At 37.3% G+C, this 67,125-nt stretch overlaps 13 protein-coding genes and 1 pseudogene across 22 annotated transcripts in view; 8 read left to right on the top strand and 6 right to left on the bottom strand.

Annotated features, from left to right (window-relative positions):
- LOC137742658 (glycerophosphodiester phosphodiesterase GDPDL3) overlaps positions 1–3,204 on the top strand; it is a 5,000-nt gene extending 1,796 nt beyond the window's left edge. The window contains exons 3-9 of the mRNA XM_068482581.2: positions 1–7; positions 124–625; positions 952–990; positions 1,136–1,420; positions 1,870–2,012; positions 2,162–2,645; positions 2,804–3,204. The exon at positions 1–7 is cut by the window's left edge and continues 109 nt beyond it. Coding sequence (XP_068338682.2) covers positions 1–7; positions 124–625; positions 952–990; positions 1,136–1,420; positions 1,870–2,012; positions 2,162–2,645; positions 2,804–3,099 — 1,756 coding nt within the window. The 3' untranslated portion in view covers positions 3,100–3,204. The remainder of the gene's footprint in view (positions 8–123; positions 626–951; positions 991–1,135; positions 1,421–1,869; positions 2,013–2,161; positions 2,646–2,803) is intronic.
- A 3,317-nt stretch (positions 3,205–6,521) lies between these two features.
- Positions 6,522–8,834, top strand: LOC137742913 (exopolygalacturonase pseudogene; annotated as a pseudogene).
- Positions 8,835–11,811: 2,977 nt separating this feature from the next.
- Positions 11,812–14,930, top strand: LOC137743526 (pirin-like protein). Its single transcript, XM_068483438.2, has 5 exons — positions 11,812–12,123; positions 12,250–12,299; positions 12,498–12,565; positions 12,839–13,005; positions 14,338–14,930. Exons 1-5 carry the CDS (start codon positions 12,008–12,010, stop codon positions 14,834–14,836), a joined length of 900 nt encoding a protein of 299 aa, XP_068339539.2. The 5' UTR covers positions 11,812–12,007; the 3' UTR covers positions 14,837–14,930.
- A 700-nt stretch (positions 14,931–15,630) lies between these two features.
- Positions 15,631–15,960, bottom strand: LOC137742914 (uncharacterized). The gene has a single exon (XM_068482853.1). The coding sequence runs from the start codon at positions 15,958–15,960 to the stop codon at positions 15,631–15,633; it is 330 nt and encodes a 109-aa protein (XP_068338954.1).
- A 6,466-nt stretch (positions 15,961–22,426) lies between these two features.
- On the top strand, positions 22,427–26,134 carry LOC137742215 (beta-1,2-xylosyltransferase). Of its 2 annotated transcripts, XM_068482010.2 has the most exons (3): positions 22,427–23,291; positions 23,873–24,022; positions 24,818–26,134. In XM_068482010.2, the coding sequence occupies exons 1-3, from the start codon at positions 22,611–22,613 to the stop codon at positions 25,538–25,540; spliced, it is 1,554 nt and encodes a 517-aa protein (XP_068338111.1). In that variant the 5' UTR covers positions 22,427–22,610; the 3' UTR covers positions 25,541–26,134. The 2 variants fall into 2 exon arrangements, with proteins under 2 accessions (XP_068338111.1, XP_068338112.1); XM_068482011.2 differs by lacking the exon at positions 23,873–24,022 and having other exon boundaries at positions 22,474–23,291.
- Positions 26,135–27,970: 1,836 nt separating this feature from the next.
- Positions 27,971–28,835, top strand: LOC137741392 (uncharacterized). The gene is made up of 2 exons (XM_088679229.1): positions 27,971–28,126; positions 28,393–28,835. Exons 1-2 carry the CDS (start codon positions 28,063–28,065, stop codon positions 28,602–28,604), a joined length of 276 nt encoding a protein of 91 aa, XP_088535355.1. The 5' UTR covers positions 27,971–28,062; the 3' UTR covers positions 28,605–28,835.
- A 1,465-nt stretch (positions 28,836–30,300) lies between these two features.
- On the bottom strand, positions 30,301–32,543 carry LOC137741600 (small ribosomal subunit protein eS8). The gene is made up of 5 exons (XM_068481295.2): positions 32,411–32,543; positions 32,153–32,225; positions 31,224–31,557; positions 30,715–30,905; positions 30,301–30,547 (listed from the first exon to the last, which is right to left on the bottom strand). The coding sequence occupies exons 1-5, from the start codon at positions 32,412–32,414 to the stop codon at positions 30,469–30,471; spliced, it is 681 nt and encodes a 226-aa protein (XP_068337396.1). The 5' UTR covers positions 32,415–32,543; the 3' UTR covers positions 30,301–30,468.
- A 1,302-nt stretch (positions 32,544–33,845) lies between these two features.
- LOC137742281 (Putative lysine decarboxylase family protein) lies at positions 33,846–36,433 on the top strand. Its single transcript, XM_088679066.1, has 4 exons — positions 33,846–34,194; positions 35,313–35,441; positions 35,636–35,821; positions 35,904–36,433. The coding sequence occupies exons 1-4, from the start codon at positions 33,991–33,993 to the stop codon at positions 36,294–36,296; spliced, it is 912 nt and encodes a 303-aa protein (XP_088535192.1). The 5' UTR covers positions 33,846–33,990; the 3' UTR covers positions 36,297–36,433.
- Positions 36,434–36,606: 173 nt separating this feature from the next.
- On the bottom strand, positions 36,607–41,785 carry LOC137742280 (leucine-rich repeat receptor protein kinase HPCA1-like). 2 transcript variants are annotated; one of them, XM_068482105.2, is made up of 19 exons: positions 41,650–41,785; positions 41,281–41,404; positions 41,116–41,187; positions 40,825–40,899; positions 40,658–40,729; positions 40,394–40,555; positions 40,228–40,302; positions 40,075–40,146; positions 39,911–39,982; positions 39,745–39,813; positions 39,544–39,618; positions 39,329–39,400; positions 39,102–39,239; positions 38,530–39,017; positions 38,262–38,395; positions 38,008–38,136; positions 37,695–37,914; positions 37,348–37,583; positions 36,607–37,247 (listed from the first exon to the last, which is right to left on the bottom strand). In XM_068482105.2, the coding sequence occupies exons 1-19, from the start codon at positions 41,738–41,740 to the stop codon at positions 36,816–36,818; spliced, it is 2,808 nt and encodes a 935-aa protein (XP_068338206.2). In that variant the 5' UTR covers positions 41,741–41,785; the 3' UTR covers positions 36,607–36,815. The 2 variants fall into 2 exon arrangements, with proteins under 2 accessions (XP_068338206.2, XP_088535191.1); XM_088679065.1 differs by lacking the exons at positions 41,281–41,404; positions 41,650–41,785 and having other exon boundaries at positions 41,121–41,173.
- A 2,845-nt stretch (positions 41,786–44,630) lies between these two features.
- Positions 44,631–46,517, top strand: LOC137743852 (THO complex subunit 7A). Of its 7 annotated transcripts, none has more exons than XR_015953612.1 (4): positions 44,631–45,050; positions 45,158–45,316; positions 46,038–46,124; positions 46,260–46,517. XR_015953612.1 is itself a non-coding variant. In XM_068483788.2 (3 exons), exons 1-2 carry the CDS (start codon positions 44,937–44,939, stop codon positions 45,278–45,280), a joined length of 237 nt encoding a protein of 78 aa, XP_068339889.1. In that variant the 5' UTR covers positions 44,631–44,936; the 3' UTR covers positions 45,281–45,316; positions 46,038–46,517. The 7 variants fall into 7 exon arrangements, 2 of the variants coding, with proteins under 2 accessions (XP_068339889.1, XP_068339888.1); XR_015953611.1 differs by having other exon boundaries at positions 46,204–46,517; XR_015953610.1 differs by having other exon boundaries at positions 44,632–45,050; positions 45,158–45,362.
- A 1,082-nt stretch (positions 46,518–47,599) lies between these two features.
- On the bottom strand, positions 47,600–49,749 carry LOC137742145 (chloroplastic import inner membrane translocase subunit TIM22-2). Its single transcript, XM_068481911.2, has 5 exons — positions 49,462–49,749; positions 48,574–48,638; positions 48,359–48,431; positions 48,226–48,279; positions 47,600–48,004 (listed from the first exon to the last, which is right to left on the bottom strand). The coding sequence occupies exons 1-5, from the start codon at positions 49,646–49,648 to the stop codon at positions 47,763–47,765; spliced, it is 621 nt and encodes a 206-aa protein (XP_068338012.2). The 5' UTR covers positions 49,649–49,749; the 3' UTR covers positions 47,600–47,762.
- Positions 49,750–51,713: 1,964 nt separating this feature from the next.
- LOC137743732 (small ribosomal subunit protein uS8mz-like) lies at positions 51,714–54,882 on the top strand. Of its 2 annotated transcripts, none has more exons than XM_088679745.1 (4): positions 51,714–51,869; positions 53,214–53,382; positions 54,361–54,521; positions 54,644–54,882. In XM_088679745.1, the coding sequence occupies exons 2-4, from the start codon at positions 53,253–53,255 to the stop codon at positions 54,740–54,742; spliced, it is 390 nt and encodes a 129-aa protein (XP_088535871.1). In that variant the 5' UTR covers positions 51,714–51,869; positions 53,214–53,252; the 3' UTR covers positions 54,743–54,882. The 2 variants fall into 2 exon arrangements, with proteins under 2 accessions (XP_088535871.1, XP_088535872.1); XM_088679746.1 differs by having other exon boundaries at positions 51,724–51,869; positions 53,201–53,382.
- Positions 54,883–58,952: 4,070 nt separating this feature from the next.
- LOC137742915 (uncharacterized) lies at positions 58,953–59,780 on the bottom strand. The gene has a single exon (XM_068482854.1). It carries the CDS (start codon positions 59,778–59,780, stop codon positions 58,953–58,955), a length of 828 nt encoding a protein of 275 aa, XP_068338955.1.
- A 613-nt stretch (positions 59,781–60,393) lies between these two features.
- On the bottom strand, positions 60,394–66,592 carry LOC137743473 (kinesin-like protein KIN-12F). Its single transcript, XM_068483372.2, has 17 exons — positions 66,095–66,592; positions 65,914–65,976; positions 65,682–65,819; positions 65,437–65,520; positions 65,222–65,347; positions 65,051–65,110; positions 64,903–64,956; positions 64,699–64,791; positions 64,492–64,587; positions 64,217–64,368; positions 63,822–63,971; positions 63,516–63,645; positions 62,463–63,425; positions 62,289–62,372; positions 62,121–62,195; positions 61,225–62,016; positions 60,394–60,861 (listed from the first exon to the last, which is right to left on the bottom strand). The coding sequence occupies exons 1-17, from the start codon at positions 66,407–66,409 to the stop codon at positions 60,622–60,624; spliced, it is 3,615 nt and encodes a 1,204-aa protein (XP_068339473.2). The 5' UTR covers positions 66,410–66,592; the 3' UTR covers positions 60,394–60,621.
- Between the last annotated feature and the right edge of the window lie 533 nt (positions 66,593–67,125).

The following is a 67,125-nucleotide window of genomic DNA, read 5'->3' as shown; positions in this document are numbered from 1 at the left end:
TATTCAGGTATAAGATAAACTATAGCTTTCTCTTGTCTTTAGAATTGTGAAGTCACGTTTTAACCTTTCGTTTAGATTTCTTTATCTGTTTGAAGAGATGTCTTTTCTCTAATGCTTTTGCAGCATGATATTTTCTTCTCACAACACAACTTGAGCATGAGAAGCTATGTGCTTTCTGTATCTAGACAAGTGGTTGTCAGTTATATCTCATCACCGGAGGTGGCTTTTCTGAACAGTATTAAATCACGGGTTAGTCCGAGTGTAACAAAGCTGGTCTTTCGGTTTTTGGCACAAGATGAGACAGAGCCTTCAACCAACCAAACTTATGGTTCCTTATTGAAGAATCTCACATTTATCAAGACATTTGCCTCAGGAATTCTAATTCCTAAAACTTACATATGGCCTGTCACGAATGATAATTATTTAGTGCCTCACACTTCAGTTGTTTTGGATGCTCATAAAGAAGGGCTAACAGTATTTGCGTCAGATTTTGTGAATGACGTTCCATTACCCTACAATTACAGTTACGATCCAGTGTCTGAGTACCTGCAATTTGTTGACAATGGTGACTTCAGTGTTGATGGTGTACTATCTGACTTCCCAATAACACCATCAGAGGCCATAGGTAACTTATCTTTTTCCTGTTCGTAAGATTTAGTTTTTAGTACGTAACTCTATATGTTTGAAAGAAGATTAAATTTTTTAATGCATGATAGGATGCTTATGAATGATTTAACATTTTTAGGAACTGAATTCAACATATCTTCTAATCTGAACATTTTTTTTTCTACTATGATCCCTTTTAACTGATCTATGTTATTTAGAAATGTCTCACAGGGGTTCACAAGGAAAAATCTTGGAGAGTTGATTTAGCTGTTAATATTTATTGCTTATTCCAATTTAAAACATTAAAGTTGTCTTGATGACGATGATTTTTCTTGACTACCGCAGAGTGTTTTGCTCACCTTGCAAGTAATGCTTCAGGACAAGGTACATCATTGTTTTGTGGTGTTTAGATTTAAAAATTGGCCCTGCTGAGTTGATATTCATAAATTGTGACTTTATTTTACTGATATACGCAAATATCTGAGCATTTTTGCTATAATGTATTTCTTTCATCTATCTTATGATCCAGCCAAGCCCTTGGTTATCTCAAAATACGGAGCAAGTGGAGACTTCCCTGGTTGTACTGACTTGGCATACACAAAAGCAATTGCAGATGGGGTAGATGTACTTGATTGTCCTGTACAAATATCCAAGGATGGGATACCATTTTGCGCAAGCTCTATAAATCTTATAGATAGCACGACAGTTGCTCAATCAGGTTTTAGCAACCTTACAACGTTTGTTCCAGAAATTAAGGCTGGCAGTGGAATATATACCTTTAGCCTAGCATGGAAAGACATTGAAGGCCTGACCCGTAAGTAGAAATAGAGTGTCATTTGCTTGCTTATCAGTGCGACGTTCAAATTTTATTGTTTTACGTATTTATATGATCTCTTCACAAACCATAGAACCTTTAAGTCTGTACGAGATTTTCGTTTTAAGACATCCATTTCACAGATTATGTTATAACTCAGACTGGTGATAAATATTTTTCCTTTTTTTTCTTCTAAACAAGACAATGGTAAAAGTTTACCAACTTTCTAATACACTTAAATTTCTTGAGTGTCACTGTGTTTTAATCTTACACATAACCACTTCCCTTGACATCCTAAATCCTTATATGCCATGTAGGGAGACCCTTGTTAGGAACATTTGTCACCAGTGCTATTAACTGTTACTTCATAAGAATTCACAAACAAGAACACTTTTCTTGAACAATAATTTGACATCTGCTCTATTATTTTTTTCATATTGTAACTGTAGCGACAATATCAAATCCCTCATCAACGTATACATTGTTCCGGAATCCAAGGTTCAAAACTGGTGGCAAGTACTTGACATTATCTGATTTCTTGGCCTTGGCAAAGAAGTCAAGCTCTCTTTCTGGTGTCTTGATCGGCATAGAGGTGGGTATTTGCTTCATGTTTCACTGCTTGGCCTATGATTTCATGCTTTATTTGTTGGAAGCTTCAGTAGTTGTTTTTCCAATTTGGAACTTCAAATACAATTTCACCATGTCGTTATGGTGGTAACATTTTGTACTGCTTTCTTTCAGTATGCAGCGTATCTTGCAGAGGAGCAGAGATTAAGTGTAACTGATGCAGTCATGAATACCTTGAGCAAAGCAGGTTTTGATAATAAGACAGCGCTAAATGTCAAGATTCAGTCCACTAATAGTTCTGTTCTGATGAAGTTCAAGGAGAAAACCAGTTACGAACTTGTTTACAAAATTGAAGAGAATATTGGTGATACCCTTAGTTCAACTGTTGAGGACATCAAGAAGTTTGCGGACTCTGTGGTCGTCAACAAGGCCTCTATCTTTCCCGAAAGCGAGGCATTTATCACTGGAGTAACAGATGTTGTATCAAAACTACAAGCCGCTAAGCTTCCGGTTTATGTTGAACTTTTCAGCAATGAGTTTGTAACTCAAGCATGGGACTTCTTCTCAGATCCAACTGTGGAGATCAATTCATTTGTCTTAGGGGCCAATATTGATGGCGTTATCACAGACTTTCCCAAAACCGCCGCAAGATACAAAAGTAAGTGTGTACGTCTATACATCTTTTTCAGGTCTGAATGATGTTAGATACATTAGCGCTTTGAAGATTATAATCAGAGTGCAAGTCCATTTTTCTTTTAGCTACTAAGATTACCGGACATACGTTAGCGACTAATATTTGGTGCTTGATTGTTGCAGAGAACCTGTGTTTACGTCAAAAGCAAATACCCAGCTACATGAGTCCTGTTCAGCCAGCCAGTCTGGTACAAGTCATTACCCCTTCATATTTGCCACCTGCAGAGGCTCCAAATCCAGTCCTGACGGAGAGTGATGTGATTGAGCCACCTTTGCCTTCCGTTACAGCCCTGGCTCCTGCGCCAACCGGTGGATCCACAGCGGGAGTTTCACCTCGACCTTCCGGTCAGCCTAAGATTGCCGTACGCTTCTTCCTCTCGTATCTGGCTATGGCAATTGCCGCTCTTTTCCTGGTCTGAAACTGTTGAGGCACGAGTTGATCATATATTGTAATTTAAACATCTTGTTGCTCTTGCTTTGGAGCATTTTGCTGAATGAATATACCGGGGTTAATCATTATTTTATTTTTAACTCGATTACTGGATAGCTGTGCATTCAGGCTTTTGATGTTGTAGGAAATTAAATTCCTCATTCTTCTCCTCGTAAATTTATGCCGTATTTTTTTCGTATTTCGTGGATGTAATTGTACTCATAAATCTTGATTCTATTCCAAATATCAATAAATTGGACACTCTTTTTCCCTTAAACCGGATTGAAATTCTCGGGAGAATTTTATTAAGGCCCATTGTATGCACTCTGTCTTCAATTGCACGTATTCCAGTCGTTACAACTAGGAGAGATAGGTAAAATGATCTAAACTGAAAGCATATATATAATTTTGGTCCAGATACACCATTGATTAAATCGGCATATTATGTTATGTAATAGATAATAAATAATATATAAAAAGAAAAATTTGAAATAGATCTAATTTTATAGACTACATTTTGAAATAGGTCCAATTTTTAATGACTTTTGACTTTTGAAATAGGTCCAATTTTTAGTTACTTTGAACCCATTTCAAAAAACCCAAGATAAAATTACATTTGTTAAGGCAATTTTTGGTGGCGCAGCTCCATTACCAAAGTTCATGCCGATGATGGCGCTACATCAATGAGTCACGTACATCAATGTTTAGTTAAATCAACTTTACCTGTTGGATTTGTTTTTCAATCTCTTTCATTTATTTCTAGGCTTTCATTGATGCATGGACTCAACCTGTCAAAACAATGGAGGTGGTGTGGTTTTATTCCCAGCAGGGAAATACTTAGGTGGAGCCTGTGGTTTTCACAGGTGGATGCAAGGGGCCAATGGTGGTGCAGATACAGGGAATCCTACTGGGTCCTGGGTGCATGGCTTGGCCCTTTTTGTACTGAACGGTTTCTATGATCATGGTAGATTAGGAATTATGCACAACTCACCTCCCCCATTGTGGCCTGTCGTCTGTACAAAATTCAAAGCAAAAAATAAATATTTAATTATTTCTATGACCATATTTAATTATTGCAACTACATCTTCATATATGCAATATTATATGTTTTTACATGCTTTTGTAATTTGGAGGAAAATAATTAAGTGGCATGTGGACGGGTTAGATTTCATGGTAAGGAACTAGCTAGGGGCTGTGCGGATTTGTGCAGTTTCCCTTGGCTTTTGATGGAAACTCCAAGTTTAACTGTCTTTATTTTTTTGTTGCTCTTCCTTTGTCTCGGATGAATATCCATCTTGGTTTTTCCTACTGCATAATAAAAACACAGCCATAAGGTCAAAAGTGGAAGGTCCAGATCTTTTCCTCAATATAATCACCATTCGAAGTCGGTGTTTACATACATGTTCATGTGCTGGGTCTTGTTTTCTGTGGAGGATTTTAACTAGATTAGTGATGGACAGACACTCACCCCTTGTTAAATTCTTAATCTCGATTGGTCGATTGCTTGTTTGCATGATTAATTGCAAATTAATTATACGTGCTTGCTTCCTCTGTGTCTTTGTCTTCAGCTTGAATGTGTCGTTTCATGTATTTTGTTCAATGTAATCATGTTTCTTTCTTTTCGTTTGACAGAAAATGAATCAGCTTTCAATCTTATCTATTGCATCACATTCAAGCTAATGGACCATCAATGGCTTTCTATGCGTGCATCCTATATGGATTTTAATTTACATATTTTTCAAGAAGCCCTCCCTTTATCTGCATTTGTGGCTAATCTCTGGATATATATTATAACCTTCTAGTCAACTTCAGTTTCCCAAATGCTGTGAAAATAGTGATATTAACGTGTGGATAACGAAAAACCTCACCAGTCATCTTGTGTCCTGAGTCTGGGGCTGAATTTAATATATTGGTGTTTAGGTTCCAGATTGCATCTTGTAGAAGTTAATTTCACACTCGTAAGTCGAGGTTTGGGTTGGGGAAGTCTATTACCCTTCATCGACGGGTGGAGCACTTGAATGCCCCCCACCCCTCCCACCCTACACAGAGGCTGGAAAAAGAAGGGGCCCTGGACACAACTCTCTCTCTCTCTCTCTCTCTCTCTCTCTCTCGTTCGGCCAAGCTGCGCTCCCCGTTACTGCAGCTATATAAATAGGTATAACTTTATCTACTAAAACCTGAACCTACAAGTTATGTAATTGATTTTTCTTGCATTGCTAGTTGAATAATATTGACGAAGTGTCTAGTATGTTTATAAGAGCTCCATAAAAGAAGAACAAAGAGCTGAGAGAACATTGGATTTGCAAAAGGAGAATGAAGATATTATCGCACAATTGAAGGTCTTTTGGCTGCAAGTCAGGCGTAGACGAATAGCACAGGATAGACTTTTTTGGTTAGCAAGCACCTCAATGTCTAAAGGTGTTGAATTGCTATTAAGTTGAAATGAGAGACCATGAGTGTATCCTACTGAAACCTTTTAGTTTTGTGGATGTTCATGTTAGGTTTTGAGACGTCACTTGGTGTATGTTTTCGACTTGTGTGATTAAATTCTTGATTAATAAAAATGTGATTTACTCAAGTATTATCTTAATTTGTTATGAATTCTAATTTCAAATTATAAAAGGAATATGTGGTAATTAGTTCATCACATATTGGAAACAAATGGGTATCTGACTTTGACATATGTGACGCACCACGCCTCACATATCAAATAAATAGGTGACGATTTTAGCCTCACTTACACATACGATACGTGACGGATTTATACGTCACCCAATTATGTTTTTTGTGACGCTTACTTCGTCACGTATCTCCTGAATCTGGTATTTGAATCAATTAATAGGTGGCGAAAACGGTGTCACGTTTACATAAAATATGTGACGAGTGTGACATTCACCACGTATACTTTCGATGACGCCTCATAGGTGATTCTCATTGTGATGCTGAAAATGCGTCACATATTATCAAATGTGACACATTTTTCTGTTTTTTGACGAATATCGGTCGTCACATAAGCCCTATTTTCTTATAGTGCCAAGGTCCCTCTGCTTGGTCTTATAACAACTGCAAGAACGATCCACATTGCAAGCGACTTCCTACCGTAAGTTCCATTGCCGGGTTTGTTAAATATATAATATTTTGAACTTGCATGAGAACAGGTCAAGTCTTGCCTCATGCTGCTTGGCCATTTTTTCTGGATCTAATCAAATAATGCTAGAAATATTATGTTTTTTCATGAAAGTATCATGTTTTTTTTTTTTTTAATAGAGAAAACGGTAGCAATGGTTTTTCAACTTTAACCTAATTAGAATAATAGTTCCTAAACTAAAAATCCATGATTATTGGTCCCTTAACTCATTAAAATATGCATCTATGGTCCTTTTCGTCAACACCGTCAAAATTCCGTTAAAATGACTCACGTTGGAAGGATCATTGCTACAATTGAACTAGAGTTGAGGGATCATTGCTACAATTGGGTTAAAGTTGAGGGACCATTGCTATAATTTTTTTCATTTGGTTTTTCATATTTGCCCCTTAATTCAACCTCATATGCGTGACACATAACTTATTTTGACGGAGATTCCAATGGAGTTTACGAAAAGATCATAAATTTTTAGTTAAAAGATCATTGCTCAAATTGGGTTGAATTTAAAAGACCTTCTTTTTTTTTTTTTTAAATGATCGGCCTAACATTATTCTTAAAAGTGTCGTGCTTTTATTAAAGATATAGTTGACAAAAGTGATTCTTAAAAAATCAATCATTACTAAGATATTGTAAATAAATGTAGTCAAAAGCAATATAATTTGCCCCTTTCTTGAATAATAGATGATTGCTTTCTTAATTATTACCTACCATTTACAGTTTGATATGTCCGTAAAACTTCTTCCATTTTAATTAGTAATTTGTGCGACTAATTTGTAGGTAATGAGATAACTCCTTAAACAAGAAATGAGCAAGCAATATTAGTTAGAAAAAGAGGTTTTTATTTTATTGTTTAATACAACGATAATAATGAAAAAAAAATGATGTCAGCTTCATAATAGATCAACAATCAATTGGTATCAAATTTATTATTTGTGAAATTCGAATATAAAACTTTTCACTTACATATGTGACTGGTAAGTTGATTTTCTTATTATACCATCAATCTTTTTGAATGGACGAGTTCTGTATAATATTGTTTGAATGGTACTACGTTGAATGTGCGGATATTGCTGATTTTTAATGTTTTTGTTTCCTTTTCATTTTTTTATGTCAGACTTTGAGATTGGATTTCGTCACAAATTCAAAGATCCATGACATAACATCGATCAACAGCAACAACGTCCACATTAACCTTTTTGCGAGCCATGACATAACGATTCAAAACATCACCATATCAGCTCCCGGTGACAACCCTCACACCGACGGAATCCACATTGGTACATCACACCACATCGAAATCTTGGATTCAATGATCGCCACCGGGGACGATTGCATATCCTTCAGTTTTGTATCAAACAAGATAAAAATCAGCGGAGTTCACTGCGGTCCGGGCCACGGAATCAGCATTGGAAGCCTTGGCAAGGGTGCTGGTGACGATGTGTCATTCGTGGACATAAGAAACTGCACCTTCGTTGGTACTACAAATGGAGTGAGAGTCAAGACATGGGCTCCCTCCCAACCAGGCGCTGTTTCACATCTTACCGTTGAGTACGTTTGAATCGATAAGGTCGATAACCCCATCATCATCGATCAACAATATTGCCCTGCACGTGGTTGCAGTACCCTGCACGTGGTTGCAGTACAACGGTACGTAATAATAACAACATTTTTTTTTTAACGGAAAATAATAAATATAAAGGGTTTAGGGGCATTTGCATTTTTATTCTTTGGTAAGATGATTTTCTTGACTAAGCCTAAGTGTTCGATCATATTTTGATTTTGGCCATTTGATTAGTTACGTTTATTATGATTATACATGTTGATAATTACATGAAAATGTCCCTATAACGAAATATCAAAATCAAAATCTACTTTGGCACGAGGTTAATAATAAAGTGATGTTGTTTGAACACATAAAGTTGATACTCTTGCTAGCCACTTTCTAATACAAGTGTGACTCACATCCAAAAAATCTAATTATTTTAATTAATCGGAGTACGACTATCTAAAGATGTATATTAATTGATAACAAAATTAAAGATGTGCATTGTATATACAATATGATCCTTATTAATATGTATTGTGTGTGTGTGTGTGTGTATGTATATATATTATTACTTAGGGGAAAAAGAATGATTCAAAACTATTACAATAATTTAAAGGAGGAAGAAGTTTCGAACCGAGGCGCATGGTTGGAAACTCACCACCCTATCCACTTGGATATTAGACCAACATGTTTATTAATATGTATGATTATCTAGGTCTTATGTAGAACTTTGATTATAATTGGGTCAGTTGATTTTACTGTGTGCAGGAATCCTCGAGGGTACAGATTCAAGATGTTAAGTTCAGTAATATATGGGGTAGTTCAACCACACAGAGCGCTATTACATTGAAATGTAGCCAAACTAACCCCTGCCAGAAGATTGAGATGAGGGACATCAACCTAGCTTACAACGGTCCTGAAGGACCAGCTCACTCGGCATGCACAAACGCAGATGTTGTAACTTATGGCCAACAACAACCACATCCTTGCACAGAAAAGATAGAGCCGTTATACCCCTCAATCTTTGATTAATTAATTAAAAATAGTGTCCACTGTATAACTACTCTTTATGCAACTCTTTGAACCATATATATCATAGTTTTTTTTTTATTTCTACGCCCAATCATTCCCTAATAAATCTGTTGTAGTTCAGTGTTAACGATATCGATTTGAATCATTATCATTGGATGAGTTAAATAAACTTAATAAAGGTTCAATCGAAAAAATCTTAGAAAATAATCAATTTAAATCATTATCGTTCGATGAGTCAATTTAAATCATGATACGTGAACGTCTGAAAAGGAAATAGAACAAAGGGAAATTTTTCTCTGTTTCCTCACTTTCTTTAACTCAGTTTCTATTCCATCTTTATTCCCATTTTTCAAAGGTTGCCCCTCGCGTAATGCTTTTGTATGAATGATGTCAGTAAACAAGGTTTTCCAGTTATATTACTCATTAATGACTTGAAATGTGACCTTAATCAAGATTTCTGTTCACATGATAAATGCAGTCCACCATATACGATTAGGTAATTGAACAGTAGTTAGAAAGATATCATTATTATATATTTTTTATTGATATTGGTCACCTTATTTAAGCTTGAGTACGATTTTCACATATTTTTATGAATATGTGTTTCGTGAATAAATATATAATATAAAATATTTTCACGATAGTTGTCACATTTCACAAACTATTTTTCCATAAAATAGCTTTCACATTTAGAACTATTTTCGCACTTTTGGTAATCAGTTCACTTTTCGGATGTTTCCATTAGCTAAAGAACTTACCTTTTATACGAAATTGGTCGGAAAGAAGCATATGTAGCCTTCCTGTTGGCAAGATGGATAACATTGTTTTCAACGTCATGTTCTTGTCTAACATGACAAATTAAATTAGAAAAGTTAAGAAAAAAATGGATGATTAACTCAATCATCGTGGACGCAACTCATAAGCTCCGGCAGTCCCTCTCAATCCAAAATGATAAAGAGTGCATCGTAAGTATACGAATTATTAGGGTTCATGTCATCTACCTATTCGGATTGAAGTTTTTGGCTATCCATTTATGTTTCACATTGAGTGTTCGTGAGCTTAGTGTCTAAGGCACGTGCCTTGCTATCGCAAAATAATGAATTTGAGTTATTATAGCTTGATCCCATCAATTAGATTTCATTCATTTTTCACTGTCAATTACTGTAATCCTGTTTGGTGGCCTCCAACTGTGTCTTGTGGCGTTTTACACTACTTTTGTGGTGACATTAGTCTGTTGAATGACGCATTCATCGACATTTAAGGAGGCGAGATATTCTCAGATATGATCGTCTGCGTGGCATACACGCTTCGAAGATAGATGAGTTCGAGCCCTCGGATGGCTGTGGAGTGATGTGAGCAAGTCGCCGAGCTCTAGGATAGGATCCTAGCTTGAGCTTTGAAGTTGGTGAGCCGGTGTTGTAACCTCCAAATCATTCATTTCTAATTATATTAATTAGCAAACAAATCATGAATCTCTCTCAAAAAACCATCCACGTGGCCGGTCCCCATCCTCCCAAAAGGGGCCGGCCACTAGGGGTGGGCATAAAAACCGCCAAACCGCATCGAACCGTAAGAAAAAAAATCGAAAAAAATCGTGTTGACCGAAAAAGTCAACTTTGAGTGAAAAACCGAACCGAACCATTCAAACCGGTTCCGGTTCCGGTTTCGAATGACCAAGAACCGACCGAACCGAACCGTTTTATTAATAATGAATAAATAAATTATATATACACACACATGTCATGGTATAATAGGTTGAAAAATTGTGTACAGGAGCTGCTGCTTCTTGCTTGCTCTCTGAAGTCTGAAAACTTGCAATTTGTTTCATCATTTTTTTGTTTGTTGACTGATTGACCAGTGCATATGTATTTTAGTTGTCTCTTTTTGTTGACTTGGTGCCACTACCAAAGACATTTGCATTAAAAAAGATGTGTTGTATGCAACTTTATGTAATCAGTTTTCGAAGATGTATTTGAATGCATAATGATTTGGTGTTCAAATAATTTATTATTAGGAACCATAAACCGGCAAGAACCGAATCGGAACCGGTGTAGATCGAACCATAATGTTCTAGTCATAAATTTAAGTGGAATCGCACCGAATCGAACCGTTAATATATTTCGGTTCCGGTTCCAATTTAGGGGTGGAACCGCACCGTGCCCACCCCTACCGGCCACACCCCTATAAATACCATCTCATTTTCTTCAAAACTCAATTCAAATTCTCTTGTTAAATTTTCTAAATTCTCCAAACACTTTTCCCTCAAAATTCTAACTCTGGTATCAAAGCGCCCCCCCCCCCCCCCCCCCCCGGCGGCCACACCCCTACAAATACCATTTCATTTTCTTCAAAACTCAATTCAAATTCTCTTGCTAAATTCTCTAAATTCTCCAAACAATTTTCTCTCAAATTCTAACTTTGGCATCGGAACCCCCCCCCCCCCAAAAAAAAATTTCATCATGGGTGCGTGAAACTCTTGACCTTGACCTAAAGTGTTATTTATTTTATAAGTACAATTTTGTTCAAGAAGTAAGGAGAAAGAAATTTGCATCCACATCAACTATACGATCTCAGAAAGCTAACAATATACCCTCAAGTTCAATGAATCAACAGAATCACCTCGTAGGAAGGTTCTTTAATGGAAAGACAAAATATATGGCCATGGTTTTCTTATGAACCTACATCAAAGATTTGTTCCCAGAAATTGCGTGTCCCCCACAATATATTCAACCATACAAAGCATGCGTAAGCATGATCCAGGGATCCCATAAGCCATTAGTCTTTTCTTTCTTTTTCCCTCAAAACTTAAAATAGTGGCATTGACGTTTGACCATGTGATGGGGTGTGGCACTCATGTAAAACAGCTAAGGTTCCCCAAACCTCAATCCTTAGCCCCCCAACATCACCACAACGTCATACTGAGGTCATACATATTATAGAGGTGTATCATAAAAGTCCCTGGAGCTCAAGCAAACTTGTGCCATGTTGGTCTTATTGGCCGCCAATAACAATTCACTTTGACCTTCCAAAAATACACCTCTCTCTCTCTCTCTCTCTCTTTCTCTCTCTCTCTCATTACTACTATATATAGAGCTGCAAATATCTTTCATTTGTCCTCACATTATTTTGCAGCAGTTTTCAAATTTCAAGCCAAAGTTTTAGAGACTGAAAAAATGCCTGAGAAGGAAGCTTCAAGTGTCCTGAAAAAACCTCGTGTTGTGGTGAGGAAGTTCTTGGCGAGGCCTCAGCTTGAAGGAGTTGGAGCCATTGTTAGAAGGAGCATAGGGAGGTAAGTGATCACTGAGTTCTAAAGCCAGTTTGTAGAGTTTCTGCCTGTTTTTCATAGATTATTAAATGTAAGATCTATTGAAGGATTTGAGATGTCTGAATTAATGGGGTGTTGTGTTCTTTGCAGGTTTGAGCTGAAATACTTTGATCCTTTTCTTGTTTTGGATGAGTTCTCAGGTGGGTATCTCTGTTAATTTTTCCATGTTTCTTTATTGAATGTAGATCTATAATCTCGACTTGTAAGTCAAATGTCTTATGTTCGATTTTTCATAAAAAAAAAATTCTCATCCCCAATATCATTCCGTAAAAGAAAACTGTTAATTTTTGTTTCAATATGTAGTTAATTATTTTCTAATATTGCTCTTCCAATTGCAGTTACTGCTCCTGCTGGTTTCCCTGATCATCCACACAGAGGTTTTGAGACAGTGACCTACATGTTGCAGGTATAGAAACCATTATTTATATTCATTCTCTGTGCTGGAAAGGTGCATCATTTACATTTCCAGCTAACCCATTTCTTATTTATTCCAAAACCTTGTCTTCTTTTTCTTTTCTTTTTTTATTTTTTTTTTTATTTTTTTTTTATTTTTTTTTTTGCGATTAACATCTGAATTACCTTAATCAGTGAAATAGCCATTTTGACTAATGGGATTCATGAGTACTGAACTTAATTAATTACCTTAGTTGAACGCAATTGCTGTTTTTGGGGTGATTAGGGAGCTGTGACGCATGAAGATTTTGAAGGGCACAAAGGGACAATAGGAGCCGGTGACCTACAGTGGATGACCGCCGGAAGAGGCATCCTTCACTCGGAAATGCCTGCCGCCCAGGGAACCCAAAAGGGTTTACAGTTGTGGATAAACCTCTCCTCCAAGCATAAAATGTATGTATACATTACCCATACCTACCTTAATTATTAATTCATTTGGACCACATCGACCATGTGCTAACAAACTAGTATGGTTTGGCTGCATGACATACGCTTGATGTCATCTGGGCATCATACATTATAAGCCTCATAATCATTATATGTTTGACCCTTTTTATTTCCAGACAGTCCAACAGTATAATGACGATTGTGTAACAATTGAATCTATAAATACCTTCTAAGTTAGTTTGTGTAAAATGGAAGAGGATCCTGAGCGCTCAGGATGAGGATCCTTCTGACCACAAAATCCAGACCGTTCAATTTTAATCCAACAGTTCTAAATAGGAGGTTTCTTAAAAAGTTATAATAATTGCAACCGTTGGATTAAAATTGAACGGCTCGAATTTTGTGGTCAGGAGGATCCTCATCCTATGCTCAGGAGAGGATCCTCTTCCGTGTAAAATAAGATTAGTTACAGATCGACAACATAAATATTATTTGATTATATAAGTCTCGTTAAAGAACTTTATATACTTACATAGATAGGATTGATAGTGACAAGGTTCCAACTATTTAAATAAGTGAGAGATATTTTATTATGCCCAGAACATGGACATATAAGACATATGTCGTTGTATAAGTGGAGTGGCACTTGAAAAAAAAAGAAAAATTCTTTCACTTGTATAATAATCTAAGAATAATGCTAAAGAGATCAAATTTCTAAAACCAAATAATGTTGATGTTGATGAGTGAATTATTACTTAAGTGTTAATTAACGTGTTTAATTCGTATTAATGACACATCATTTGATTTGCAAGTTTGATTTCCCTAACATTATTCATAAATTAATAACATATAGTAAAATTTCGTGTTCTAAATACATTGAAATTTTTTTCTACATAAGCATGTGCAATCATCATATGTTGGTCATCATAGGATATTATCCTTTTCTAAAAGTGCTTTTGATTGCTGCGCACACTTTGTGTATTTTTGTGCATATCAACCTAAAATATCTTGGATGCTGTGAAACTATGGCCCTTTTTACTCATATTCCATGGTACTTTGGGAAATTTGGATAAGATTCGACACCCAGAGTCAAGACTTTTATAATGGTTGGCTAGCTTTTTTGTCCCCGGAATTTTTAGTTTTTACTCAAACCAAACGTGGCAGAAAGTCCCTTTCAAATTACAATCAATTAGCATACATCCTTTGCAATTAGTTAGCTTTAAGGGTGTTGCTACTTGCATTCTATTTTTATTGATTACGTTGAGTAAGTTAGTCGGTAAATGAAGTCCAAATAACATTATCATTGTTTGATCGTGACGTAATTTGTGCAAATTAACACAGGATTGATCCAAAGTATCAAGAACTGCTGAGCAAGGACGTTGCAGAGGCTTCAAAAGATGGGATCGAAGTTAGAGTAATAGCAGGAGAAGCCTTGGGAACAAAGTCACCAATTTACACAAGGACCCCAACCATGTACTTAGACTTCACACTGAAACCAGGAGCTCACTTGGAACAACCAATACCAACATCATGGAATGCATTTGTCTATGTGTTGGAGGGGGAGGGAATTTTTGGCAGTTCAAAATCTTTGCCCGTGACTGCCCACCACCTTCTTCTTCTTGGAATATCTGGGGATGGCTTGGAGACATGGAACAAGTCTTCGAAAACCCTAAGATTTATCTTGGTTGGAGGTGAGCCTTTGGGGGAGCCTGTAACGCAATTCGGCCCCTTTGTGATGAACAGTCAGGAAGAGATTGACCAGACCATTGATGATTTTGACAATTGTGTCAATGGATTTGAGAAGGCTAGACATTGGAGATCTGGACATTTACTTGATTAGCCTTGATTTTTAGTTACTGTATTATTTGAGAATTTATTTGTTGTTGGGTTTTTCCTTTAAATGGAAATAAAAGTAGTTGATTAATTAGATCAAATTCTGGGCCACAAAAGACTTCCAAGACACAGGAAATATGAACTTAAGCCCTCTTGGTCAAATTTTAAGCATGTAAAAAGTCCATGAAAAATCCATTAGAAAGGGTGCGATCGAAGTAACCAAGCGAGTACTTCTGTTCACAAGAGATGATATTAACATTGGTCAGCAATACAATTAAGCCCTCTTGGTCCAATTTTTTACCAACCCTCGTTTCTTCACAAAATTTTAAAAGGAAAACTAGTGAATATGATTTCAAATCTTTACATTTTAATAAATAAAAAAACCATTCACTAACTTTATTTAATGATAAGGACAAAAGATTTTTTTTTTTTATTTTAAAAAAACCCTAAAAATTTAAGGATTTTTCATTAATATTTAATTTTGTTTTCATTAAATAAAGTTATAACATGATTTTTTATTAAAATAAACTTAGCTCAAGCCCTTTTCATGAAAGTTTCCAATTTTAAATTCAAGTTTTCTAGGCAACTAAGAAAGAATATTATGCATTAAAGTACACAAAAAGCAAAGCGACATAGAACGTGGTTTCCCAATCTTGTCTTCATGTTGTTTCCAAGAAATATCCATGGCATATTCACTGGTGGAGCTAGAAATTTAAGACAATGAGATCAAAAAATAGATTTCAAACATCGATCATACTTTCATTTATAATTGTCCACACGTGTTCTCATATTTTGGAAACGTCATGTTACAACATCATTATCAATAGAATCAAATATCTCTGTCTCAATGTACACAACCAAACTATCATTCAACCATTGATCACCCATCCTATTACGATGTGGATCCTTCACAATTTTCATCACTGAAAAAACTCTTTCAACTGAAGCAGTCACAATAGGTAAAATCAATGCTAATTTCACTATCAAGTACACCAAGGGATACTGTCTATCCTTCGTCTCCACCAACTTTTGTGCAAGGCTACTAATTCCTTTCAACACAAAAAATTCAGTATGCAAACGCATATCAAAAATATAATTCTTCAGTTCATCTTCAAGAAGTGTGAGCTCCATATCAAAAAAATCTTTTGGATAAAATTGAGCAAGACGAACTAACTTTTCAATGTTAAAAGTTGAGAATGAGTCAACTGGACTTTCAAGAATATCCGTTGTAGAGGGTGAGAGGTTATCTTCGGCTGGTTTTCTCTTAAAACACCTCTCTATAACTGTTTTAAATAGTACCAAAAAGAATCAACAACATAATATAAATTTGATCAAATTAACAATAATTGACTCAATCAAACTATAAGCAATAAAACACACTATTAGGCAATTTTTGTCTTCAGTGATTGAGGCTTGGCTAATGGAAAATTATGTCCAATGCCCAATGAAATTTGGAATTAACTAATGAAAAATTAGGGATTATATAATTAACTAATGAAATTTGGAATAAACAAATCATGAGCATATTTGCATATGCACTAAAAGAATATATAATTTGGCTAAATTATACTACATTCAAGAACTTTTTTCATGCCCGATGTTATAAATGGATACGAGGATGACACTCTGCCCCTCTCAGACCTAATTCTAAACTAGAATTGAATGAAAAACTGGAATTACTCTCAAACCTAATCCTTATTTTATTCATAACTGAAATGGAATGAAACCCTAAAAACCACAATAAATCTAAGATAACAAAATTGTCAATGATTGGAAACTTGGAGTGGAGGTACCTGATTAAACTTGATGAACAGAGAAACTTGAAATTTGAATGGATACAGCGCTAGTGCTATGGTGGAGTCGCTCGCTCAGAGAGAAAACCTCAAATGTGTAGTGGTGGAGCAGCTGTTCAATGTTAAAATAGAAAAATTATTAATTAAAAATTATTTTTTATTTTCTTATATTTTGTTGCTGCTTAGCCGAAGAGGTTACATGTGGGCTCACTAGTTCCATGTTGGGTGACCCAACTTGGGTCAATATTTGTTGGCCATTATGGGCCACACAATCGTTGCTAGTGTTGTTGCAGTGCTGTTAAAAGGGTCAAATTTTTTTTAAAGGGATAAGTTACAAAGCTATTGGGGTCAAGGGAGCCCAATGTCCCCACATTGGCTCTGCTAGTGGGCATATTGTACAAGACAAATATAGGTACGAAAGGCAAGTAATTCACAACTTTTCTTCGCAATTACAAAGTTATAGGTGTCTTGATGGTCGTCCGGTTGGGATTTTCGCCTCCACAAATCCAAAGGTTCTAGGTGATAACTCTGAAAGGTGATCAAACTATTTGAGAAAGTAACTTGGAGGGGGCAGAGGGTGGGAGGTGCTGAAGCACTTTGTTTCTCCACATAAGGATGATATTTTTGGCTTTGAGGTGGCCTCTCCCTCTTCTCTCCCTTGTCATTACAATCGGTGTACGAGGTGTGATATCCACACACTCTTTTTTACTTCTCACACATCCTTCTAATTTTCAACTGTCGGATCGGATAAATTGAAGAAGATCAAAGGATAGAAATTAACAAGGGATGTGTGGATAGTTGGAGTTGCTCTTATATACTGGTTAGATTAAGGTTCGAAGGGAGGTAGCCACTTAGCACTACAATTTAGTGATAGGCTTATTTTTAGCTACACCTCTTGGAACTTCATTTTGATTTCACTTTGCCCATTGGAACTCAAAAGTCACTACTTTACTCCCTGGAACTCAAAATTTGTTCCATTTGACTTGTAGACTCTCTCCTCCCTGAGACTATATCACATTTGCAATAAATTTGATTATAAATCCCCATTATGCATTAACATCCAACAATAAGAGAATATTAAGCTTAAAAGAAATTGAAGAGATGAAAAAAATAAGAAAGAAATTGATTAGCCTGGCGCATCCAAATCAAATCTACATAAGAAATTAATAGATCTAAGGCAATGTGGAGCAAATTTTGAGTTTTATAGAGACGACTTTCAAGTTTTAGGGGGCAAAATGGGATCAAAATCGAGTTTCAATGGGCAAAGTGGAGCGAACTTTGAGTTTCGAGTAGTAAAGTTGCGACTTTTGAGTTACATGGAGTAAAGTGAGATTAAAATCGAGTTATAGGGGGTGTAGCTAAAAAATAAGTCTTTAGTGATATGTCTTCACTTGTAAGTGAGAAATCTTAAGTTCAAATATCGAAAATGGTAAGTTCGCCAATAATTTATTCTCCTACGCTTTTGGTGTAAATATATTATTGTCTTAGAACAAAAAAGTTAGAAAGGACGTAAAATGTTTGGTTTATCATAATTGATAAATCATAGGTTTTTTTTTTTTTTTTTTTTTGTTTTTTCAAACGATAGATTTTATTAGATTAACTATTGACGGGGTTCGAACCCACGTCGTCATATAAGAGCTCAACACATTTCCACCATTTCAGTAAAGGCCCACTTGCAAATCATGGAGTTTAATATGGGTTCCTTCACCCCAAATATGGGTGGATCGCCATAATCAATTATTTAATTTATTGAATTTGTTTTTTACCTAGTTAACCTGGTTTTTTTCTAACACATTTTAGATGACCATATAATTAGAAATTTAGATTACTTTTTCCAAGAATAAATGTTAAAAAAATAAAGATTATAAATGTAAATTGAAAATAGAAATCTATCTTTTAACATAGAAATCCAATTATTATTTTTTGGATTTTTATCATAAATGGTCCCTGAAATTGAAAATCAATCAATGTAGTTCCTGAAAATAGGTGTCGCAAATCAATATGATCATTCCGTCATAATTCTGTTAAAAATTTTGTTAAGTGATGATGTGGCACATAAAATGGTCCCTAAAATTGACATGCGACATCAAAATGGTCCCTGAAATTGACAATCGAGTAAGTGTCCCAAATCAATGGTATCTTTCCGTCACAATTCTGTCAAAAATTATATTATGTGCTAATGTGACACATAAATGGATCACACAAGTCTAATTAAATTTAAAAAATACAAATAGGTTTAATAATTTAATAGTTAATAAAAAGTTGTGAACCCAAAAACCTAGTCCTGCAATCACCTCCAATTCCAGTCCACATTCCTCTACCTCCTTCATTCTCTATTCTCTAAAAAAAAATCTCCATACACCCATCTTTACACACTTTGACATCATTCACCAAATTGAACCTGGATCGAGATCACCTTTGGTGACAACTTGGCTGATTGGCAACGACTTTTGAGACATCATCGTTAACATTTAGGCGATCAACATCCTCACAACCTTAATCTTGGAGAGCTTGTTCGACGCTTTCCTAATGGTCTGGTGACTCAAAGAAAGCGAGGTCTACCGTGAGATAATGAAGTTATAACCGAGGTGCGTCTATTGGTGGTTGAAAACTATTTCCAAACCCCCTCTTAGGCCTTGGTTAAGCCTTGTGCCTTTGAGAATTATGGAAGGGATTTCTATCCAGAGTAAGTCCTACTACAAGGGGAAAAAAAAATTCTATTGTGCGAAAAAGTATTTAGACAACTTTTTTAATTAAGTATTAAACCCACATCAGCACATAACAAAATTTTTTACAGAATTGTGGCTGAATGATCATATTGATTTGTGATAGCTATTTTCAAGGACTACATTCATCGATTTTCAATTTTAGGGATCATCTAGATGGTATAGGTCAATTTCAAGGACCATCTTGATGGTGTGAGTCAATTTCAGGAATCATTTGTGATATAACACCCATAAATCTTATGGGGCCCATTTATGCCACATCAACACTTAACGAAATTTTTAACAGAATTGTGAGGGAATGACCACATTGATTTACGACACCTATCTTCAGGGACTACATTAATTAATTTTCAATTTTAAGGACCATCTTGATGGTAAGGGTAAATTGCATGGACTACTTGTGACACGCCCCGACTGAAATCAAGGCGTGCTGGCCGTCACGTGACGATGACGTAGCCATGTGCACAGTGCGGAAGTGATAATAATAATAGAAATGCGAATAAATAAAAACTAAACTACTAGCAGTACTAGCTAAGATAACATGCTAGTGCGAGATTAAGTGTGATAAACACAACCAGAGTATAAGTAGCCTAAGTGTAGTCCATCATGACGAATACTAATTATACAACACCTAAAGGTGATCCTATATTTGTGTTGTTTTGTCAGAACCATCGTCAAAATCCTCATGAGCCACCAAAACACTTCTACCTAAAACCTGGAGGGGCGCAAAACAGAAAGTGTGCGTGGGCAAAAACAAAGCTTTTCAAAATCATTTCATTCTCAAAAGTTCTAACACCTCTCCGTAAAACCTGTATAATTTCCCAGAAAATAGAATATATACATATATCGAAACCATACTCGAATTAGCAAAATCCACATATATGCCATGTCAAATATCTCAGCATAAAATATGAAAGCTAGGTGATATCAATCAATGCAAATGATATGTCAGCCGAAGTTACCTAACGTGACTTGTACAGCTGAATTTAGAGCTCAAATACACATCTCAACAATTGACCTGCACACGAGTCGGAACCACCTAAAGTGGTCTGTATGACAGAACTGGGTGTAAATAAATACGCTCAAGTGCTATGATCACGTGAAGACTGTGCGAATAATCATCGGTCACCTACGAGTCGGAACCACCTAAAGTGGTATGTATGACAGGACTGTGCACCTAACTTGTATCCAAGGTGAGCGTATGGTGTGGGAGGTGAACATCACGTGAAGAACTGTGCCCTAACTCTGGGCGGGAGCACTAACACCGGGGTGTAGGTTTATGAGCTCTCAACACATCTCACATAATCAACAATTCACAACCATAAACAATCTACAACTCACCTGATACTTACCTGAGCATCCACAGCGCCAAATCACAAATATATGCAACTACTAATGCATAAATAAATAGGCAGATACTTTGCATGGCATTTTAAAACATATAATCATTTAATTCAATTTTCTGGGAAAAATCTCAAGTATATAGGTATATACGGAAAACCAAAAGCCCACTCACTGGTATGTGGAAGGGTCATACCCCCCGAGCCTCGATTAACTGCACTCGTCCTGAGGATAGGCCTCACCTATATGCGAAACAACTATATAAATGTTAATTTAATGCACATAACCAAAACTAGATAATAACTTCTCATACAATGCTCAAATGGAGTGTTTGAATATACGAACGTGATCTACTCAACCTCACGAACATCCTTATATTTTTAAAATAATTTTTCGACCACCCACGCGCTGCCACGCGTCGACCACGCGAAGGCACGTGCCTGGCACACGGACTGAAACCCTAATAGCGTTAGGGAATATTCCGTCCAAAAATGGAATATACTGTTATATATACCTGACGTCGTTAGTATATTTCGTCAAAGTTGACGGAATATTCTTCGTCTTCTCCGGTGAGCCTTGCCGGTTGCCGCTCTCTGCAACTCGAATTTTCGCCGATTTCTGGAAAAACTTCAAAACTTCATATCTTCTTCATTTCTCAACCAAATTCTATGAAATTTGTACCAAAATGAAGCTCACAACGAGTAGAACAAAACCTTACCACTTTGGGGACCTAAAACCAACGGAAAGTCGCCTGAAAAACCTTCGATATTCTGGCCAAAACTTGAAACTCGCTAAACTCGACTTCCCGACGTCCAAAACACCTCGTTTTTCTTCTCCGAGCTTCGTGAAGACGTTCTAAAGCTCCCTAGAAGCTTAAAATCTCCCAAAAAATTCAAATTTACGTGTGCATGAACAGTGCACCAAATCGGGGTTCGCGAGAAACTAGGGTTTTCGAAGGTTTCATATCCAACCAAAGGTATGGATGAGTTCCTGGGCTTGCTAGGAGTCCAAAACCAACCTTCAAATCTTCGATCCGTGATGTTTGAAGGGTTTTCGAGGGTTGTCTGTACAGGTTGTACGAAAATGGCAAGAAATCCGAGAGAAGGAGGAGAGAGAGGGAGTCATGGGATTGTTTGGGTGTGTGTGTGTGTGGGGTCCTAGTTGAGTCACCAACCAAAAACAAACCACCGCACCATCTAACGTCCAAGGGCAAAATCGTCATTCTACGCTATAGATACAAATATTGTGGGACGAGCTGTCACAATTTGCGATAAAAACCCAATTTTTTTTTTGTTTGAATAAATTTTTTTCTTTCTAAATTTTGTATAGAAATCCAATGATAGGCAACCACTTAGTACTGCAATTATTATAGAAATCCAATGACAGGAAGGTTAAATTTCTAAATTAAATTTTGAAAATTAAATGATGTGATTGTTGATGATTATATTATTACTTAAGTATTAATTAACGTGCTTATTTCTTATTAGTGACACATCATTTAGTTTACAAAATTTAGTGTGCATGTCACTTAGTACTACATTCTATGGTATTCCTATCCACTTATAAGTGTGAAGTTTTATGTTCGAGTCTCGTCAAAAGCAAATTTAAACCATATTATTGCTAGCAGAAGACTAAGCCTGCCCCTCATCTAGTATAAATAATATCATTTGTCTAAAAGAAAAGAAAAAAATAATAATTCCTAGCATTACTCTTCAAATTTACATAACTACTCTTTCCGAAACAACCTGAGACCAAATTTTCAGAAGAACATAAAACCCGCAAGCGATAGCACTTGCCTAACTTCCAAGTACTCAACCGATGCACTTCTTCTCCAGCAACGCCTGAGGAGGACCCAGAAACTCAATAGCCACAGACTGTTTAGTTTTCAGAAACAGAGAGAGAGAGAGAGAGAGAGAGCGCCATGAGCAGAAGGAACTTGCTTCTGCTCAAGATCCTTCTGTTTCTATTTGCCTTAAACTCCGTCTCTCTCTTCCTATACTTCACTTCCAACTCCAGAACACTAACTCCAACCCAAACCCAAACCCAATCCCACCACTCTTTCTCCCTCAACCGCCTCCCCTTAACCGATCAGAACCGCCGCCGCCCGCACCGCTACTCGAAGCCATGGCCCATTTTACCCTCTTACCTCCCCTGGTCCCAGACAACCCAGGTCCCCTTTCGCTCCTGCGAGGCTTATTTCGGGAATGGCTTCACTACCAGGGTCGATCTCTTGAAACCCAAGATTGATTTGAGCTCCAATCGCATGGGTTGGTTCAGGTGCTGGTTCAGTGAGACCTTGAGGAGCTCAGTGTGCGAAGGAGGGGGGCTCCGGATGGACCCAGAGAAGATTAAGATGTCGAGGGGCGGTGAAGTTTTGGAGGAGGTGATTGGGAGAGGAGAGGAGGAGGAGCTGCCCGAGTATCAAAACGGTGCATTTGAGATTAATGGAGGAGATGGGGTTGGTGGAGGAGGGGATCAAAGGCTTGTGACCCAAGAATCTCTTGATGGGTATGTGCCAAAAGGTCAGATTGATCAGCACACTATGAGAGAACTGATTGGGTCGATTCGAATAGTGCCCAGCGCAGAGTTTCAGTGCAATGAGGTTTGTTGGGTTTTTTTGTTAGTTTCTGTTTTTAGATTTTGCGGTTGATTGTGATTTAGAGGATTTAATTGGTTTCAGTGATTCATTGTTAGTGTGATTTTGGTAAATGGGGTTTTAAATTTCGAGCTTTGTGTTGAGGAACCCTTGATTTGTTAAGTTCTATGTGTGAATTTAGTGGTAGATTATAGTTTCCTGGGTTTGACTTTGCATTTTGTTGATGATTAGTGTGATTTTCGTTTTCGGAGTTTCTAATTTAGGAGATTTGCTATATGGGTCTATAAAAGGTCTGAGTTTCTTTGATGGTTTACGTCATTGTGATGGTCTGATGTTTAAAATCTGCGGAATTGAACACATTTTGTTAATTGCCAAATAGTGAGGAGGTTCCATATGAAAAATGGATGCAGATCAATTATCTGCTAATGTTTGGTGTTGGAATAATTCAAACGATGAATGAAGAAAGTTGCAATTTTGAGAGAATAATTACAACTCCGCTTTTCTTACAGTTGTTAGTTAATGTTCTTTGCTGACTATAGTATTATTTGCTTCTTTTCTAAATCTGCTATGCAAGTCTGTATTTGCAGTGGATTGAGGAGCCAACACTTCTGGTGACACGCTTTGAGTATGCAAATCTTTTCCACACATTCACGGATTGGTACAGCACTTATGTAGCTTCAAGAGTCACTGGCTTGCCAAATCGACCTCATTTGGTCTTTTTAGATGGCCATTGTATGGTACGTAGGTTTGATTTTCTTGTTTGAGTAATTTTTCCTTTTGTAACATTTTTCAGTTTATGTGCATGCAATTCAAGGGGCATAAATTAACTTTTTACAGTGATTTCATCAGTTGAGGCATATTGATAGGAAAGAAGCACATAAATCTAATCTTTTTACTTGTTAGATATAGGAAGAAGCATTCAATTTTTCTTTTAACAACTTAAAAGTCCATCTATTTTTTTTCTTTTCGGGTGACAGTAGTTGATGTCTTACTATACAAATGTTAAAAATAAATAGAAGAGGGGCTGTATTGGGAGCTGACTGTCGACTTCTGATGTTAATCAGTAATTCAGAATCAGGTAACAGGGTTGTAACGTCTAAAAAATGTTTTAATAATATTGTTCTTACTAAACATTTCTACAAGGAATGACTTCTCCCCACGATGAAAGCAGTTAGGATGCCATCTTCAGGATAGAGGATAATCCGTTGTCAGTTTTCCTGTCTTTTGTATAGAGGATAATCCGGGGACACACGCTTTTGACACCCATTTTGTAGAGCCCACTTCGTAATGTATTTCAACGAATTTTAGTACATCATTCATAGATCTTCCTCGCAAAAGATTTGACAAATCAAAACCACTAAGACATTCTTTCGTAGTGAATAAAATGGATTAATACGGTTCTACAAAGAAACACTAAATCTAATCCAACGGTCATGTGGTTACGGCTTAAGTTGATAAGTGATTGGTTGTTCTGCTTAAGTGCTAGTTCACAAGTTTCCTGTTTCTGATCTCTCTTTGGTGGTTATTTTCAGACATCTTTGGAAGAAACATGGAAAGAATTAGTTTCTAGCCTTAGATATGCTAAAAACTTTAGTGGTCCTGTATGTTTTCGTCATGCTATTCTTTCACCTCTGGGATATGAGACTCCACTCTTTAAGGGGCTGAGTGAAGATATAAATTGTCATGGTGTATCAGCACCCGATCTGTGGCAACACCCTGATGACCAGAAAACAGCACGAATATCAGAGTTTGGAGAAATGATTAAAGCCTCTTTTGGATTTCCAGTACATAGACATCATACTGAGAAGCCAAGCTCAGGTCATAACGTCCTTTTTGTTCGACGTGAAGATTACCTAGCCCATCCACGCCACCATGGTAAGGTTGAGTCAAGGCTAAGCAATGAACAAGAAGTGTTTGATGCCTTGAAGAACTGGGTATCTAATCATAAGGAATGCAAAATAAACCTTGTGAATGGATTGTTTGCACACATGTCGATGAAAGAGCAAGTCCGGGCCATTCAAGATGCTTCTGTTATTATCGGTGCTCATGGTGCAGGTCTCACACACATAGTATCTGCAATGCCAAAAACTGTGATTCTCGAGATTATTAGCAGTGAGTATAAACGGCCACATTTTGAATTAATTGCTCAGTGGAAAGGGCTGGAATATCATGCCATTAATCTCGAAGGGTCATTTGCCAGTACACCAGTTGTTATTGACAGGCTTAACGGCATAATGAAAAGCTTCGGGTGCTGAAAGTTATTTGGCTTGGGCAGAGACCGCTCAATATCATGCTGGAAGTGGAAGTGATAGAGAATCAATTCTTCCTTCAGTGCTGGTTTTTGTACCACCATTTCCGTTTCCTCTAGAATGCTAATCCACCATGTTTGCACGGTGCTGATTGAATCTTATTTTAGTGAAGGTAGAGTAGATAACCAAACTTGTTGGACTCTCTGACTGGCTCTCCAATCCCAATAGTTGTGAAACGAAGAATGAGGCTAACAAAGCAACGGTGTAGGAAAGTTAAAGGTGTTGGCCTTGCTTTGCAAAAGGACATCGACATTGTGCAAGATTGGCCAACAATCATCAGCGGGACATAAAGAAGTTCGTAGACTGCATTGTCTCTGCGTATGGTATGTTTTCTTGACACCCAAAACCATTGTATTTGTCAGTTCATTTCTTCCGGTGGATGGTCCGACAGCTTGAGGAATTGTGTTGCTTTTATACTAGTTCTTTGTTACAGACACGATATATTCGTGTACAATAGAGGAATACTTGTATGATTGATTGATTGTATCGAATTTTAGTCACAATTTTTTGTTATACACTACCAAAATGGCTACTTTTTCATTGTTAGATTGAGCAATTTAATCTCGTATTGTCTTCGAAGGTGATATGGACAGTGCAGGACATACCGTTGACATTTTATCATGACCTGCCCATGCGACAAAAATTATATAGTCGGTCTGGTTCGGTTTTTACGAATTTTTTTTTTTTTACTTGGTTTTATTCGGTTCACCGGTTTCCCGGTTTACCGGTAGAAGCAAAAAGTTTCTGGTGTCAACCGCAAACAAGTTAATGTAGCAAATTGAAATGAAATGATTGTCGCATGACTTATTTTTAATAGAAAGTGTTAAAATCGCCTAAAAGTAAATACATAAATAAATAATAATAGTGGGAAAATGTAAAAGAAAAAAACAAAGAGGGTAAATTGGAAAAAATTACAGCAACAACTATATGTTTTGAAAATAACACTTAATGTGCTTAAGTGGAGGGAAAAAATTCTCATCTACGTGTATGTTCTGATTTGTTCCTAAATTATTGTAAACGTGGGATTTTTTTGGGTGTTCTAGAATATCTGTACTCTGGGTGTTTTAATCTTTAGATCTTTATTTAAAATTTTCAAAATGAAGATCTAACAGTTAAAATACTCGGAATACCGGATACTTCGAAGTACCCTAATTTTTTTGTTGCAAACGCAATGTGATAAGTGCTTACATATAAAAAGCCAACAAAAGAAAAATTCCAAATGGTCACGTGTCACATAAGATAAATTCATATTATTTGAGACTTAGCCCATAAGATAGTATGGTTCTTTTGTTGGCTTTTGTGAGACTTAGCCCATAAGATGATTCAAATTCGACTTTTGCAAGAATCGATACTTAGTAATAATATGGAATTTAAAGGGGTGAGGGAGTCGGTTAAATCTCACAATGGCCTACTAATAATATGGTTCAAATTAGCCTTTGGTGAGAATCAAACCTAAGACCTCTCACTTACCAGTGAAGATGAATATCACTAGACTGTATTACAAAGTGACAATAATCGTTAGGTTTTTGTTCTTTTCGAAGAAATGATATTATCTACAATAAGCGGGTGAAAGAGTGGACTAAGCCTCATAATGGGCAACCATAATAATGTGACTTAAATTCACATTTAACGAGAATCGAACCTAAGAGCATCTCCAATTGAAGTCCCTATTTAGGGACTCCCACCACCAATTTTGAGTACTCATTTAAGAACTTAAAAGGAATCTTTGTGTCCCGAAAGGAATATTGCCTCCAATGGGAGTCCTTATAGTAGAATCCTTAAATTTAAAGTATTTTACGATTTTATATGATACTTTGATTAGGTGCACATTTTTTGTTTATGTTAACCTTTTTTTAATTAATTAGAAGCATTAAAATTAAAAGCATTAAAAGCGTTAGAATCTTCAATCAAGATTGTGCACCCCATTTTTACTCAAGGTGCAAATTTTTTTGTTTATGTTAATCTTTTTTTAATTAATTAAACTTCAATCAATATTGTGGGTTCCTTTTCCACTCAAGGTTGTCCTTGTATGTGAGGACATACACTATGTATCCAGTTTATGATCCATTGATTAAGCAAACAATATTATCTACACTAAGGGATTGGGGGAGTGGGCTAAACCTCACAATTGGCTAACAATAATGTGGTTTAAATTCGCCTTTGGCGAGAACCGAACCTAAGATCTCTCACTAACAAGTGAAGATATATACCACTAAACCTTAGTATTAAGTGGCCTCTTTCTAATCCATTGGAGATTCATTTTATCTCTATATTTGTTTTATACCCATTTTATACGGTGATTTTCTTTATTTAGGGACTCCACTGAAGATGCTTCTCTCAATTACAAATAAAGAATAATATCAATAAATTGTACTACAAGTGGTCATTCCTCATTCTTTTAGATACATTTTTTAACTAAAACAAATTAATTATCAAGCAAGACCCAATATAGCGGCCCAATTACTTACATGCTCTTCCCTCCGTCTCCAACTCGCTTCTTGCCGCTGGGTTTTAAAAGCTCAACCTTGTCAGGTATGGTTTCGCTTCGCATATACGCAACAGCTAGCAGGCTCGTAATTAGCTACTCAGTCGTCTCTAATTACTTTGTTATATGCTTTTATCTTAACCTAAAATCCACTTATCAAACCTAATCATGCATCTCTAAGCCAACAATTTGTGGTACTTGATAAATGCCTTCCAACTGTATGATGAAATGCCGCACTCAATTGTTTGGTCTGAAAACTCATTCTTTCATGTGGGTGTTCTGATAAATTCTATGCCTCTTCCTTATTCAAAAGCATACAGCAATTTGTGGAAGAAGATGGTGGTTTGCTTTCCCTCCACCCCCAGGAGGTTGGCAATGACGGTTGGGTGTTTCGTTTCTGCCGCTGCTCTTTTTGGTTTCGGTGCGCATCTCTCGTATGTCAACGTTGCTCCTCAACAAGCTCGAACCAAAGCTCGAAATGAATTTGTGAGAGAGCGGCTGAAACAGAAGTACGGCAGCAAATGATACAACACGCATGGCTTCCAGATATCAGTTCGGTTTTCGGATCGTATCCTGTTGGGGTGGGAAAAGTTTTGAGTTGTGAATTTATGATCCATCCCTCGTGGGAACTGGGAACTCTTTCAGGGATGAACATCCAACTGTTTTTGTGGTTGTTTTGGTTGCTCAACATTTGTATGCATCAGTATTACAAGTTATAACAAGGATGAATACACAAACTCTCATAACTGAAGAAAATGCAAGTGCAAAACTGGATTTAGCCAGTTGGTGGAGTGGCAATCTGACCTCATACAAAACATCCCACACACCCACACACTCGTGCCCACCCTACAGGAGCGTCGAACACAAGGTCTCGTTTGGCAGCTCGAACTGTACTGACTATTTCAGTCGGATAGGATAATTTGTGCATCGAATAGTACTGACTAAATTAGTCGGATGTTTGGTGCAGTATCGAACTAATGACCGGAATGTTTAAATAGAAAGACCAATTCGTTGTTCTTGCATAAATTGCAGATTTGAATCTGAGGAAGGGGAGGGCAACAACAGCAATTCCATCACTCCCTTCGATCACTGCCGCCAGATTCCATCATATCCACGGTTCTAACCTATTCAAATAAAAAGCCCACAGATGAAATCTTTCCCACATGACATCAATGTAAATTCCCCAAATTAATTTGACAAAAAAATCCCCAAAATTAAAAATCGCAGAACAAAAGTTCTGCAACCAATTTCCTCCAACCCTTTAACAAAGCACAACCAATTTGCGTGTCTACCACCTTTAACAAATCAAACTCCAACCCTTTCTTCTCCAGTTACCCCTTTGTGTCGGTTTTATACCCCATCGCCCAAATGATACCCAGTGATAAGCAGAGCAACGGGATCCAGGACCAGCGGCATGCGAACCTGTGCGGGTACCGCGACGAGGAACTGAAGAGGAGGGCGAAGGCCGTGGAGTGAAAGAGGAAGAAGAAGATGAAAGCATCGTGATTTACTTTCGAACCGAGTTGATTTGGGGTTCTTTGAGAGAGACCCTGTTGAGAATTAGCTCTTCTTTCCGCCATTGCTTCGAAAGTGGGTGTGAGGAGAGAGAGAGAAGACGAAGGAAAAGGAAATGAGGAAAAAAAAAAAAATCTGGGATTGGCGATGGCAACGACAGCGAGCTTGCAGAACAATGCGAGAGAGCAAGAGCAATGGAGCGAAACGGATGGACCCGACTAATAATACAAAGGTTTTTACAAGGATAAATAAACGGGCATACACCGGAGAAATATGGGGATCCAGTATAAGTAACATGGGTACTATTTAGTACATAATTGCACCAAACACCCAAAACCGTATTAATTATTCTATCCAATCCCTTATACGGGCTGCCAAACGAGACCTTATAGTCTTAGGCAAACGTCTGGACATGAACTCCTAATATAGGGGTGGACATTGGGTCGATAGACCATTTTTAGAACGCACGTATCACTAGAGCACCTGATACTCGGTAGGGCCTCGTGAGAGGCGGACTAGGCCACATAGAAAACCTATATAAAATCACACAAACCTTTGGCCTTGATGCTTGAGGGTGGGTAGATAAAAATGTATTTTTTGGTGACGAGCATAATTAGTGGCAAAATGCAAGAAATATTCACGAGAAAATTAATCAAACTACTGCTCCACAAATCACTCGACACATCCAAATAGTAAGCGTTTACGATTGCAAAAATAGGATTACTGATTAAGCATTCAACCATAAAAACATTGTTTGGGGTAAAGCCAGTTGCAACCTCAAACTGAAATAAAGTGCAATACCTTACAGAGAAGGAAACGACGAAACAACTGACATACTCTGAGTCTACAATTACTGAGTTCAGGTAACCAAAATTTAAGCAGCAGCTCCCTTCCCCTTCTTCCTCTGGAGCTTCTTCATGTAGAACTCCAGCTCTCTGCCCTCCAAGATATATCTGTAAAGCATTACATAAGAACAAATATGATTATACTAAACTTTGCAACAAGAAACGAAAATCAACCGTTACATCCATGCTTCCAACTCTAGCATAACTGCAAATAAACTAGTAAAGCACCTACGATAGACTAAGTTGAAAAAACACAGGAACATAAAGTCACTTACCCATCGCAACGGCCACACTGACCAGGTCGTGATGAAATACAAGCCAACAGACGACCACCGCCAAATTGTTCTTCAATATGCTGGTCCAAGGTGCGAGTCTGTTGACGCTTCTCCAGCTTTCTGGCTACATGGTTGCTCTTCTTTGCCTCCTCAGCAGCAGCAGCAGCAGCAGCAGCAGGTGCCTCACCATCCTATACGATCACAAAACATGGCATCAGAGACCCCAAATTCTACTGTTCTTGACAACATTCCACTCCTCCATCTCAAAGAGTACAAACATGTATATATACATCTTCGAATCAATTTGTTATGAGCGTGCATAGCATACACCAAATATAATTGTTTCCACCAAGTGAACACATCAAAACAATGTATAAACCATTATATTTCCTCCAGATGCAAAAACAATAAAAATTCGACAAATATGTAAAACACAAAAGACAAGTCCAGCGATAACACACATAAAAAAACTTAAATCATAGGAGAAAAAAAATAAATAAAAGTACTACCTCTGCTTCTTTCTTTGCAGCGGCAGCAGTTTTCTTCTTGCGGCCAATTTCAACTCCATAGTGCTGGAGGTACCACTGCTTGAATGGTGCTGCATCAACCTGAACAATGGCACTCTTCACCAAAGTTTGAGTACGGACCAACTCATTGTTAGATGCATTGTACACAACATCAAGAAGACGGGTTTTGCGGGTCACGGCCTCGCTACCCCAGGAGAAATTTCCAGTGTCAAGCCTCAAAGCACGCCACTTAACATTTCCACCTCGAACCCTGATCCTCCTCACAGTCTTGTTGCTTGACAACTTGGTGTTAGCAGGTTGCCTACCGAGCTCGTACCTGCAAACAAGAAGTGAAAACTAAATCAATTCCAAAATCATCAAGGCTTTAAAGTAACATCAATTTCCAAATGTGAGAATTCATTGTCAATACTAATCTAAACAATTAAATAAATCTAAACCAACGAGCAATACAGAACTTGTGTTTACAATAATCTGCGAAATACTTGCACACAGAAGTTCATAAATAAAGTTAAACAACACTGGTCACAATCTAAGAAATCGAGGGTTGGTGCCGTTGACATACAAGTTACGGCAACCCCTTCGAGCAAGTGGAGGCACATGACAGTGAATTATTTGCCAGAAACAAAAAGTTCACAAATTGCAAAGCAATCAAAATTCTTTCAACATATGCAGTTATAAATCTCCTTAAATCACCCGATTACGAAAATCGAATAAAAAACAAACGAAAGGGTATTATAAATACAGGAAACGGGATTAATTTCTTCAAAAGAACAAACAAATCATTGAATTCATTCATCAAATAAACAGGAGAAGCACATTATTCAAAAGGAAGATATCTCAGATAACAACTTGAACAAAAAAAAAAAAAAAAATAGAGCAGCTCAAATCAAAACAAAAGAAAGAAATATTACTTTCGCTTCTTCCTCCAAGCCTTCTTCTTGCCTCCAGTGGCACGTCTCTTGTGCATGGAATCTCGAGAAATACCTAGAAAAATCACACCAAAACTCAAGATTTAGCATCACATTTCACAAATGCAATATCAAAAATCAAAAAAATCAAAAAATCAAAACTTCAGATGAACAAACTCAGGGGTAGCCATCACGGAAACGAAGGAGAAAAAACAGAAAATGGATACGACATGTAGAAAGTAAGAGGATGAGAGATTGTACCCATTTTGGAGGTCTAGGGTTCTTCTGCTCCAGGAGTCTGCGGCAACGCGGCTAGGGTTTTGTGAGACAAGTGAAGTGGAAGGCGAGCTAGGTTTTTAGTACAAACGTAATATATCAAATTACTATATTGTCCTCAGTGTTCTGGTGGTATTACCGGGCCCAAACTAACTCTTTACTTTGGGCGACTTTGGATTGGCCTTTTCCGAGAATCTGTACCTCCCGGTCCAGATCAGGTTTTTTTTTTTTTTTTTTTTTTTTTTGGAAACTGGTCCAGATTAAGTGTGGGTTGAAGTCATGTTTAGATCTTTTTGATGGACCGGAAGAGCTCAAACCCACTTTACATTAAGTTTTTATTTTTTTTTATTTTTTTAACAACACTTTTACATGAAGTTTAGTCTTCATTGAAGGTTGGTTTGAGATTGCGGTGTTTTAAAAAAAATTAGCTTATTAGAAACGCTTATACAAAAAAGTGATGTAAAGTGGAGAGGTAGGGTCGACGTCAAAGGTGGCTTTGGCTGGATTTCTTTTTCGTTTTTTTTCTCTGTCTTTCTAAACTTTTTTTGTATGTGGGATAAAACACAGATTTCAAAATAAAATAATGTTGTGAAATTGAGTTTATATGTGCAGTGAAATATAAAGTAAATAAGACATAATATTTACGAAAATCGACAAGTGTGCCTACGTTTATGGGGCAACAATAGTACTTTCTTTCATTATCTAAAATAATAAGAGTACAAAATAACTTTCACTATTTTCCCTCTTCTACCTAGCATGGCTCATGGGTATTTTCTCCTGCATATCTCTTTTTTCTTTCCTCTTTGTTTCATTTCCTCCTTATTTTTTTTTCTCTATCGCGAAGGTCTCCCCTCATCCGACTCCCTGGAGACTGCATGAGAATCTTCACTCTGCTTCCCCTAATATCCTCCCTTTACCACATTATGGGGGTTTACAGGATAGTTTTCTTCAATGATGCAAATACCTCTTTATATAGAGGTTTTTTTTTTTATTATTCCTTGGTCATATTTGATTGGCCATGTTTTTAACCTAACAATCTTACCGAGATATTTTCTCTGACATTATAAAACTGTAGTCGTATTTAGTTGTCTATTATTCTGGGCATTTACACCTCTATTTACAACAAAGTTGAATTTACGATACAAATTTTTAGCCCGAATAAAATTTCTCTTTTGCTCTTTTTTATTTTTTTTATTTTTTTTATTTTTTTATTCCTCTTACATTTTTCCCATCATCCCTCCTCTGGTTTTTCATATTCCGTTTCATAACCTTCTGCATTTATATTAAACAAATCCCAATTTGCTTACTTGTATATATCGAAGCGAGTTAGACAGTTGGAAGTAGAACCCTATTCCCCTTCCCTCTCGAAAGGTTCCACATACATATGCAGATTGTGAAAGCATAAACATATGCGTTTCGTTCTTCGGTTTTGTTTTTGCATTCTCTTTCTACCAATTTTCTGTGTTGAAATACTGATAATTTGAGTAAACAATACATAACCCACATTGAATCCATCCAAATATCATCCATCAAATCATTCTTCAAAGCATTTGGAAGATTTGAGAATGGGGTTTTCGGTGCTGGGATCAGTGGGCTCTCATATTTTTGTAAGAAATTCTTACGAAAGGACTTTGAAGATTCAATCTTTCAGGGAAAGAGAGAGACCCACCATTGGTTTCGAGCTCTCAAGGTCGAGGTCCTACCATGGAAGAATCAAGTCGAGCAAGTATGAATTACTTGACTTTGATGGAAGAACAAGCCCAAATGAGGTACGTTGTTATGATCCTAATCATTTGTATGAAGTATGAATTAATTGAGGACATCAAATCGCTGGCTCCGGCAGTCACTGAAGCTTCCATCACCCACGTTCGCCGTCAAGCCAATTCAGCGGCCATAGATTAGCTCGTGTCGGTCATAGATTAGCTCGTCTCGGTCTTTCTGTGGAACATTGTGTTGAATGGATGGGGTCTCCCCCTAGTATAATCACTGATCTACTAGTTGCGGATGCTTCCCCTATTGTATAATTCCTTTGTTTCTCTGTCTCACTGTTTCATGAATGAAATCCACTATCGTTTCCTTCAAAAAAAAAAAAAAAATATATATATATATATATATACTTGTTGTTCGATTTTTTCCTTCCGGATTATGAATTGGACAACAGTAGTAAATTGTGTGTTTGTAGAATTTTTTGGACAAATCTTGATAAGCATTTTATAAGGAAATTTGATGTTTGATAGGAGTAAAATAGTGTAATTGTAAATTGCAGTGAGCTTCCACGAATCGCATTAGTAAGGAATGCTTTTGGTCGAAAGTTTTTTCTAGATATAGATTACACCAGGGAATTCGATACAGTTTGAACTGAGCTTTTGAGTGTATCCGAAAACATTGGCAACGATTCTGTTGTTACCAAGTTATTTTGTCACTCAAATTCTCAACTACGTCTGCTGAGAATTTGATCTTTTGTATAATTTGTTTTAGTACTGCGTATCCGAAAACGTTCCCCTGCTTTTACTACTAGTTTTGTGCAGGGAGGCATTATCTGTGTTCCAGGAGTATTGCTTACTATGAAATTATGAATACTTTGTTTCAACCGAATCATTACTGGGTTATTAGCTTTATCTTCTGACTGGGAATATATTGCAATGCTTTGAATTTACTGATACACTTGGGAGAGGAATGTTTCATTGCAAATTGATCTTTTATTTAACAAATTTTAGCATAGCGTGCGAAGCCGTTCTTTTGTTACCAGACGATATCTTATCCCAGTTGTCTTGCTCTTTACTGTTATTGCTTGTTTAAATTGAATAGTTGCTGGTTTAAGCTTAATTGACAGAATGAATTGAAGCCTTTAAGAGCTTATTTCCTAATATTTATTTATCGTTGAAAGGTGAGGAAAGAGATACAACGATGTTATGAACTGATACACAGACTTGGGAGAGGAGTTGTGTATTTGGGTTCTTCAAGGATGGGACCTGATCATTCACATTATTCGAAAACGCTAGAGTTAAGCACAGAGGTGAGTCACTTTTTCCTACCTCAATTTCCCTACAAATCACCCCTTCATGTAAAAAGTTTTTACGAGCATCAATTTAAAGGCAACGAGATTGCAGGACAGGAACCTTAGCTTTAAAACACCAAATGCATTATAGAATTTAATATGCTCAGTAGTCTGCTTCATTAAATTTGTATTTCCGCACATGTTCCGAGCAGATTGCAAATCTTCTGGGATGTACTTCATGGACGGGGGCTGGTCCGGGGCTAATGGATGCTGCTACTAAAGGTGCTTTGCGTGCAGGAAAATCGGTTGGTGGATTTAAGATTGGTAAAGAAGCTGGCGAATGGACAGCATCAAATTATCATCCCTACCTGCCATCAGAAGTGTATCTCACATGCAGGAAAGATATAATTATTTGTTAGAAAGTTCATAAGTGCATTTTAGAACTGCTGCCAAATTGTATAACTGCTTCATACTTGCAGGTTTTTCTCTGCTAGGAAGCATGGTTTGGTAGATGCTGTAGTTAGAAGTAGTAGTTCCGAACGGACAGCTGTTGTTGCTCTCCCTGGTGGGATTGGTACTCTCGATGAAGTTTTTGAGATATTAGCACTGATTCAGCTAGAACGAATTGGGTCAAAGCTTCCAGTTCCGTTCTTGTTGATGAACTACGACTCATTCTATTCAAAGCTACTAAACTTCCTTGATGATTGTGAGGACTGGGGTACCCTCTCCAAGGGAGAGCTTTCATCACTTTGGAAGGTTTGTGACAGTAACTCAGAGGCTTTGGCTTATTTGTCGGAGTTTTACGACTTACCTCTTAGCGAGAAAGGAAGGCATGACAACGAATTGGAAAGGGCAAGCGGAAAATTGTCTTAGTGAGATTTGCAGTTGAAGTGGTTGTCTGTAGAATGCCTTTTCCATTCAAGCAATGGTCTCAAAATCTGTTGTAACTTAATCACACTTGCGTGCGGAAATATTGTTCACTGCCTGAATTTAGATTTCCGTTTTCCTCAGTCGTAGTTGAATGCGGATTTCGCAAGTAAGAGTCGAGATGCAAGTAAGAGTCGACGTTGGCAGTTGGTCCAGCGGCAAATAAGTCAAGCTGCGTAATCACCAAGTAACTATGTTACCCTTCATCTAGTGTGAAGTTTAAACCTGGTTCTTTTTCTTCGAGGGTGTAGAGAAATTTGGAAAATAAGATGACAACGTAATTATTCTACTCTAAACTAAAGTAATTTACAGGAATGGGGATTTGAACTCGTGTGCAAGAGGACGAGCACATTACATTGATTTATTGACCTAACGCACGTCTACAAGAGAGCTGAAACATGAAATGATTTACCAACGTCTGCAAGAGGGCTGTAACATAAACCGATATGTAATCCCGGACTATAATCAAGAACTTGGCTGCCTTGAGGACGGCAGCAAACCATCGATACTTGTGTAGTCATAACTTGGTGAACTGGACGCTGATTGATCACCAGTGTTCGAACCAGCAAGCTGCATTATGTTCTCGATCTCTTTCACCACTTCCCCCATTCTAGGGCGTTTATCCTGCTGTTCTTCTACGCACAGCATCGCCAAATCAACAAATATTTCCAAACCTTTCAGATCTGTTCCCAAACCCATAGCCGGGTCAAGAACTTGATGAAGGTTGTACAGAGATTTTGTCTTATCAATTGCCATCTGCACCACTCTCACTATATACTTCCCTTGCTCTATTGGCCTTCTAGCAGTTATCAGCTCCAACATTACCACGCCGAAGCTATAAACGTCACTTTTCTCAGTCAACTGTTGAGTCATGTAATACTCGGGATCCAAGTAGCCCTACACGAGCAGACATAATTGACCTCAGTTAAGATGATACCGTGATATTTCGTACAAAGCTGCAATACTTGTACTCGAGTTGATGAGTTCTTTAACTTACCATTGTCCCTCTAACTTGAGTACTTATGTGATCTGTTCCACTGTCAGACATAGACTTGGAGAGACCGAAATCAGCAACTTTTGCTGTTAAATCTTTATCGAGCAATATGTTGTTTGATTTAATGTCGCGGTGTATAATGGGAGGGTTTGCATGTTCATGAAGATAGGCCAGACCTCTTGCCGCACCAAGAATTACTTTAAGTCTCCTCATCCAGTCCAGCCGGATCCCTGACCTCCCTGCATTCACAATTCTCTAATCGATCATTCTCACACGAGACAAAATTGAACAAAACAGTTGGAGCTTCGAGGTCCTATTTAGATTTGAAGATGAAGAAATGAATTGAATACCTGAAAGAATTCCAAATAAATCGCCATTCGGAACATACTCATATACCAATATTTGTTCACCTTGCTCCAAACAAAAACCAACAAGGCTGACAAGATTCTTATGATGTACTCTTGATAGAAGCTCAACCTCAGCTTTAAACTCAGGCCCTCCCTGCAAAGATTCCCTTTTAGATCTTTTAATTGCAACCATTTGGCCCGTAGGAAGAACTCCTCGATACACCTATAAAATGTTACCGAATGATGTCATATTGTCACTATCTAGCAGTATTTTTGTAAGTTACATTTTGTAACTGTGTAGGGTTTAGGAGTTAACCTTTCCATAACCACCAGATCCAACATCATTAGCGTCTGAAAAACCGTTGCTGTATTTCCTAAGCTCTTCAAAAGAGAACAACCGTGCTCCTTTTAGGTCCGGAGATCTAGCACTGCTATAAGTCCCGGTCTGCAGAATTCGTAGACAGAAAAACAATAACTAAGCTTACTGCCTTATGATGAAGCATAATGTGTTGAGTCTGTTATAATTTTTTCTCTACTGCCTTTTTGAGTTATCGATGAACAACATCTTACCAAAGGTATTGACCTGCTCCATGGATCATTTGCTTGTCTCTTTTGGTGGAGAGCATAAAACCCTAGAAGGGCTAACAATAACACAAGTGCGGAACCTCCAACTGCTGCACCAATTATCAAGCCCTTGCTTGATCCTGCAGCACACCTCAAAATCATGAGAAATGAAAAGAGAGACGTGTCGTCAGTTATCAGATCGAGTTAACATTGCCAACTTTTAAAGCAGAAGTGCAACTAGTATTTCTAAGTTCAGAGTGACTTTCAGACTTACCTCCTGATTTCGGGTTGTCATAAGGGAAAAAACAAGAGAAGGGTCCATAATAACTTGGACGCGCACCCGCCAGAGTCTGGTTGCTAATCAGGGACGCAATGGCTGAAGATCCAGTTTTGTTGAATCGGTCTTGGCCAGCTGGGAAGATTACTATGTAGAGTTTAAGGTGATAAGAGGAGTCCCAGGAAGGATTACTAAGAGCAACTGAATCCACAGGAAGGTTATAGGACTGAAGGGTTTTTAGGAGAGAATCCTGAAGAGCTGTAAAATAACTGAAGTCTCCCAAGTTGGAGAAAGAAACAAATATGAAGTTTAGAGTTCCTGTGTAGGGATATGCACATTTACAGTTGGGGGAAGAAACCTGCCCCGGACTACAAGCAACTTGCGTACAGTTACTTGGTGGCGGCGAAATTGGGGAACTGGTTGGAGAAACAGTGCAGTTGTTATTTGCCATGCTTGTTCCCTCACAAATTGGATTATCAACGAGGCTGCAAAAGATAACGGACCATTAATCATGACAGTTTGACAAACAATTGGACATTGATATTCGATGTATGAGAACTATAGCTTACATCAATGTATAGTTGGATCCTCCATCACTTCGTGTAAGGTCGGTAATGAAGTTCTTCTCCAGATCAATTCGTTGAAAACGGTTGCTAGAAATGGTTCCAAGATCCAATAAACCGTTGATTTTGTTGTTCCTCAGTAACCTGCAACAGCCCACAGGTTAGATTGATAATCACTTTACAACCACTTTACACTTAAGCTGGGTGCTATTAGAGATCAGTATGATACTCACACAGTCTCCAAACTGGAAAGGCTGAATAAGGCCGGAGGAACTTCTCCCTGAAGTCCCGTGTTCTCCATCATTCTGCCATACAGGATTGACAGGTACATTAATTCAGAGCATTCACTGTGATATTTCAAGTGGAATAACATATACTCGAACTCAAACTGCATCCAGATACGCGCAAACACACACACACGGGTATATTGAGGAGGAATGAAACATACAATGTTGTCAAATTCTGCAATGTCGAAAACCAAGTAGGAACATCTGTTGCAGCAAAAGTATTGTTGCTCATATCCCTGCAGATCAATGATATGGAATACATATGATTGTAACAATTTTTAGTCATGGGGAAAAGTGATGAAATTCATAAAGCGTAACATCTTTTAGATCGAGCTTGAAAAAATCAGTAATGTTGCACTTACACATAGTTCAGGCCATTCAAGCTAGTAAGGTTTGGCATGGGGCCAGTCAGCTGATTGTTGGACAAGTGCCTGAAAACATATTACCATTAGTCTCTCTTTAGTAAAGTGAAATCCAAACAACATGTTTGAAAGTGAAAATTCTTTGTCTGGTACGCCGTTTTCTTACAGTTCGGCCAATTTTGTAAGATTGCTGAGGCTTGAGGGAACGGACCCATTTAAGGAATTCCTATCAAGGATTCTGTACCAGAACAAGATATTCAGTACAACTAGATACAAGCCACAACTTAGGAGTATCTTGGTATAAATCTCTTGTGAATATGAAATACTCACACCGCCTGCAGTGTCTGCACAAGTCCGAGTGTGTAAGGAATGGCACCAGTTAGATTATTTCGGTCAAAAACCCTGCACAGGCAAAAGTACTCAAAGCAGATAAGGTAATGTTTTTCTCTTACCAATTGAGATCTTCAGGTGAAGAAAACTTACACATGTAGCAGAACCATCTTTGAGCTGAAAAGTCGAGGGGGAATTGTACCCGAGAGCTGATTATTTTGAAAATGACTGTATTTGAAGTGTAAAAAAGAATCAGAGGGGCACAAAACCAAGGTAGGCAAAAGATTAGTCAGCTCAGGGTTAACTAGAACTGACGTACAAGTGCCTCGCCTTATGTAACATATCAAGACCGGGTGCAGTCCTGTTAGATACTGGGATTGATCCCTGAAGTTGGTTGTCAGAAAGGTCCAGAAAGGAAAGATTGGCCATATTACCAATGGAAGGCGGAATCCAGCCACTGAAGCTATTGTTTTTCAAAGATCTGCAGCAGGATATAAATGAAGAGTTGCAGTGTTGTAGGATATTGGCCTGTTTAAACGCCTAGTTTGGAATGATCAAGGGCGAGAGGGAGAGGAAGGCTTACAGATAAGAGAGCTGCTTTAGAGATCCCATAGTGTCTGGAATTCGACCAAAGAAACTGCAACCAACCAGGTTTCTGACATGCAAAGAAGAAAGCAACAAGGTAGTTAGGTGGATGAATAATCACAACCAAAAATTACTAAAGTGAAGAAACCGGTAATTCTTTTTTACAAGTATACTAGTTTCGTCAACTTTCCAATTGATGCCGGAAGCAGTCCCTTCAGGCCCCTGTTAAAAGACAGATTCCTATATGAAAAAGGGTGAGAAAAGAGTTACAAAAGACTAATGAGAAATCTATAACCAAGAAATGAATCAAATAATGAAGTGAAAACTATATTAATTTCAGTAACGATTAAAACGCTTTGAAAGAAAAATCCTGGATATTTTGGTTCACATATTAGTTGCAAGTGAAGTATCATAATTATGTAAAACGCAATGCGGAGAATCAGATTGAAGACGTACAGAACCTCAAGCTCAGATAACAGCTCGATATCGCTGGGAAGAGAACCTGTCAAAGCCATATCTGCCAATTTTCTGAAATTAAAGAAGCCAATGTTATCCGAAAATGGAAGAAAATTAAGCAACATCCAGGAGCAACGAAAATGGTGGAAACAGGCAAAAACTTACATGGAGGTTACATGCGAATTCGTGCACGTAATACCTTCCCAGCTGCCGTCACCACAAGGATCTAAACCCACCCAACTGGTTGGTCTTATGTTCCACTCATCCATGAGAATCTTCATAGGGACATCTGCATAGAATTTAACACAGTTCAATGCTCGAACCGCAATCCATGGATCTATCAATCTATTATACCGTACTACTAAGTTTCATTCACTGTCATATTGATAAGTCCATAATCATCAGAAGGAATGGTTATGAACTACTCTACAAGTCTAACTATGATCCAAACTTTTGAATGCCGCTAACGAGTTCTGCCCATTTAATGGAGAGGAAGCAGTTACATAAAGGACGTAGCAGTTGGATAAAACTTACATTCCTGAATGTTTGCCTCTACTGCAATAACAAAGAAAGGGATCAACACAAGCAGGGGAAACACATGATCAGTGGCTCGAGTTCGATCCATCCCTTTGCTAATTCAGGCCTTATTTGGCTTTCAGTTCTTGATATTATTCTTCTCATAAAGAAGGCAGATATATATAGTACAGACTCGACTTACAAGGTATGAATATACAATAATATTCACCCTACGTCCTCAAACGGGAAATAAATTGTTGAATCCCACATTGGTCATACAAAAAGAAAAGTAATAGTTTAAATATCCTAACCCCACTTTAACTAACACCGAAACCTTTTGTGATAAAACCCCACACCTAACGGATTGTGCAGGTGGTAATTACCAAGTTAGGGAAAATATCGGTGTTGTTGGAAGTGGGCATTATGGCCCGTCTCTCTATTTTCTACATGGTACACGACAAGATGATGGTTTTGAATGAGAGGAGTGTCAACTAGTTTACAGTTAAGCATTCCGATTTCTGTCAACAAATCCAAAACATATTTCCTTTGAGATAGAAAGATGCCTTGTTTCTGCCGAGCCACTTCCATACCCAAAAAATACTTAAGCCCGCCAAGATCTTTCATCTCGATCTCGGTTGCCAAGTAATCTTTTAACTTCAAGATTTCTTCCTTATCATTGCCTATAACAAACATATTAATGAGTGGTGTTAACTACTCATTCTACATTTGATAGTGCATGGTCGGAATTGCTCTGCCTGAACCCATACTTTATCATGGCTGTTCGAAATCTCCCAAACCACGTCCGAGGTGATTGTTTCGGTAGATACAATGCCTTGTTCAATTTGCATACTACTCCTTGTTTTGATACTGATGTGTACCTTGACGGGATATCAATGTACACCTCTTCCGTAAGATTCCAGTGTAAAAATGCATTTTTCACATCAAGTTGTTGTATTAGCCAATCTAAATAAACTGCCAAAGAAAGCAACACTCTAACTGTATTGATCTCTACCGGAGCAAATGTTTTTGTATAATCAACGTCATATGTATGAGTATAACCTTTGGCCACTAGTCGTGTCTTGTACCTTTCAAGCTAATGCAGATGGAATGAACAATATAAAACCATTGAGCTACCTGCTTTTACTAAGTCCTCGGAAGAACTTCACAATGAAAAAAGTAAACGGTATCCCCCATAATTTTAACCAACTGCAATTGGAACCAGGAAAAGGACAATCTTGAACAGTTCTTCATACAACCTCAAAATTGTGGTAAAGAAAGAAACATTCAAATGAAAAAAATAAAAGAAGGAAAAATAAAAAATAAAAAATAAACTCAAATATATATTAAAATTTCAAATATTTTAGTGATAAAATTTGACAACGATAAGAACCAGAGTTTAACAAACTGATCCAGCTGAGAAGATCTGCCTGACGTTGCACCCTTTCGTATAAGCTAGTGAGAATAAATTGGTAGATTAATATTGTAAATTAAATGATATAGAAGTTGATGATTAAATTATTACTTAAGTGTTGATTAAAATGTTTATTTTTTATTGGTGACACATCATTTAATTTACAAATTTAATCTACCTAGCATTACCCTTTCATTTATATTCCTTGTCAGTGTGGTGGGGCCCAGCCAATCAGACATAAGAGATTTTTCAGTGTAATCGGAACACGGGATGGTACACCACGTGTATAAATGGTAAAATATGTGTGTTAAAAAAATTAATAACTTAAATATTAAAATTTTTCATCATTTATATAAAAATATGTATTGTTCCAATCGCGTTCCAATCACAATGAAAATTTTCTCATCAGACCATCCTCCTCCCTTTCCACATTCTATCTTTTTCCCCAGCCAGGTAAGGATCTCACTTAGTCCCACTTTTGACTATTGACCTTCAAGTTGTAATTCATTTATTTATTTATTTATTGATCTCACTTAATCCCACTAGAGAGTATCGACCTTCAAGTTGTAATTTATTTATTTATTGATGACACGATTATATTTGAGCGGGACCAGAATAATAGAGATGGGTTGTTAGATGAGAGTGACTTATATAGAACATAAATGATATGATCGAATAATGCAATGTTATGTAAAAAAAAATATCAAATATAAAATGTTATGAGCATATGCATAGCAAACATCTTGATTCTTTTTTTTTAGTACATCAATATTTTTATATTAGGAGGAAGAGTTCGACTAAGCCACACAATAGGCAGCCTAATTTGGTGTTGAATTCGCCATCCACGAGATTCGAACTTAAGACTTCTTACTTCTAAACGAAGATAAATATCACTAGACCGTAGTACTAAGTGACAGCATCTTGATTCTTGAAAGTGAAGGCGTTAACACAATCCCCAATGTTGTCACCAGTTTTACAAATACACCAATATTCGTAGTTAATATCAACTATGACAAAAAAAAAAAAAATAGAAAATTTGACTTATTTTTTTAAATTCAAGAAAGTTGAAATAGTATGAATGAGGATCCTCGCCGAATCCTCTTTGCGAGGATCTTGGGAATTGTCAAATCACATTCGTTCATCGTGCAGTAAAAAATCATTATAAATTTTATTATTTAAAACTGAATATAAACAGTATCTGACAAAAATTAACTGCACGATGTACAATGAATGAATGTGATTGAAGGATCCTCGTAAAGAGAAGCCGGTGAGGATCCTCTCTCAAATGGTATATTAAAATTCCACGCAACAAATACTTTATTCCTCTCTCTCATTTATAGAGAATAAGATACAAACCTATTTGAATAGGTAAACCAATTCAAATAAGTAAGAGTGATGCTAGAGAGCCATTTAACCATATTTCATAAATTACATGATGTTGCAGTTGATGGGTAGACTTCATTTTTTTTATTTATTTTTTTTAAATTAACTGCACTAAGGGGTGCCAACTGATCCGACCAGAGAGTTAGAGGGCCAAAAATAACTTGAAATGTCACGGAAACCGTTTCTAACTGAGTGAGAGCTGGACTAAATCGCTCATGAGTCCCACCGGGCCAAAAAAGTGGAATCAGGCCAGCCCGCTAGCCCCGGGCCGGCCTCTCTTCCTCTCGCGGGTAACGACTCAAGCTTCTCTCTTCCTTCTCTTTTTCTTCTGATTCATCTTCTTTCTCTCCCATCGAGCAAAAACAACAAACATCTTCCTTTGCCGTTGGATTCCACAAACAGAAGCTGGATCCTCCGCTGTGAACGGGGTTTTTCTTTCTGGAGATTAGATTAGGGTTTGTCAAATTCGAAATCGAATTTCCGCCGGACTCATAATCTCCGGTCAGTTCCGATGCTGGCGAAAGGAAGAAAAGTTTCAGGGCGGGGAGAGGCCGTGGCGGCGAACACCGCAAGTTCGCGGACGCTGGAGCTGAGGAAGAAGCAGTTTGCTCTGCTCCTGCACGTGGTACGTGAGCTATATTGAATTCCCGATATGTTGTGTGCATTAAGCAGTAGAATTAGAACGCTTCAAGACAGTGGGGTAATTTCCGGGTGTATTTTATGGTCTTGCAGGTGGATGAGTTGCAGAATACCTTAGAGGTAGAACAGAGGAGTTTAATTGAGGAGAAAGAAGAGAAAAATGGAATGGAAGAGCAGCTGGGGGCTCGGAAGTCGGAACCCATGCATGTTGATTAGAATACAATGCATCTCTTGACTCTCCGTTTCCAAGTTGTAAGATTGCGCGTTTCGGAAATGGGCACGCAAGAGAGTAGTTGCAGTATGCTAGCCATTTTATGAAATTCTTGTTGTTGTGCATTTGTATGATTCTCTTTGCATATATGAATTACCAAGTTTACTTGATGAGAAGGAAATTGCCGTAACTCTTTCTTAAATTATTTCTAAAGTAGTTGATCGTATAAACCTAATGCTTGGTTGCATTGCTTTCATTGCCTTTGAGTTTACTCCTTTAGTAGTGTAATATTATGCAGTTTAATTTCGGAGAATTTCATACTGTAGACGAAATGCTTGAGCTTTTCAAATTCCTTATAATCCGACTTTTTTGGCTTTGCCCGAGTGAAAGTACCTTGGATGCACAATTGCTGCATTACAAAGTCTTTACTATTTGATATTGGTCTTGCAATGACAAAGAACGAATATGATTTGTCATCACATATGCTATCAGCATTTGTAAGACAACTTTCTATTATATTATTGACTGTAGTTGTATTTGTACTTGATTTAGAAAGCGATGGATTTAACTACTGATCTTCCAGAACAGGGTAGTGGGCAGACTAGACGTTTTATTAATTAATAGATCACTCATTGTATATTTGCTTTTCGTTTTCTTTATTCAGAGAGTAAAGTACATGTTACACATATCTTTCAAGTGAAAACTTTCTGGAAAGTTATTGCATTCAACGCCACATTTTCATAGATTTGAAATTTTGTGTAGACGCTAACAGAAAGTGGATGGGCTACTGGAAGGGAAAGAGGCAGATTTTGTGTTATGGCTTGGGACATAGGCAAGCTGAGAATTGCGGTTAGTTTTGGGTTTAGATTTGTTTATGTTCTTGTACTTTTTTATTTTTATGTTTAATTTCCTTATGGTTTTTGTACAGTATGTATACAGAGTTTCAACAAATGATATTAAGACTTGTATTTGGTATGTGTGAAGGAGTTTGCTTTTGATTTTCGAGACATGCTTCTGCTCATCCCTTTCTCGATACAATTGGTACGAAAGCCCTATTCAAGTGGGCATGTTTTGCCAGAGTATAGTATTTGTTAGATAGGGAAATACAATACTAGGGTTGTAGGTGAATATGTTGGAGCTTTCTTACCATCTGCAAGCATATGAATGCGAACTTGTTCATATGGAGTTGTGGGATTATTGGAAGCAGATTTTTGGTAACATACTGGATTGAGATGGAAAGCATGCATGCGTTTGTCTGGCATTTCCTCCTTTCGACTGTTGTTTGAAGTTTTGTATTGAGGCTCTTTGTGGTAATTTAATTTAAGTAACCATAGTAATTCAATTAAAATAATAAATTATGTTTGGCCCTATGGTCTTTTAGCCCCTTCGGTTTGAGATGGTTTTTTGTCACAAGGTTATGTTTTGGCCTATGGCCCTTTAGCACCTCGATTGGAGATAGTAAGAAAAATGGCCTTACTCCGAGGGCTATAGGGCCAAAGAGAGCCCTCTAACCCCCCTTCGGTTGGAGATGAGCAACCGAAGGAGGGCCAGAGGGCTCGTTTTAGCTCTCTGGCTCTCCAAGAAATTAATAATTTAATAAATAGTGCATGACCATATTTCTTACCATCTCCAACCGAGGGGCCAGAGGGCCACGGCCAAACATAGTTTTGTGATAAAAAATCATCTCCAACCAAGAACCAAAGGGACATAGGGCCAAATATAATTTATTATTTAAATTTAAAAACTAAGATGGAATCCGAATGTAAGAACAGTGGAAATCCTCGAAAGGATACCCAATGAGCCATTTGACAGAGATACTAAACCATTACTTGAATCGTGTACCTAAAAACGTTTCTTAATCTCTAAGGAATGCCGAATCAGGAAACACTCCAATGTTTCATCAGAGAACATGGAGTGGCAAAATATGCAGCTTCCTGTAGGCTGTAGTGCGGTGGAGAGCGATTAGAAAAGTATGGCTGGCAACCGGGGAGACCTGAGTTGGATGGAACTGGTTATCTGGTGGTGCAGTGGTTGGGTCGTTGGGGCAAGGTGGCCTGAAGTTGCAGATCATCGGTGCGGGGCGGGGTAAGACCAGGTTGGGGTGGAACCTGGAGCCACCATTATCCAAAACAGTATGAGGTTGAGCTAATGCAGCTCTCTTCTTTCTATTTATCACTTGTCACTGAAATACCGTGTGGCATACAACGGTCGATGCTGGCCAACACACAGCAATTCAGGCATAGATGGTCATGAAAATTGTTAACTTCCGACTTGTTTCTCAATCGGGTAAAATCAGAAATATACGTGCACCATTATCCAACAGATTTCGCGATCGAGAACTCAATTCATAACTTGCAACTAGAATTTCAACTAACAAGATTTACATTAGCACATAATATCCGGTCTTACGGAGGAAAAAAGTACTGAAAGAGGTCCACTTGAATTCAAGACCAAAAAGCATAAATAGCATTGATGAGACAAAATTTCTTAGGCTGGGTGAGAAGTGCCCTTCTCGCGATTCTTCAAGGAATTGCAAAAGAAGGTGAAACCCGCTTTTAGTTCTCCCGGGAGTGAAAATTGAAGGGGGAGCACCAAGGGACGAACTTGCTCACTTTTCTTCCTCACAGAAAATGGTTGTGCTAAAGCCGGCTGCTGCTTGTTTAACCCTTCAATAACAAATGAGAATGCCCCAAAAGTGAGACAGCTTTGTAGAAGAGCCTGGGGTGCACCTGCAAATTAAATAAGGTATTCTAAATTAAAGATACAATAGACTGTACAGAAACTGCTTCATTGATTAGCGCAGAAAAGACTTGCTCGTTATAACAATCCAAAAATGAGAGAGAACAAAAATCGGGAGTGCTATAGATATTAAGAATTTAAATTTTAATGGCACAGTCAATGAGTTTATTGCTAATTTATAAATTATCGAACTCTGTAATACGATGGATACCTGGAAAACTAAGAGCAAGACCAGTGCAACATCCAGCTACTCCGGCATTAATGACTGCAGAGGAAGAATGAGTGAACACGATATAATGAATGAATAACGTAAAAGTACTATTTCTGCATTCAAGTTTCCATACCATCATCCTTTCCTCGCAGCCTCTTCAACATGCAGACAACCAAACTGTGCACTCCGGACAAAACTGCGAATGTCTGAAAAGGGGAAAATATAAAAAGAAACCTTAACAACTGAATTCAAAGAAACATTCGACATTGTAAATAGCAATTCACAAAAAAACTAAACTAATTACACTCATATTGCAATGCTATCATTTAATAATAGGAATTCCCATACTTTTGCAGAAGATCCTGCATCTGCAAAGGATCCTTTAAAACCCTTTTTCTTGAACAACCCCGCACCTGAAACACATCCAGGCAAGGTAAAACAAAAAAATCTCAGTCCGATTGACATGTGTATGTAAAAAAAAGATAAACTGGGGCTGAGTTTGCTGAAGCTGGGTTTGCTCATCTAATAATTCATTGCTAAATTGATATCAAGACAATCTTCAATCTCTAGCTGTTTTTACATGTATAAAAATCAGGCGCCAGCCGCCACACTGAGTAACGCAATATCGAGCCAAACTCAACTCAACCAAAGTTTGAGTGGCATGTTTTGCTCTACATCTTCCAAATGGACTAATTACTCCATAAATCTAACAATCACGAACAATCGGAATTCTCTCATAACAATGGCTTGTTAGATGCAATGAGCATAGAAAGGAACCAAGCATACAGCAGTATAAAGTTCAGAATGCCGCATGTACAAGTCTATCCACAACCTTAAACAACACAGTGCAATTCCCGAGCCTTAAAATATCAACTTCACCTCAATTTATTGCTTCACTATATATTATCAGTTCCAGCAGTAAATCATCAAAACTGGAGTCCATATTACAACAAATTAACTAACTTTACCCCAAATTTACCCTATAAACCACAATTTCACATATCAAAACACAGGAGGAATTATGAACAAAACCCACCAAAAAATCGGAAAGAGAAAATTCACTCCTTTTCCTAAACCCTAAATAATCATCTAATAAAAGCATAAGCACCACTCAAATTCCCATATAGAAATACCACAATTATGCAATTAAAAGCTTCACAAATACAAACATACACACGCGCGCGCGCGCGCACACACACACATATATATAGAGAGAGGGAGAGAGAGAGGGAGGACCGTATCCAAAAATGGAGCCCATGAACGCGCCGCCAGCGGAGTCTCCGGCGAACCTGAGAAGGCAGACAGCAGGGCCACTGGGGGAGGCAGGGACTAAGGGGTTTGAAGAATTAGGGTTAGGATTAGTATCAAGCTCAGTGTTGGGATCCATCTCAGTGTTTGGAGAATCAACCGACGTCGTCGCCATGGCCGGCTGCTACTCGCTCTGCCTATTCAATCTCCAAAAAGCAGCAATAACTCAAATGCCAAATTGACAATACAATCAATACGCCTCCTTGTTATTTCCGCATTTTATTTGTTTAGTACTTCTTAAAGATTGGTTTTAAACAAGATGAAACGACGTCGGACCGCCACTATTTTGATTCTTTTTATTTTTTAATAAATAATATTATCTACAATGATGTGATTTTAGTATGACCAACAATAATGTGATTCAAATTTGATTTTTATTTTGATTCATTTTAGTTACTAGAGTTTTGCCCTAAATTCAATTTGTTGACACTACCTTCTAGATGTATAGCCGATGAAAATTTATAAATTATGTTTAGGTATTCGCGGATGCTTAACCCTAAGGAGGTGGTTATGGAGGATAGTAAACGGGTATGAGGAGGATTTAGGGTCCAAGTCATGGATCGATGAAGATATTGCCATTCCCAATATGTATCCGACCCGATTATATGTAATTTATAAATGGGGGTTTTGAACTTTAATCCTTCAAGAAGATTAAAATTTAATAAAAACCTGGTGTTATATTGGATATTGATTTTAGTCTCTTAATGAGTACTTAATTCAAATTTATATTATATTTTTGTGTTAACATTTAATAGATATCTTATTTAATGTCATTACATTAAATTTTAAATTTATTATTATACACATTTTAATTTATTAATTTTATTTAACTTCCTCTAATTAGTGTACCTAAATGTCCGTATCATAATATATTTTACTAATTTAGTGTACCGAAATGTCCGCACCTATATATATTGTAATAAATTAGTGGCACATAAGAAAATATGCAAAAATATAAGTGTATTGAAAATTCTATACCCAACTATACAATCCTAAATTAGTGTACTGAAATGTTGATACCTAAATATATTATACTAAACTAGTGTACCTAAATGTCCATACCTAAACATATTATACTAACTTAGGAAACCAAAATGTTCGTACCTAAATATATCAATTAGGTTCTAATAATTATTGAGCTTTTGTATGTAGGTTATATATTGATCCTCATAAACAATAAAAATATTATTTGACAATTATTAATAAGTTCCCACAATAAAAAAAAGCCATATATATATATATATATCATATATTCTTCATTGTGTGTAAATTTCTATGTATATATGTATACGCATATTACGTACCTATGTATGTATTATATTTATGTTCCGAGACATTTTGTACCAAAACTTATGTACTGATGCAATCGTATCGAAACTTATGCACTGATACCTGTGTACCGAAATATATATACTAATGCAGTCATGCTAAAACTTATGTATCGATGAATTTGTACCGATACAATTGTACCGAAATTTATGTACTGATACATTCGTACCAAAATATATGTACTGATTCATTCGTATCAAAACTTATGTAACGATACATTCGTACCGAAACTTATATACCGATACAATTGTACCGCTATATTTGTACCGAAATTTATATACCAATACATTTGTGCCGAGACATTGAATACATATGCTAGCATTTAATAGAGTCTAAGGACGAAAATCAAATTTTAATCTTATATAAGACATTTTTCTAAACTTCATCTTATTTAAGGATAAAAATCTAGTTTTTTATTTATAAATTATGTTTGTGAATCATCTTTATTGGTCTTGCAATGTCTCGTATTTTCTTTTTATTGAATAACTCTTTTGACATGGAATGAAACATTCAACTCATTGTAGGTTGCTATAACAATTGTGTCAAATTTTTTTTAAAGTTATTTACTTTTCGATAGGTTTTTTTTTGTTTACGTAATCACGTTACATAGTCAAAGTTTAGAAATACAATTTTTCATGATAAGGGGTTGGCGACTTGGGGTTTGGAGGTACCGGGGATGGGGAAACCCGAATTGTGAAGGTTGGGTTGGCCATCAAACCCGTCCAACATACCTGAGTTGGACTCTAATATTAAGTTACTAACTAATTACAGCTTGAGCGCTCTGATCAAATACATAGTTAGTGGCCTTAGCGTTGATTATGTAGAATTTTAAATTCATACTCTTAGGCCCAATGGAAGCCCAGCGGTGAAGTGTGAACCATGTGTGAACCAAGCCTAGCAGTCCTCCACTGCCACTTCTCGTCCCCGAAATTCAGTTCATATTTTCCCCTTGAGGCCTCCTTTCACCCTCACACTCAGAGACTCCGACAATCCATCACTCCGAAAAGGTAATTTCTGATCTTTAATTCATTTGTGGGTTTTTTTCTTTTTTACAGTCTCATTCCTCATTTCTTGTAATTGCCCGGATTGCTTTTGCGCTTAAACACCGAAATTTCATTGTTAATTATTTGGTTTGACGGATGGAGCTAACCAGAAATGTGATTTTGATTCAGGGTTAATGTTTTAGGGTTTAGGGCTTAGGGATTGGTTGTAAACTAATTAGGGTTAGGGTTTAGTATGTACCAGCTGAAGACATTCTATGTTACGTTGTAGACTGAATACCAGTTTTGGGGTTTTAACAGCCTGTATAAACCTTGATTCGATCTTTGACACCTCTGTGAAATCAGGAATGCTTACTTTTCTGGAATCAGCATACTAAAATAATGCACGTTTTGATTATGTAGCGTGAATGCGTCATTGTTTGATTAAGTGTGTGTTTGTTGTGGTGATACCTGCCCCTAAAATTTTAGAGAAAACTTGACTACCATTTGCATTGTAATTAAGCTGCACTTAATACTCTATCAATTCTTTTAGTATGTTTGGGTGAGGAACGTTCAAATTCGAAGGGATTTAGGGATGGTGATGAAGAGATGGATCAAAAAAAAAAAAATGATAGGAGGAATTAGAAATGCACCACATGAGCATTACAAAGGGCATGATGGAGAGATTTGCAAATGACTACTTGGGAGGAGTCATTTACAAATCCCATAGCTTTGTAATGATCATGAGGTGCATTTTCTAATTCCTCCTATCTAACTTTCTTTGATCCATTTCTTCTTTGTTTTGCCTACATACCTTGGAATTTGGAAGTCCGTCGCCCAAACATACCTTTAAGCTGGTATGGCTTAATGTTATTTCTTCTGGTTATTACTCAAGTTCATGTTAAAGCAGACAAGAAGATGCTGCAGTATATTGTTTTTTACTACTTTATATCAAAGGACAGGATAGGATACCTTCAATTTTGGCATTGTTCTTTCTTTGGACAATATTGAAATTAGATAAAAGAACTTTTTTAGCCATTGAAACAATAGTTAAAGCGATTATAAGAAAAATTGGGAAGCTTTAGTATGCTTGTATTAAATTTGAGTTGTTGGTTTTATTTCTCCAAGTTACGAGAATTCTTTCCTAACCCTGTACTCAAACAAATATACAGGTGAAGGGCCATTACCCTCCATGGATTCCCTTATGTAGGATTTATGTGCAGAAATGTCACCTAGTTTTCTAGATATACTTTTCAAGATTTCAAATCTTCATGTCTTACTTCACAGCTAATCACTCCAACTACACAGCTGTAAGAGATTTTAAAAACATCACCACATTACCATTTTGTTTCTGACAGAGCCTTCATTTAGGTGCGTGACATTTGAGGGTTGGATTTTGCACAGAGAAGGATGGGGAGAATGATATTGAATAATGCATTGAGATCGATAGTGAATGCGGAGAGAAGGGGGAAAGATACTGTGGAGTTGAAACCCATATCCATAGTAATGTCATCATTCCTCAAAATCATGAAAGATCGAGGTAAAACCCTATAGTCTCCTCTTTTTTATATATGTTTTGATAATTGAGACTAACTATTTACTATGTACTTTCCGAATATGGATTTTTTGTAAAGTTAATTTGTTGAGAGGGTTTTGAAGATGGTAAACTTGTAGTGAATAAGGATCTATAGAACCAGGTTCAGTTAGTTGGGGTGGGCTCTAGGAATTTGGCTTTAATCAACGTAGGTTTATTTAATTTTTATTTGTATTATTTCACATAAACAAGAAAATGGTATCTGGAACAGGCTGACCAGTTTTAGGGCTTTATTGTCCCTCATCTGAGCTTACCTACGATGTCAAATGCTGTCACTTATTTGTTTTGTTGGTCTCATGGATTTAATGTCAATTTATGAATTTCATAACACTGCCTTCATTCTGATGGATGCCATAATCAGGCATGCTTGAATAAGATAAATAAATAATAAGACTGTTCGAGGGTGTATTGCTTCGAATAAATTGGTGATGGTTTTAAAACGCGCTATTAGAGGACTAGCATTATAGGCAGCTTGTAATTAGTTATGGGATGCTTTGGTTACATTTGTAGTTTTAATTGGAGACATGGTATTACTTTTTTGAAAAATAATATTTATATATGATATTCTTTCTCTACTTAAATGAAGAAGTTCGTAATTGGCTTACCAAAAAAGTTTACTTTCTAATATAAATTAATGTTAGGATGTCTTTCAACAGTTATTTAAATATGCCTGTCTTCGAAACCAAATGGGGAATTTAGTTTCCACTGTATTTATAGAAGGGGGCTCTGTTGTATAGTTGTATTGAAAATACAGAAGAAAGACAGTGGAGCATTTTTGCATGTACCATGTGCATCACACTTCTTGTTTGTTTCTTTGGGAGGGGAGTAGGAGGGGGTGTATCAAAAAGTCCATATACAATCCAAATATTATTTATCAATTTGTTGCATGTAGTAATTTTCCTGAATGTGGTATGCTTTATTTAGGTTATATCAAGGATTTTCAAGTTTTTGATCCGCATAGAGTGGGGAGGATAACAGTTCAACTACAAGGCAGGGTTAATGATTGTAAAGCTCTTACATACAGGCAGGATGTGAAGGCAAGAGATATTGGAGAGTACCAAATGCAAAAACTTCCGACACGACAGGTTGGTTAACCTCTTGGTGTCGAAAGATGTGTTAAAAGTTCTTTTGTTGTCCGTTATTATTTAAAGTTGCCTGCTGGGATGTGTGGATTTTTCTGTTAATGGGTTTTGCTCTCTTCATGCAGTGGGGTTATGTTGTGATTACTACTCCTGAAGGTGTGTTGGATCACGAAGAGGCTGTGAAGCGTAATGTTGGGGGTCAGGTTCTTGGCTATTTTCATTAGATGGGAAAGGGAGAAATGTTCTCTGGTATGATGATATTCCAACTTCACCAACGTGAGTTTGTTGTTTTGTTTACCTCAATATCAAGTTATGTGAATTTGGTGTCAACTTATGATTTAGATAAGGGGAACTTTAACGAAAAGCTCCCAGTACTGTTCATTTTAACGAAAAACCACATTTTTACACTAAAAAGTCAATACTGGTACAGGTAGAACAAGATCATTCCTCTTGAAACAGCGCTCTTGTTTATTACAAAAATGGTAGCAGCATTTAGTAAACCAGTCTATTACTCTTTTAAACCTATTTTGAAGCATATTTTCCTGGGCATGCTAGTGAATTTTTATTTGCACAATTGTTCACTTTTTCTTTCGGGTCAGGGTTTGCTGGTTTTGATTTATGCATCGGTACCGAGAAAGATGTGATCACTTATCTAGCGTATCCGTGGTCACTTATCTAAAGACATGACCTTTAGAGGTCAACAAAGATTTGTGTGTTGATGGAAAGATGTTTTGATTGCAAATGGTGATGGGCAAGTGGAACACGCTTACAGAAAATACCATATACTACCGCTGCATCAATTCGACAGTAATTTGCATCAACGATTCACTCTACTTCTACGATCTAGGGAAAAAAAAACGTAGATCCATCCACTTTGCCACCAAAATTGTGTTTTTGTATCTCATTTTACCTCCTACTGTTAAATCCTTTAAATATTCTGTAAATATGTCGACGTCTCCTATAAGTTACTTGTTTTATTATCGTAGAAATATTTTTGCTCACCACCTCATGATTATTGTGGAACAAGTCATTCTCAAAGGAAACAATTAACCATCCTCTCCAACTCCCCACCACCTTAGAAATTTGACCCTCTGTTTTTGATCAGTTTCAACCTGATATTCATATCCCACTAGTTCTCTTCTATCGTCGTTGTTGCGATGAAGTCAATATTGATCTCCATGCATTCTCTGTTTGCTGAAAAACTCAAGCTTCTAAAGAAATCATTATCGGAAGGCCTCACTCGCTTATATCCCTTTGAGGGAAAAGTCGACTACAATGTTTCGATCAGCTGCAATGATCATGGATCTGCATTTCTCGAGCGGTGAACTTGAGGAAATGATTGTCAGCTCAGGTTTTGGCGCCGGTAAGCATATTGGGGCATCTCGTGTGGTGCTTCAGGGCGATGAACTTAGAGAGTGAATTAGACGCGAAAATTTGGTTGTCAAACTCCGAAAAGGCATTGAAGTATATAAAGAAGAGTACCCTAATGGTGGTGTGGTAATCCGCGCAAACCATCACATGATGTGGAAACCTATGCTTGTACCAGTTGGCGCCGGCTTCCCTTCTACAAAGCCAGTTTCGGATGGGGAAAGCCAGCATGGGTGAGCATTCGTAGCATCGAATTCAAGAACATGATTGTGTTGATGGATACGAATGATGGCACCGCCATAGAATCCACAGAGAAGCAACTTTCTGTCATACACATGAACACATTAATTGAAACATTCTAGAGAGCGAGTGATGTTGATGGAAATATGTTTTGGATTGCAAATGTTGATGGGCAAGTCGAACATGTATTGAATCGACAACAATTTGCTTCAACAATTCACTCTACTACGTTCCAGGAAAAAAGAAAAATGTAGATGAATATATACGTTCAAGATCGTTTATCAATAAGAAATGCTGTAACTTAGACACGTGGTGATATAATTTTACGAGAAAAAGTGTACTCGTATGCGAGCTCAGTCAAGACTCGAAACGACTACCATACAATGTCTTTGTTGTTCGGTTTCTGCCGAAGTTGGGAATCAATAGGACGAGTAAGAATGCATGTGTCTTCAGCCAGCCATAGCAGTAACTAGTACAGGACTGCGACTTTCCAAAATGTCTTATACACTTCCTAGTCGATTTCAACTTTCGACCATTCATAAATGCTCTTCATCTCCGAGTTTTGCTCTTCACGCCTGATCACCGTCTAAGAGCCTAAAATATAAACTCATCATCGCTCGTAATTATATCATATGGATTAGTAACACCACATGTTGAATTTACAACCCTCCAAATTCTGGTACTGCCGATGGTGGGCGGTTTGGGAAAATTAGTTTTTCCTTTGGTTAGGTTTTTTATTTTTCTGAAAAAAAAAAAGTGTTGAATATTCAATTTGGATGTTATATAACATATTTTGGGTTCCAAATGAAATTAACATGATCGATGCTATTTCATATTTTTCATATATGTAATGTAACACATGATCAACTTATTAGAAGAGATAAAAACTCACTTTTTATTTTGAATATTGTAGAAAGTATTAGAAGAGATAAAAACTCACTTTTTATTTTCAAAATTGTAGAAAGCATTAGAAGAGATAAAAACAAAATATTTTACTTTGCATATAGGAATGGACTGTAAGATATTGGAAGAAATTAATTATCTATATCCATTGCGACTGGAGAGTACAATATATATATATCGCAAATGATTAATATGCAATTTCATTTTCTATCAAATTCTGCAAGTCATCTTGAAAAACCATACAATTTGCTTGCAAGCTTCTTAACTTTCAAATTTTTACATCTTAACATGCAGCTAGGATCATTGCAATGGGGAATATCTTACTTTATCGTTAGTGTTTTGTTTTGCTTTGAAATATACAGATAATCGACGTCAACAAACTGTTAAGAACTAGAACTTTGAAAGCTAAAGAGTTCAAAAGTCTGAGAGAATGTTCTTGTTATTCATTGACTCAAAAAACTGGCATAAATAGCCGTACAGGAAACAATCAATCAGAAAAATAAGCAACAGAATATCCCACGTCTAACAACCCTAGACTATTGGGATTCTCCTAAAGATTAGGTCAAACACTAACCATGTTCCCTGACAAATAGGGATTATTAGCAGAAGCAAATTAACTAAATAAATCAAATAACAATAACAGATAGATATCCAACATTCCCTCCCTTAAACTGAAAGCTATTCAAGCAATCAGTTTACAGTAGATCCTGACCAAACTCCAAGTAGACCACGCAGCTTCTCAAAGGCTTCTAGCTTCAGAGGCTTGGTGAATATGTCTGCAATCTGATCTTGACTTTGACAATGAACTAGATCAACAACACTTGCCTTTGTAAGATCACGAAGGAAATGGAATTAGTTGACAGCTTCTGGCCTAAACTTCTTTGGGATGTCTTTCTCTGTCAGCATGCTTCGTACCATATTCATAATAGTACGATTTTTCCTCTCTGCCACCCCGTTCTGCCGTGGTGAATAGGCTACAGTAAGCTATCTACGAATTCCATTCATTTCACATAAGTTAGTAAATTCATGTGATGTGAATTCACCGCCACGATCAGTACGAAAAATCTTTATGCAATTTCCAGTTTCTTTTTCAACATGTGCACGAAATATTTTAAATGCAGCAATGGCCTCAGATTTTTCTCCCAAAAAATAAATCCATGTCTTACGACTAAAGTCATCAGTAAATGTAATGAAGTACCTTTTGTTGCTGTTTGACGTTGGATTAATTGGTCCACATATATCTGAATGAACCAATTGCAATACTTCTGTAGCTCTCCATGTGCTCTCTTTTGGAAATGAGTCACGATGCTGCTTTCCAATAATGCAATCCTCGCATATCTTTGAAGGAGTCTGAATTTGAGGTAGTCCTCTTACCATCTTCTTTTGCTCCAGGGTCTTCAATCCATTAAAGTTTAGGTGCCCATAATGATAGTGCCATAGACATGTTGTGTCTTGTGTGGTTGAAGTGAAGCAAGTTTGATCATCATGTGGAATCTGTGTGGATAGAGGGAACATCCGATTTGTTGTCATTTTGGCTTGTGCAATAAGCCCCTTCTTCGGATGATGAATCTGACAGTTGTCTTTCTGAATAAGGATTGCAAAACCCTTTTCTTGTAGCTGACCAAGACTAATCAGATTACTCTTTAGTTCTGGGATATAAAATACGCCAGTGATTGTTTGCATGCTACCATTCAATCAAATTTTAATATTCCCTTTACCCATAACACAGATGCTAGAATTGTTTCCAAGCTTCACATTTTCTCTAAAATTTTCATCTAGATCAGAGAACAAGAGTTTATTACCACACATATGATTGCTGCAGCTGGAGTCTAAATATCAAGTATCACCTGATGGGTTTTCCTTTTTGTCAATGTAAGCCGTCAAGAGCATTTCTTCTTCGGTCTCAACAAGATTCACCTTAGTTTACTTCTCTTTATCAGGGCATTCATATTGATAGTGGCCAAACTTGTGATAGTAAAAGCATTCGACACTTGCCTTATCAAATTGTGCTCCTTGATTGTAGGAAAGTTGGCGTCCTCTGCCTCTGCCTCTTCCTCGAAAGCCCCCGCGTCCTCTACCTCTGCATGGAGATGTTCCTTCATGAGTGGTGATCTTCAAGGCTTGCTCCTCCACAACATGACTAGTCATCCTTTGCTCATGAACCAACAATGAACTTTGCAACACATCAATCGAAAGATTGTCAATGTCATTTGATTCTTCAATGGAACACACCACATGGTCAAATTTGCAGGTCATTGAGTGAAGGATTTTCTCAATGACTGCAACATCTTCCATATTTTCACCATGAATACGCATCTTATTTGCGATCACCAATGTCCTTGCAAAGTAATCATTGATTGACTCTCCTTCCTTCATGTGGAGAATCTCAAACTCTTTGCGAAGAGCTTGAAGTTGGGCACGTTTCACTCGTGCTGTACCTTGATATTTCTTCTTCATGGAATCCCAGATATCCTTAGCAGTATCCTTCTTGAGGATGGTTTCCAGGATGGCACGATCTATTGCTTGAAACAAGTAGTTCTTTGTCTTCAAATCCTTCAATCTTTGCTCCTCCAATGTCTTTCTCTGCGTCTCTGTCAAGACAGCCCCACTAGCGGGCTCTGTGATACCGGTTTCAACCAGAGTCCAATACTCCTTTGATCGCAAGAAATTTTCCATTAGCATGCTCCAATGGTCATAGTGACCATCAAATCGTGGAATCGTAGGTTGCACAAAATTGTTTTCAAACACCATTGAGTCTTGCTGCTGCAAGATGAAAGCTGCTGCTTTTTCAAACCAGGCCCCAATGGGGGGCTCTGATGCCAATTGTTAAGAACTAGAACTTTGAAAGCTAAAGAGTGCAAAAGTTTGAGAGAATGTTCTTGTTATTCATTGACTCAAAAAACCGGCATAAATAGCCGTACAGGAAACAAGCAATCAGAAAAATAAGCAATAGAATATCCCACGTCTAACAACCCTAGACTATTGGGATTCTCCTAAAGATTAGGTCAAACACTAACCATGTTCCCTGACAAATAGGGATTATTAGAGAAGCAAATTAACTAAATAAATCAAATAACAATAACAGATAAATATCCAACACAAACATCTAAAATTTGTCAGAAATTCCTCATTTTCTGTCAAATTCTGTAAATCATTGTGAAAAAGCACACAATTTACTTGTAAGCTTATGAAGCAAGAAATTTGGATGATTGTTTTAGCAAATATAAAGTAATAAATTACTGAGAGATGAAAACACAATAGAATAAGATATTTTGTATTTAATACCGTGTATTGTGAATCCTTGGCAATAGAATATAGAGTCTAATTAGTATCCCGAAAAATAAATTTACGAGACATAGCTTGGAAACAAACACTTAATCATATGGATTGAAATTAAAAGAATGAATTCATAACACTGTTGTATTTTAAAGTTTACACACAGTAAAAGAAAATAAAAGGATTCATAATACTGTTGTCTACTGCATGAACCCAAGTTGGGTCTCATCCAGATAAATCGGTAGTTGAATGCTTGCACTGCCAGTGAGCAGACCAAAATTTTCCAAATTGCATTTTGGTTTCCAAATTTGAGCAGTCAGTAATGTTCTTGATATATGGCTCCGAATTCTGCTCTCCATGCCTGATCATCATCTATGATTGTGTTCTGCGGAATGTCAGAGTCCTCCCGGTTTAGTGGTTGCAAAGCAGACTCTGGCAGTTTACTCTCTGCCATGTATTGCTTCATGGTGATCAGCTCCATCTTGTGTTTTCTTTTAAGCTTCTCCATTTGCTTCTTCAACTTTTCATTTTCTTGATGCACATTCGTAAAATTCTCCTGTGTTTATGGGAAAACAGATGACAAAAACAATTAATGAGAGACACAAACTTACTTCAAGCCTTTCTATCCAAAGAACTTGGAACAACCATTAACTTGAGTGGTCTCTACGCCTGAATAATTTTGAATCATGACCCGTGGAAAAGTTTTCAAGTTATCTTGAGGCTCTTTGTAAAGTACTGTAACTGTAAAATACTTAAACAGAATGGTGACTACTTGATCGCAAAATTGCCGAATGTTAGGCTTTTCCAAAGTAAGCTATATCCAGAGCACCAAGACATATGTTTAGGGGGGTGTGTGTGTGAAGTAAAAAGGGGTGTGTAGAATACACACCCCTATATTTAAGGGTGAAATATGAGTTACCTCTGCAACTGATGCTGATTGTTCAGCTTCCCTAAGCCTAACAAGGAGTTCTCCGGCAGCATGAACAGCTTCTGCAGTATCTCTCAGTTGAATCTTGAGACTCTTGTTCTCCTTCTTCAAAAGCTCCCTCTCCCTCTCCCTTTCCACTCTCAATACTGAGAGCTCTGTTGCCAGGGATTTGGAAAAGCGAGATCCACGACCTTTTGCTCCTGCCTTTGCTGCCGCCCTCTTCACTTCTGCTATTCCTGCCATGATTGCACGGTGCTTTGCAACCAAGTCATTGTATTTATCTTGCAGTTCAGCATAGTGTTCAACCATGCGAGCATGCCCAAGGACAGATCTATGAAGTGTGTCATCCAACTCTTCAGTGCTTTGCTTCTCCAATTTCAATTCCATCTCCACTTTCTCTGCTTGCCGACGGATGGATTCAAGATCTATCCGCAAGTCATCAGTTAAGGAAATCCAATCACTCTCCATTTCTGTCCATCTCTGTCTTTCCTTCTCTAGTTCTTCATCGCTGTTATCTCGAAATGCACCACTTTTTCGCAGTTGCATGGATCGTGACAATAAAGAGGATCTCAGACTCTCAGTGGACTTGTTGGGTAATGCATCAGTGCGTGACTGCAATTTGGCCCTTAACATCTGAACTTCCTTAAGTAATACTTCCTTCTCATCCATATCAAAATCTGCATTCCCATACCCAAGATCGAACTGAGTCTGAACTTCCTGTATTTCACATTTCTCCTTTATAATCTCTGGTTGGTGAATATCAACAGAACTGCCCCTCACAAGCTACAAAATCACCACTAACATGTAAGAGAACTTGAAACATCCAAAATTAAGGAAGTTAATATCAGAACAGGAAAAGGTTAAAAACATAAAGCACCCCGACCTACCTTCTTTCCGTCTTTGAACTCCTCATAAGGTATCATTTCTTTACCATTTTCTGCACAACTTTTGAATTGCTCTACCTAAAAACAGAATAAAAGTCTCTGAAATGTAAGAGACACATATATGGAGAAGAAATAGTTTATTGAGGTCAAAACCGAAAGAGAAAATGTTACCAGTTGATTTAACTGCTCAATTTTAGCTGCTTGCTCCTTGCAACGATTCTCAAGCTCCTCCTTTTTAGCTTCTTCCAATCCATCCTGAATAGACGAAAAAAAAGGAAATTAATAAGGCATATTCCCAAATCAGAATTCATTCCTGAGTTTTACAGCAAGGTAAACTTAACGTACCTCAACTACTACAGTCCATGTTTTCAAGCTATCCTGGACCTGATTGGCATCATCTTTATACACCATTTTTTTACATGATGCACAAAGGAACGAAGAAGATGGCCCATCTGTGGATGGCCTTGTTTCTGGTAATGTTTGAGATGAAGAACTAGCTTTAACAGGTTTCAATGCCAAATGCTCAAAGGAAAACGAGACTGCAGATTTGCTTGATTTGGAATTCTGCTGGTGGCAATCAATTATCTGCAAGCCCCTCTGGAGACTGGCAGCCAATGACTCAGTGGGGCCTGGAAATATCTTGCTTGAGCGCAAAGAGGATTGGATGTTTTCACTTTGGTTAAGCGAGTGTCTCAATACATCTGACTTGAACTTGGAATTGTCTGGTACATTGTTCTGACTAACTGAACAACTTGGTGCAAAAGTGACACTCTTTCTTTGTGCATTTCCAATTTTTGGAGACTCAGACAGTGTTGGGTCTTGGAGGAGTGGGGACCGACAGCATAAACTGATTGAAACGCCACTTCTGTTTTCTAGACTAGTGGTGGTAGGAGAAAGGTTTTCTGCCAATTTGTTGTTGTCCTTAGGAGGAAGCTCATTCTGAGAAAATTCCAGATCAATTTCTTCAAATACCTCAATTTCTTTTTCATCTGAACTATGAAAGTCAGCTTCCCTTATCGAGTCCGTATCACAACTTCCACGCAACTGATCAGAATCTTCACTGACAGAATTGTCCCTAATATCCTCCTCATAAGAATTATGCAGCTCATCTAGCTGCTCACGTAGTTCCCTTACATCATGTTCATCCATATTTACCTCTTCATCAGAATCATTATCTATGCTGGGTAAAATCAAAGATCGATTCAGGCTCACCCGCAATTGATTCAAGCTTTCACGTACATTTCTCCCTTGGAAATATCCATTCTTAATCACAAGCGATCCACTAGACTTTGCTCTTATAAGTTCTTCCTGCAAAACACACATTTCATATATCTCAAATTTCTATCACCTTCAACCTTTACGACAGAATTCCAGATAGAACTACAAAGAACTTGGTACCTTTAACCGGCGAATTTGATCACTCAGATCATTAACATCATCCTCTGTTATTTCATTTATTACTGGTTCATTCCTAACAGATTTCACTCGTTCTCCAAACCTTAGTGTTTGCAGTATCTCACCATTATGTCTGCATTTGACAAGCACAACCAATGTTTCTGAGGATTTACAGTACATTGACTACATGTTTCATCAGTAAATGTATGTATGCTGTGCAAGTATGCATGTACATATATGTATCCAAGCATACTAATGATAAATCAATTTTCATAGCAAAAAAGCAAATAGCAGAGTGCAGTCAAATACTTGTTATCCGGGGAAATTGCACATATGACAGTAAGTTTTGAGTTGCCACCAATTGATTCTCGCAGTAAATGTGTTAAGCAGGAAGACTTATATGGAACATCTTCAGATTTTCCAGACAGAGGCGCTTCTGCAAGAGTATTTACCAAAAGCCTGCACCAAAACAACAACATTAATCGTTGAAAAGTCACACCACTGGCCATAGACAAATGATCGACAAAGTCTAGAAATACTCAAAAGCTTCGTTATCTTTCCTTAAAAGAGATCCTTGTGTACGAATAATAATAATTTAATGTCGAAGAAAGATTCCTCATATTGTAACAATAAGTTGTTTACCATAAGGTGCCCGAGGGAAAAATTTTAAGGAATCATATAAGAAGAAGCTTGCAGAATCATACCCAAGCCTTGACAATGACTTCTTTACATATTTGTCTTCCCTCGCACATTTTCTACCTGTATCATCATCACCTTTATTTCTATCCAGGCCGGCAAGATCAACAAAACTCATCCTGCTTGTTTTTGATCTACCAAAGCACTTGGATGAGGTCTCCTGTAGAATCAAGTAATTAAGCACTATGCTCAAGTGACAGACACGAAACTAATAATTAAACCAACTTCTACTCTAGAAAAATAATGTCCCATTAGTAGAACTAAAATTTCAATGTGCATTTACCTTACACCAGGATTCGATGATGAATGTACAAACAATATGGGACCTTGAGCTCTTGGAGTTCATGCTAGTTGCTCCAACTTTTCTACTTGAAAGCCCCTGCTCCAGGTACAGAAAACTTGATGAGTATGTATGCGAAGCAGAAAACAATAAAAAAAAAAGACATTGGGACCTCGATGGTAAATAGAAAATTGTAAGTATATAGCTCACCTTAATCAAAATTTGTGTCACATCCTCATAGCTAGTCACATACTCCTCGGTCAGATTCTCAACATAAAATCCATTTTTGGGGTCATCCTTAATCTAAAACAGATTAAAGTAATACCCATTAGTATCTTAAGCATTTACTAATGAACCAAAAAAGTTGAAAAAAAAGCATCAGTGAAAGAACTTAATATTAAAGAAAACCTCCACCTCAAGGTTCCGCAGGGTTGGATTAAGTAAATCTCCAATTTGTTCATTATATATCTGTGGTAGAGAAAAATTTACAAACCACATTACTAAATAAGGATCCTAGGCTATATATTACAGAAAGAATTTACAAACGTACGAACAAGTATACCTCGAGAAAAGAACAACGGAACTGGTAATTCAACTGTTTCCCTTCAGAGTTCTCTTGCTCCTACACGTACAAATCCCAAACAAACATTCATGAATACATGTCAATACACGCCTGCTTAGTGCTTTCGCAACTTTCCAGCTATAGAACTAAACAAGAAACCAAAAAGCGTACCTTCTGAATCTCAGAAAACAACATTTGGAAGATGCGTGGAACAATGCCTTGGCAACTTCCAGGAGAGGCATCCTCAACCATAGCACTTGGCGGACCCCATAGCGTGTATGTCTTGCCACTTCCGCTCTAAAGAGAATTCAATAAAAGATATTCACACAACAAATACAAAATTGTCCCACTTGAAATGACGTTCATCTATGGATATGAATTCGTACCTGTCCATATGACAAGATGGAAGTATTGTAACCGGCTAACGCATTTTTAACCACAGGCACACCAACCATCTGAAAAACATCTTCCTGGTACGAACCAAAAAGTAACCATGAATCAAAATCCACTTAACTTTCGTTTTCGAAGCTAAGAAGAGTAACAGAAATCCAATTCCTCACTCTTCATATTGTTCAGGTTTCACCTACTCAGAGTTTAAAAATGTAATTCCATACTAATCAAAGAATCATACCTGTCCGGATTTCGAATCAAAAACCGAATCAAATGAAAATGTACGGTCCCCAACGGACAAACTGCGCGAAGAAACCTTGTTAACTGTCCGATCTCCCCAATTTGCACCATCTTTAGTAGGTCTAATTCTCACCACAACCTATACAAATTTAAAAAACCCAAAGAAAATAAGAAAAACAAAAAGTAATGATACAAAATATAAGTAAATGAATGAAAACTCAAATTTCAATTACCTTCACTGATGGGTCCAGAGGTGGCAGGAGTTCACCCTGACCGTTGGATCGATCAATCACACTCTGAAAATTGAGCAGTTTCAAAAATTAAGCTTCTAATGTTCAATTTTCAAATTGCTTAGGTTCTTAATTCTCAGATTCCGAATTTAGACAATAAAAGTAAACAATAGTTCATAAATACCTTCACCGTTGGGGAATTAAGAGAAGCCGACGCTTGTTCCTGGCCGTCCGATTCTGTGGTCTGAGATTCGGACAGATCGGAGAGTACAGGCTTGATTGGCAAAGCGGAGGAATCGTCGCCAGCGTGGTGATTGGTCTGGATGTTAGGACTGAGTGGAGGAGTATTTTCGGAGTTAGGGTTTCGAAGACTGAAGATGGATTTGCTGTTCTTGGTGGAAGTGGATCTGGGAAGGAGGTTTCGGAGCGAAGAAGCCGAAATGGTTCCTAAAAACCGAGACTCGCCGGCGCTGTCAGTGTTTTTGTTCTTCGTCCTCATTGTTCTAAGATCACAAGCAATCTAGACAGAGGGGAGAGAGAGGGAGAGACAGAAAGAGAGAGGGAGAGCTATACCGAGAGAGTTTGAATTCGAAAACGTTGGAGAGAGAGGGAGGAGAGCGCTGTTTTTTTAAACGTGGAGGAGGAGAGGGATTATGACCGTTGAGAAAGATGATTTTGATATGTTTTTAGGGGTTTTCAAACTTCATTTGAATCGAACTGGTCCCGTCCAAAAACCTAAATGTGTTTTTAGGGTTTTTTCTTTGAGGTATGAAAAGGGCTGGAAAAAAATCCCAAAAATTCCAAACCAAACCGAAAAAATCCCGATCCCAAACCAAAATTCTCGAAATTTTCGGTATGTCATTCTGAACCAAACCGAAATTTTCGGTATGGGATTCGGTATTGCATCTCCATTTTTTCGGTATTCCCATACCGAATAGAATTAAATATTATATATATATATATATTATTTTTTAATATATCAAGGAAACAAGGAAACAAAGGAGCAAAGATCATTATGCATGCATGAACATATCAGTATACATATATTATATATATACACGGACAAGGTGGGTACAGGGCATGCAATTAGTTGAGCTCAAATTTTTTTCTTTTGTTTTCGAGTACACAATATGGTTGTTCTTTCAGACATAGGCGCCGCCAAAATTTTCATTTAATTACAACTATGTGGAGGAGGAATCAAAGTTGGAATGTGGC

The sequence above is a fragment of the Pyrus communis genome, chromosome 11, assembly GCF_041283825.1.
Source record: "Pyrus communis isolate YQ-2024b chromosome 11, ASM4128382v1, whole genome shotgun sequence".
In the NCBI taxonomy this organism is placed as follows: domain Eukaryota; kingdom Viridiplantae; phylum Streptophyta; class Magnoliopsida; order Rosales; family Rosaceae; genus Pyrus; species Pyrus communis.
This window is presented reverse-complemented; position numbering and strand designations above follow the sequence as displayed.

Coding starts and splice junctions, on each gene's coding strand:
- LOC137743526 (XM_068483438.2), top strand. CDS start 12,008: ATGCCTGAGAAGGAAGCTTCAAGTGTCCTGAAAAAACCTCGTGTTGTG. Junction 12,300..12,497: donor TGTTTTGGATGAGTTCTCAG/GTGGGTATCTCT, acceptor TTCCAATTGCAG/TTACTGCTCCTGCTGGTTTC. Junction 12,566..12,838: donor CAGTGACCTACATGTTGCAG/GTATAGAAACCA, acceptor TGGGGTGATTAG/GGAGCTGTGACGCATGAAGA.
- LOC137742914 (XM_068482853.1), bottom strand. CDS start 15,960: ATGGAGCTCACACTTCTTGAAGATGAACTGAAGAATTATATTTTTGAT.
- LOC137742215 (XM_068482010.2), top strand. CDS start 22,611: ATGAGCAGAAGGAACTTGCTTCTGCTCAAGATCCTTCTGTTTCTATTT. Junction 23,292..23,872: donor CAGAGTTTCAGTGCAATGAG/GTTTGTTGGGTT, acceptor CTGTATTTGCAG/TGGATTGAGGAGCCAACACT. Junction 24,023..24,817: donor TTTTAGATGGCCATTGTATG/GTACGTAGGTTT, acceptor GGTTATTTTCAG/ACATCTTTGGAAGAAACATG.
- LOC137741392 (XM_088679229.1), top strand. CDS start 28,063: ATGCTCTTCCCTCCGTCTCCAACTCGCTTCTTGCCGCTGGGTTTTAAA. Junction 28,127..28,392: donor TAAAAGCTCAACCTTGTCAG/GTATGGTTTCGC, acceptor CTTATTCAAAAG/CATACAGCAATTTGTGGAAG.
- LOC137741600 (XM_068481295.2), bottom strand. Junction 31,558..32,152: donor GCTTGGAGGAAGAAGCGAAA/GTAATATTTCTT, acceptor TCTTGTTTGCAG/GTACGAGCTCGGTAGGCAAC. Junction 30,906..31,223: donor CTGCAAAGAAAGAAGCAGAG/GTAGTACTTTTA, acceptor GTGATCGTATAG/GATGGTGAGGCACCTGCTGC.
- LOC137742281 (XM_088679066.1), top strand. CDS start 33,991: ATGGGGTTTTCGGTGCTGGGATCAGTGGGCTCTCATATTTTTGTAAGA. Junction 35,442..35,635: donor CGCTAGAGTTAAGCACAGAG/GTGAGTCACTTT, acceptor TGTTCCGAGCAG/ATTGCAAATCTTCTGGGATG. Junction 35,822..35,903: donor AAGTGTATCTCACATGCAGG/AAAGATATAATT, acceptor CATACTTGCAGG/TTTTTCTCTGCTAGGAAGCA.
- LOC137742280 (XM_068482105.2), bottom strand. CDS start 41,740: ATGGATCGAACTCGAGCCACTGATCATGTGTTTCCCCTGCTTGTGTTG. Junction 41,188..41,280: donor AATTCGCATGTAACCTCCAT/GTAAGTTTTTGC, acceptor CTTTAATTTCAG/AAAATTGGCAGATATGGCTT. Junction 40,730..40,824: donor TTGACGAAACTAGTATACTT/GTAAAAAAGAAT, acceptor TTTGCATGTCAG/AAACCTGGTTGGTTGCAGTT.
- LOC137743852 (XM_068483788.2), top strand. CDS start 44,937: ATGCTGGCGAAAGGAAGAAAAGTTTCAGGGCGGGGAGAGGCCGTGGCG. Junction 45,051..45,157: donor TTGCTCTGCTCCTGCACGTG/GTACGTGAGCTA, acceptor ATGGTCTTGCAG/GTGGATGAGTTGCAGAATAC.
- LOC137742145 (XM_068481911.2), bottom strand. CDS start 49,648: ATGGCGACGACGTCGGTTGATTCTCCAAACACTGAGATGGATCCCAAC. Junction 48,280..48,358: donor GCTGCGAGGAAAGGATGATG/GTATGGAAACTT, acceptor CTTCCTCTGCAG/TCATTAATGCCGGAGTAGCT. Junction 48,005..48,225: donor TCTTGCTCTTAGTTTTCCAG/GTATCCATCGTA, acceptor TTTAATTTGCAG/GTGCACCCCAGGCTCTTCTA.
- LOC137743732 (XM_088679745.1), top strand. CDS start 53,253: ATGGGGAGAATGATATTGAATAATGCATTGAGATCGATAGTGAATGCG. Junction 53,383..54,360: donor CAAAATCATGAAAGATCGAG/GTAAAACCCTAT, acceptor TGCTTTATTTAG/GTTATATCAAGGATTTTCAA. Junction 54,522..54,643: donor AAAAACTTCCGACACGACAG/GTTGGTTAACCT, acceptor CTCTTCATGCAG/TGGGGTTATGTTGTGATTAC.
- LOC137742915 (XM_068482854.1), bottom strand. CDS start 59,780: ATGGTGTTTGAAAACAATTTTGTGCAACCTACGATTCCACGATTTGAT.
- LOC137743473 (XM_068483372.2), bottom strand. CDS start 66,409: ATGAGGACGAAGAACAAAAACACTGACAGCGCCGGCGAGTCTCGGTTT. Junction 64,792..64,902: donor CAACCCTGCGGAACCTTGAG/GTGGAGGTTTTC, acceptor AATCTGTTTTAG/ATTAAGGATGACCCCAAAAA. Junction 62,373..62,462: donor CATGGACTGTAGTAGTTGAG/GTACGTTAAGTT, acceptor TCGTCTATTCAG/GATGGATTGGAAGAAGCTAA.